The sequence below is a fragment of the Pieris rapae genome, chromosome Z (assembly GCF_905147795.1).
Source record: "Pieris rapae chromosome Z, ilPieRapa1.1, whole genome shotgun sequence".
Lineage (NCBI taxonomy): Eukaryota > Metazoa > Arthropoda > Insecta > Lepidoptera > Pieridae > Pieris > Pieris rapae.
Genome location: NC_059534.1, coordinates 10,368,602 through 10,429,549, shown reverse-complemented (window position 1 = coordinate 10,429,549; position 60,948 = coordinate 10,368,602). Strand labels below are relative to the sequence as shown.

The 60,948-nt window shown below is 32.3% G+C and overlaps 7 protein-coding genes across 8 annotated transcripts; 6 read left to right on the top strand and 1 right to left on the bottom strand.

The window, feature by feature from the left end:
* Positions 1 to 362: 362 nt before the first annotated feature.
* LOC110997611 (clavesin-1) lies at positions 363 to 20,634 on the top strand. The gene is made up of 7 exons (XM_022265854.2): positions 363 to 469; positions 10,985 to 11,209; positions 11,378 to 11,537; positions 12,995 to 13,056; positions 14,053 to 14,246; positions 18,286 to 18,402; positions 18,942 to 20,634. The coding sequence occupies exons 2-7, from the start codon at positions 11,002 to 11,004 to the stop codon at positions 19,191 to 19,193; spliced, it is 993 nt and encodes a 330-aa protein (XP_022121546.1). The 5' UTR covers positions 363 to 469; positions 10,985 to 11,001; the 3' UTR covers positions 19,194 to 20,634.
* Positions 8,996 to 10,167, top strand: LOC123690580. Its single transcript, XM_045634229.1, has one exon. It carries the CDS (start codon positions 9,358 to 9,360, stop codon positions 10,096 to 10,098), a length of 741 nt encoding a protein of 246 aa, XP_045490185.1. The 5' UTR covers positions 8,996 to 9,357; the 3' UTR covers positions 10,099 to 10,167.
* Positions 20,635 to 21,541: 907 nt separating the features above from the next.
* Positions 21,542 to 29,162, bottom strand: LOC110997602 (peptidoglycan-recognition protein SB2). Its single transcript, XM_022265844.2, has 5 exons — positions 28,920 to 29,162; positions 26,335 to 26,535; positions 25,536 to 25,696; positions 24,940 to 25,063; positions 21,542 to 24,547 (listed from the first exon to the last, which is right to left on the bottom strand). The coding sequence occupies exons 1-5, from the start codon at positions 28,942 to 28,944 to the stop codon at positions 24,360 to 24,362; spliced, it is 699 nt and encodes a 232-aa protein (XP_022121536.2). The 5' UTR covers positions 28,945 to 29,162; the 3' UTR covers positions 21,542 to 24,359.
* Positions 29,163 to 30,762: 1,600 nt separating this feature from the next.
* LOC110997570 (palmitoyltransferase ZDHHC3) lies at positions 30,763 to 39,832 on the top strand. 2 transcript variants are annotated; one of them, XM_022265806.2, is made up of 6 exons: positions 30,763 to 31,010; positions 32,091 to 32,249; positions 32,615 to 32,806; positions 33,648 to 33,869; positions 34,168 to 34,380; positions 39,115 to 39,832. In XM_022265806.2, the coding sequence occupies exons 2-6, from the start codon at positions 32,109 to 32,111 to the stop codon at positions 39,223 to 39,225; spliced, it is 879 nt and encodes a 292-aa protein (XP_022121498.1). In that variant the 5' UTR covers positions 30,763 to 31,010; positions 32,091 to 32,108; the 3' UTR covers positions 39,226 to 39,832. The 2 variants fall into 2 exon arrangements, with proteins under 2 accessions (XP_022121498.1, XP_022121496.1); XM_022265804.2 differs by having other exon boundaries at positions 34,785 to 39,832.
* A 1,401-nt stretch (positions 39,833 to 41,233) lies between these two features.
* LOC110997599 lies at positions 41,234 to 42,820 on the top strand. The gene is made up of 2 exons (XM_022265840.2): positions 41,234 to 41,398; positions 42,498 to 42,820. Exons 1-2 carry the CDS (start codon positions 41,393 to 41,395, stop codon positions 42,777 to 42,779), a joined length of 288 nt encoding a protein of 95 aa, XP_022121532.1. The 5' UTR covers positions 41,234 to 41,392; the 3' UTR covers positions 42,780 to 42,820.
* A 5,920-nt stretch (positions 42,821 to 48,740) lies between these two features.
* On the top strand, positions 48,741 to 53,360 carry LOC110997592. The gene is made up of 3 exons (XM_022265830.2): positions 48,741 to 48,835; positions 51,939 to 52,012; positions 52,963 to 53,360. Exons 1-3 carry the CDS (start codon positions 48,815 to 48,817, stop codon positions 53,327 to 53,329), a joined length of 462 nt encoding a protein of 153 aa, XP_022121522.1. The 5' UTR covers positions 48,741 to 48,814; the 3' UTR covers positions 53,330 to 53,360.
* Positions 53,361 to 55,435: 2,075 nt separating this feature from the next.
* Positions 55,436 to 57,041, top strand: LOC110997577. The gene is made up of 2 exons (XM_022265813.2): positions 55,436 to 56,452; positions 56,520 to 57,041. Exons 1-2 carry the CDS (start codon positions 55,436 to 55,438, stop codon positions 57,039 to 57,041), a joined length of 1,539 nt encoding a protein of 512 aa, XP_022121505.2.
* The last annotated feature ends 3,907 nt before the right edge of the window (positions 57,042 to 60,948 follow it).

The window sequence follows — 60,948 nt, the reverse complement described above, 5'->3', positions numbered from 1 at the left end:
CAAAGTATGGAACATTTCCCTATACTTTTTTTCGCGGCTGTTGCCTTTTCTGGAATAACTACCTAAGTACGTAATAAACTATTGTTTTTATTAAGTTTTCAATCATTCTTTCTAAGAATTCAAGTAATTAATAAAAAATAACTCGAAATGTTAAAGCTTTGTGCTTAGAAAAATATTTTGCGATTAATTTAATTATAAAAGCTTTCTATCAAGCATTGTTATTTTTGTTCTGAATATATTTTAACGTAATTTAAATGTTTGATATTTTTCATGAGTGTTATAAGTCGCATGTATTTCTTATACGCAAATGTAATACTAAAGCCTGTAATATAATATTTAAAGTTTTTCTTGCTTCACAGAGTAAAGGCAGTGCAGTGGATAGAAGACGTGTGCGCCGCCTGCGTTCAACATTATAGGTTTGTGCGTCGTCGAGTTAACTGCTTTTCGCGCGAAAGGATAACAGATACTTGTAAGTATTTTTTTATTGGATTGCGAATATTTATGCTGTGTTTAAAAATTCAATTGTGATGTCGGATATTTTATAATTTTGTTTGTGTACTATTTTGTACCCACTTGAAAATAATTACCCGCTTTAGTTTATACTTATTGCTTTTTGTTTATAACATTTTTTTTATTTATAAAGGAGCATATGTATTTATAGAAATTAATATTTTATCGATTTTGGTTCAGAATAAACACTGTTTATACTGCGAATTTACCTTAGAATTTGTTTATCAAACTTTTCAAAACATTTAAAGAAAAATAATCTATAAACATAATATCGGATTGTTCCGGTAAATAAATAAGTAATATTACAGACATTAGCTTAAAAAATCGTTATTTTCCAAATAAAGTAATTAAATTGAATGTTGCTGATTTATGTTATAAACGTATCGTTGTGTTATTGCAGGCTAAGTTTGGCATAAAAAGGCGAAACCCCGGTAGCTTATAATAACGTTTATGTTCATTGTTTGAAAAATATAATACTCTTTTAAGAAATTATATTAAAAGCCATACAATTTTGTGATTGTTTGGCACGTTGGTGTTATTCTTGTTGTTTCTGCATACATTATTAATTAAGGAAAATTTAAATTATGTAATATTTTGTGTAGCAGAACATTTTAATTATTCCAAACGATATATTTAATTATCGTAAAGCGGCGTAATAAAATTTAAAGTAAAAAAAAATAGCTCATCAATATTAATTAGGCGTTTTTATTAGAATTGTAATTAAAGGAATATATTACTAGCATTTGTCTTCTTATGTATATAGAAAAGATCCTTTTAGATCTCAGTGGTATAAAAGTAAGTAATCGCTAAATAGTGATTTAAAATAATTAAATATCTAACATCTCAAATATATAGAAATGTTTGTCTTTCTTGTAATTGTCATTTAAATTGGACACATGAAACTGCAAAATTAAGCGCAATTAATAGATTAAAATCTCCAAAGTAATGGCCTTCATAATTTCCGTAAGTTCTCATCTAACAACTTCTACAAGCTATACAACCTTTATTGTGGAACACGATATTAACAGAATTCAAATTTTTTGTTATATACTTAATATGTTCAAAAATTTTAGTATGATATTGACCATGTTAATCATTTCAAAATATATAGAAAGCTGTATTTTCATTTTGATTTATTTTTTATTAATACATACTTTACAAAAAACAATCACAATACATAGTTTTTTCGTCCACTAGGATGTTGAAAAAATTACAACTAATTTACTAATATGTTATTGAAGATCTTATTTTGTTATGTTCCATATGGAAAAGAGAAGAATCGCTCGCATCTTACTTTAAAAAAGAGTGTGCATTTATGTACACGCGTTCAACTTCTTTGGCGTATGGAAAAATAACTAAAATGCAGTAGCGATCATCGGTTAATATTAAAATTAATCAAAAAGATTTAAATATATAAATTAATAGTTAACACTATAACCGTCGTATATGAAATTGATTTAAAAACACCAAAATAATATTTATTAATTCACACTGTTTAATTGTACCTGCTAATAAAAAAAATAAAGTGTAAAAATTCACTCTCATCATTTTTCTTCATCGCGCCAAAAGATTTACAACTTCAAAAAAATCTTTACTTAACTTTTGTTATGTTTTTTTAACCTTTTTAACTTTAAAAGGTTAAGTTCTCGAAATAATATGTAAATTTTATAGAAAGATACAAACTTAATATAATATTTTAGTTCGATATAATATCTGATTTAGTGTTTATGTAATTTAAAGTTGATCTTGCAAACACATCCTCAATTATTCGAAATACCATTCTAGGTTAGGCTTTTGACAGACATATATTTACGACTCCTCATTGTACATTTAATATCGAAATTGGCTCAATGTTTCCAATGTCAATATACAGAACGGCCATACAGAATAGTTGAGGGGTTATATAATTGTGGCTCGCGATGTCAAGTGTGACAAATTACATAATGTTATGTTGAACTGTCGAACTTTAGGTTATTAGCGTTGTCAAGCAAATTATCTTCTATTTGGGACGAGTCTTTTTACCAATATTGCTATACATATAAGTATTTTTAATATTTTTAAATCTGCATAGGACAATAATTGTAGATATGATATGTCTGAGTGCATAATTTGATAAATCGAAATACACAAAAACAAAAAGCATATACAGAAAATAGTTTACACTTTTAAAGTCTTCCCAATTCTTCCAGTTCTCAAATTAAGTTGAAAGAATGAAATGAACTGGTAAAAAGCCCTTCGTCGTTCTTTTAAACCACTTCTTTGTTTTACAAAGAGTTTGTGACGAGCTGCAATCCACAATAAAGGCCATCTCCACCCTTGGTACTGTTTTCTCCTCCCATCTCTTACATTTTCACCAAAAAATCTAAGGACTTACTTTTTATTGTACAACAATTAATGAAATGTATAAACGTGTGTGCCTTGTTCTTAGAGTGATTTAAATACACAAAAACCATGCCTTAATTGATCAACTTTAATCTTTAATAATCCTGTTTGAAATTGTCAAAAATTAATGCTGATTAATTAGTAAACCAAAGCTTAATGAGGAAGTGATTTTATTTTAAGGTCAAGCAGTTTACAAAAATATTTTTAATTATTGTTCATCGGGATATTGTACAGTTTGGACTTTGATCATAATATGAAAAGGGCCCTGAGCAGTGAAAGCGATCACTAAGAGCTTACTTTAAAAAAGGTATTACTTTTGCATGATATCAAAAAAAAACTATTTATAAATCTTGTTTGAAATGTTTTACATATTTTTTTAAATTATAAAAATTCTACTAAATTGTTTATCGACTATTGTTTGTAAGCTCAAAAAAATTGTTTTACAAACAAATTTTAGCTGATTCATTTAATAAATCCATTCATTAAATTATAACCCCGTTAAATTTTAACTCGCTCGCGTTATTTTAAACTACAGGAAAACCCCCCAAAAGTGTGTGTGTCTTTGCCCATATGAAACGGTTTTAAAACATAAAAATCCAATCCAATTTTAGCGGTAACACGCCATTCTGAGTTCAAATTAATCGCGTGTATATAACAACATAGAACGTTTACCAAAACCTGTTCTCACATCACCTTGGTTATCGGTTTCTCAAAGAACTTGTACTTGGTGATGACACAATGGCACTTCCAGGCCACTGATGTCATGAACCTCAATAAAGTATCGTAACACACTTATATGGGATATATAAAAAAGTTACGGAACCAAACGTGACCAAAGCACGGCCATACCACTTATTTAAAATAGCATGTAACGTCGTTAATTTTAAGCTATGAAACACATGCTGTATGGTTTCTGGTTCATCTTTTAACAATAGAGAATTTATTTTTACTCTATATTAACCTAACTTGAGTACGTCAGTTGAATATAAGCGAAATAATGTAATGTTAATTGCTATGTAACGAATGATTGCAATGTAACAGTTGAAGAGAGTGCCTAAAACAGTGCCTAAATCCGACAATTTAGGAAAACGCCGACCTTACAAAACTAAGAAAGCCTGAGTGAAAAAAATGTCTTGGCTCATACACCTAATTTATTAGTTCCGGGATATGTTTGTTGTGTATGTGTTATAGAACTCCTTATCGGGCGTAAACAACATTGATTATGTTAAATATTTTCTGACTACCAATTTCTTCCAGTAAAGAAGAGTTAAAAAAAGTTTAAACATTTAAAAAATAGAAATTGCCTTAAACGTGTAAGTTGGTATGATGGTCTTATAATTAAAGTTTTGTACTCTGAATTTAATATTTCTACGTTATCTAAATCGACGCCCGATCATAGTTAATGTATAGATTTCTGCTTGACAACCTTGATATTCCAATTGTCAAATACGAACTGTTAAGTTAGTGAAAACGTTATTACATCATATTATATAACTAAATAGATTAAGGATAATTACAGAGTCGTATACAATTTCCAAAACATAACAACCAAACAATTGTGTTCACAAACTGTGACTGGAACATGTGAATCAAATAGCTTGCGTAAAAAATTGAATTTAGAACTATTCTTGTAAATCAATGTAAAGTTTTCTTATAAAGCCTGCTTGTAAGCAAAGAATTTAACGACTCAATTCTTTTGTAAATTGCAAGTAGTATTGATTTTTAAAATGCGAAAAATTTTCCTTCATAAGCATCTTATACAAAACCCTTTCTCAGTTGAATCGAATAATTTAAAACAGCTGGATGTTCATCAATCTTGTTTAAATTTAAGTTCGCTAAGTACATACTTAAAGGACATCCTTTACATAATTCCAATACCTACGATGTGGCTATACATAGTATGCTTCTATTAATTAATTAATTTATAAGAAGTTGCTCGCCATTCTGATACATTGGTACAAGAAAAACGTAATACCATATATAATGTGTAGGCGAACACGAAGAAATAAAAAAGGATACTATATATAATTAAACTAAATCAGAGTTTCGGTCAAATTGCGATCTTCTGAAGAGACAAATGGGATGAATGGATGCGTGGAGTATAAAGGGTAAACGGAATTTAAATTTTGTTAAAAGGTTAGGAAATCAACCTGATTGTTAAACCTTACTGTCTGCCACGTTCTCCACATTCTTGTGTATACAGGAAATGCTTTAGGTCATTCGTTTTCACTCTTTAGGTTTTGTTTTCTCAATCGTTTATTTTACATTGTTTTTAGTATTACACTGATGTGTATGAAGCTGCTATCCAATGGTGGACGACTGAAAATCAGCCTTTGAACTGAAGTCTTAAATTCTCTTACTTTAATGAATTAGTATTTATCTGTCTTAATTGGTTCTATAATTACCGCACTATGAAGATTGAATTTCGAATTTCTCAGCAATAGTTAATTATTTACATTTAAGACGATCCGATAGCCTATTTTGTAACCAAACGAGTTCTTTCTCTAGTCAATATCCAAAATTCGTTCATGGCAACTGCGTGTTCCACTTTTACACGTTGTAATTTGGCAAGATTACAAATGAGGGCAATTTATGATCACGTAACCAAATAGTTTTGAATGGAACAAAGGCTAATAAAACCTACACGCTTTCATTAATAGAAGGAAAGACTTTTTTAAAGGTAATCATTTATACTAAGTGTATTTAAGAGTTTTTCAATTTTTAATCGAAGTTAAATATGTGTTTGCTGCCTTTTGCAGTAAATGAATTGTACGTTCTTTACATGTATTAATATAGTTAATTTCATTAAGGGGTTTTTATGTAATAGGAGGCTCACCTGACGTTCAGTGATACTGCCGAATATGGAGACTCATATTTCCAGAATGCTCGCAAGTGCGCAGCCGGCCTTTTCAGAAATGGCATTAAGGCATTTTGAGTAGTGTTTGTCTAGTGGCCTAAGATGGTCTAGACTGATAGCGAATTTGAATAACGTCTTGGATTTTTGAAGTGTGCAGTTACCACTTGCTTCGTATGGCAAACGTCGTTAGGAAGGATCACCTACTTCTGTAAAAAAACATAATAATTGAAGAAACGGAAGCAATCTACGGCCACGACATTTACGTAGAGGGTTAGAGCGCTACTGGATTTATTAAAATTATATTAACCTTTATTAAGAAATCATAATTTAGTTTAAACTCAGTACGTTCTAGGCACCTAAACCTTTTGAGAGAGCCTGAAAATTAGTTCCTTCATTATTATATATTTAGTTTTAATTACAGTCAAAACCGTTTGACGACTTATTTAGAACAACATACCGGTTATTTTGACCGGCTGAAGTCTATTGTATTGGATTCTTGATAACAACGTCATCGGCTGTTACGACTATCGGGTTTTACGACTAAATATGAGTAGTCCCGTCAATGTCATTATAACAGATTTGACTCTACATACATCATTATTTAAAACAAGGCTGCTATTCACACTTTAACCTAGGTCATCACCACAGGACTTAACTACTATTCTTTCTCAAGCTACAGGTAACCCTAATGAAAGATGTATAAAAATAAATATGGATAATTATTAGCGGTAATCTTTAAACATTTAATGAACAACTGTGTGATTAATGACATTACATTGACTTTGCCAATGACGCCATTCGTTCATTGGTCCTTAAAAATTTAGAGTTTTATTTTTAATTTCATAGTTATTTCAATGATATCTATCATATATCTATATGGTACGTATATGTTACTTCAATAATTTATATATTATGTTATATTTTTATGTATTATGTTATTTGTTTTGAATTGTATGTAAATAAATACCCTTTTAATTATTTATATATAACATCATTTTATCAGGCTTTTTGGATGTTTGTGCCAAAAATCATGTGTGTAACGACTCAAACTGTATATAAAAAAAATTGCGGGGTTTTTGGGAGTGATCTTGTATTTAGTTATCTTTTTGTTGAAATGAAATTTATTGACAAACAACTCCCGAGTTCTCATTGTTCTTAATTAGGAAGGACATTTTTTTGCTTATATTTTTAAATTGTGTTATGTGAAATGACGTTATGGTAAACAAAGTGGAAAATTGTGGCGGAAAGTTTATCGCCATTGATTTGAAATATAAATTCAGAATTTAATATTCAATCATAATAATATTAATAAATTGTATTAGATTTTGTTGGCGAAGCATTGGACGGCTAGGACAGATGACCTGGAAGGAAGGCGACAGGCCTACGGTGGACGTCAACAGGCTGAAACATTATGATTATAAATTCAATTATTAAGTAAGAACATGGAGAACATCGACACGAACAAATGAATTTTTAAACTACATAAGGCTTCAAAGGGAAAAGTTTTTATCAAACCGCATTCAATTAGCGATGGCTTCAATTTTATAAAGAATCGCAAATGAATTTCCTTTCATTAAAATTCATAGAAAAATGCAGCTTCTTCGCAATTCTGACTGTATTTTAAATTTCTATTTTCATTTATGTATTTTCATTAAAAAATGCTCCTGGTTTATCTTTACCGAGTATGCCAAAAGATTTATCATATATGTGGTGCTATTTTTATAAGTAGATAATAATAATCCCGCGCCACAACTTCTATAGACTCGTAGGTAATAATGTCTAATGTCTGACATATGTCATCGATTATTGGGTTCGAGACATGACCTTTTCTTCACGTAAAATTCCATTAGTGCACAGCCGAAGTCATCTTACCTTACGGATAACGGTAATACGCACATGTTTTTTTTTGTCGTTAGTCTCTGGATACGTATCTAACAAACAAAATTATGCGCATAATTTTTTATTGAGGAAAATAACTTTATTCATAAACGTATAACAACTCGAACTCGTGATTATCTTAATAAATGACGCACATAACCATTTAATGCTATTTAATATAGTTGTTATGAATGTAAGCCAATGTACGGAAAAATATGGTTTAATAATTATATTTCTAGAACCATATTATTTTAAATTTGTGGTAAAAACAAGTATTTATAATTAACAAAGTCTAGTCTAGTAGGTTTATTTTATCATAAAGGTTGTTTATAAGGTAAGGCATAGAGCCGTGCGCAGTACTAGACGGATCCCGTGATCCTGTACAATATTTATTGAACAGTCTTTTTCTGAAAAGAAAACCTGTTTTTTTGCTTTCAGAACTATCAAGTAATTGAAGCAATATTTTTATTAACTAAAAATGTCATCCGCATCACCTTGATGATTAAAGAAGTTTTAAAGGATCCGCGTCACTAGACACATTTTTGCGAACTAGTTAACTGTAGAATTGCCTCGAGTTTTTTTTTACTAGAGGATACGGAATCCAATTGTTTGAAATAAGAGCATATTCCTGCCTTAAACATCACTAAATGGGGTTTATGGGCTGTGATTATGCTCTTTTTTAGTGTCGTTTTGGCTTTAGCTTCGTCTTTAGCCTCTTTATCATTTATAAAAATAAAATTTGTTAACTCCTAGTACATCGAGTTATATACATTAATAAATTATAAGATGACAAAACTATACAAAAGCAATTAAAAACAATGTCAACCAAATAGAATGTAATTATAAAAAATAATGGATGCTTTATATAACGAACGTTGTTTGCGACACTAAGCTTCCATTAACCTTAGCAAAGGCATAGTCGAAAGCTCTTCACGTGTAATTAATTACAACTATTCACTGAGTCACTGATCGGTTTAGACACATCCAATCTTTTATGCTTGATTAAATCGCGCGTGTGATAATAACGTCGCCATTAGGTATGTATTAACAAGTCTTGAAACCAATTGCGTCATATCGCCTCTTGAAAAATTCTATAGGGTGGGTGGTGATCGAAATAGTGCATGAGAAGATGGAAGTTTTACCATTGCCGGAAACAACATTTTCCTATGTATTCTCCTCTTCTCCTTCGTATGTATACAAGTTAGTAATGTTATTGAAAAATGAAAAAACTTAGAGGAGATTAATTTATTGCAAGAAACTTTCTGTTAACTATATAAAATTAGTTTAATAGTTAAAATAATGATAATTTTCATTATAGAACTTTACATGTATGTATAGGTATTTCATCTACATGTATAGGTCAAAAATGTTTCCGTGTCTGATTGTTTCCAAAGGAAAATAAATCATACGAATTATAGACTTTCCCCATTCTTTATCAAAAATTAAATTGTCTAGTTGTACCGTTTTATCTAAAATAATTTCCTGCCTCTTTCCTGAGTGTAATTATACTGGTTTAGTTTTTATGCGCAAGAAGTTTTGTCATTCAACCACGTTACTAAATAGAGAATAAAAAACTATTTGGTATATGACACGAACAAGTTCTGATCACGCAAGCTACATTATTCATATCAATTTCTTCATTAATCATGTACATTTTCATTTAATCGAAAACTCAATAAAACGTTTGAACTGACCCAGTATTCTATTGAAAACCATTTCGCCATCTAACCATGACGCTCTTCAAACTATCCATCGTATTAATTTTAATTATAAGGGCTAAAACGCAAAACTTTACCTGCGATAGTCTCTTTAATACATCGGATAATAAAAGCTTTGTCTCATTGCCTAAACTAGAAACAATACAACGTAAAGATATAGTTACTTGTTTAGTTCACCTTGGCAAGGAGCCGTTGCCTTCTCTTGAGGCCAATTACATTTGGCACTCAATTAAAATATTTTACGGCGACGTCGCAAATATTCCAGAAAGTATACTGGCAACGTTGCAGTGGATTACACCAGCTATACCAGCTGAAGAGATCTATAATATAACGCTGGGTAGTATTGATGTTATAGAAAATTTTGGAAAGGATTATGGGCTGAGTGAAGATCAACTTACAGCTGTCGCTGATCGCGTTAGAGATGACTTCAAAGAACTGGAAGATTACACCTGCTATGACTTGGTTGCTCTGAAGCAAATCCTATGTGCTTTTAATGGAAACGAAATAGAAAGAATTCACGCTAAAGCATACAAGGCAGCGTTTGTTGAAATAGGTGAATTGAAGAGATGCAGTACCGAAGTGTTGCAGAAATTTGTTAAATTGGCAACAGACAGTTCGGCTTTTGGTCCACCGGATTACTGGGATAATGTTGTTTTGAGTTCCATCGGCGTCCTGGGAGAGTATTTGCCTAAAAAAATACAAGATAAGATTAGCAAAGCTAAAAAAGAAATGAAACGATTTTTGACGGCCTGAATTCTTTGTTGAAATTACGTTAGTTCAGTTGAGAATTGTTTTTATGAAGATGACATAATTTTCTTTTTATAAACTATCCTCAATAGCTACCGCTATTTGTATCTTTTTAAGTAAACGAGTGGTTTATGTAATATCAATATATGTATATATATATATAATGTATTAATAAACAATAATTAACATAAATAGTATAATGATTTAATTTTAGAGAATCCCATAGAACTTCTGAGTATTATAAACTCACACCATTTCCGTATTTTAATTAACCATATAAAACCACAAGATAATATTTACAACCTACTTTATGTATGTAAATTGCACTTGACTCAACAAACTTGCTGGAAAACAAGATTTCAAATACAAATTCTGCAAAGTCACTAGAAAAACAAAGAACTATTAGTTTCTTCGTGAATTCGTCTCCATTTCATTACTCCATTGAATTTGTTACGGTTGAGTTATTATAGAAACTAGTACGAAGAGCGAATCTAGGATTTTAATTAAATCAAATGGCAGAAGATCAATTGTGATTTCTACTATATAGTTATCTATTTATGAAGTGGACTCACTGTTCGCAAATTAATTCCATTTGTAAAGTTTAATTATAAGTTTCATAATGCAAGTTTATCTTATCTGATTAGTCAGAGTCTGAATGCTTTTAACATTATCTCATCCTTGAGATCATCCCCTGCTCCGCACTATATGCGCATTTAAAACTCGCTCGAAGGGTGAAGGAAAATTTCGTGAGGAATCCGACTTGCGTGTTTCATAGGAGGCTGATCAACTTCTTGCCTATTAGGTTGACATATGATCATGAAACAGAGAAATCTGAGTCTAAAAGATCTAAAAAGATAGTCGCGCCACTAATTTATTTTACTTATTTATATAGAATCTGAAGTCAGCAAGATGACGACGGCAAGCGTCTTGCTCACTGTATCGACAAATTGGGGCTCAAATGATCATTGTGAAAAAGACGGGATTGTACGAAAAGTGAGGAATACGGCTGAAGTAGCTGCGAGTGAGCTAAGAGAGTCTCCGGCTACGAAGGAACAGGCTCTCTTTAATATGAGAGAATGGATTCAGAAGAATCCAGATATAAGAAACGTAAGACAAGGTACGTAATTGACTTTCTGAAAACTTATTTATAACTCGGTATAACTGATACATTTTATTAATCTATGCGAAATAATAATTAATTATGTATCAAAATCTAGTACTTGACTCAGATTCCAGTCTACCAGGTCTAATATTTAGACTCTTTGAAAAGTATTTTTTTTTTCAGATGATACGTTTTTATTACGATTTCTCCGACACAAGAAGTTCAGCGTGCCAATGGCCCAGCAGACACTACTTAAGTACTTAAACCTGCGAAAATTCTACAGCAACTGTATGGTAAACCTGGACTGTCAAGATCCGAACCTGAAGGAAATTATTAGCAGCGGGTATGTGACGTTAAATATATCTGTCTCTTTTAATTTAAACTTAAACACAATTTAATAGAAAGAGACGAACACAAATTAATTAAGCGAGTGCTAGTAGAGTTTACCTTTGGACTACTTGATAGTGAAAATACCCTCTTACGAATAGTTTGTTTCTTCCGTATGTTGCAAATATTTGCTTTATTTTATTTTACGAAATAGACAAAAAATATTAGTTTGGAATGGATGTCATATTTTGCAACCAATGTTGTTTATTTTTTATGCAACCAATTCGCTAATATGTATTCTCAACTTTATTTACTAAAAAAATATTCCCCCAAAAATAGTTATGATATGCGAGAAATAATAAGAATTTTCTATGAAAACTATCAAATAAATTTTATTTGAAAATGTTGATTATAATTAAGATAGTTGTTATCCTTAAATGAGTTCTAATAAGCTTCCGTCGTAATTCCCTTCATATGATCCGTTCTAAGATATGTAAATTAAACTTCCTTTCCTTAAAGGCCGAACAAATTTCAATCAATTATACATGCGATCATAGGAAATTCATATTTTAAAGGCGGACAATAATAAATACGGTAAATAATGGGCACACGTATTACACTCTTGATATGTGTATATGTCACGATTTAGTATATGATCCTGGGTTCAATATTCTGGAATCTATAGGGATAGATATGAAACTGTCTTCCCACACTGTAATGTACCGAATTATGTTAGTAAGTACCAGCCCTGTTAGCAAGTTGCGGAAAATCTATGTATACAAATAAAAAAAACCCTTATATTTTTTTTATATTCTCAAAAGTACATTATATCCAGTCTAATCATAGAAAGTTCAGTGTCGTTGACCTCGATCTTGCGAAAAATTTAAATCCACTAACATAGTTACAAAATATGGCGTACGTATTATGAAATGAGGTTATATATTCTTTATGGTACATATCAGACTGGTTATTCGAAAGCCCCCACGTGGGCCTTGAACTTTGCTGTTATATAATTCACTTTTCTCACAGGCTGTTTAAGAAATTAAATTATGAAAGTATTTGTTTATCGTGTTGATGAAACTGAGTGTCATTCCCTTAATAATAAGGCTTATATGACTCAGTATTGAATTCATTATAAACACAGTCTATTCACACTTATTGACATTATTGTCTATGACTTACAAAGTTGGTGTAAATTAACTATTGGTGGCGATCCTGTTGCAATTATATTTTATGGAGAATATGTTTTGAGTAAAATTTAGATGTTGATTATGCTCTCGACGCGTGTGACATTTGGAATTCATACCTAAAGTAACCGCTCCTTAAGTGTTGGTAAACGTTAACTATAGACAAATGAAAACTAAATATTTCTTTTAGGTCCTAATCATTCCTCATAGACTAATAATTAAGATTCGTAGCATATTTCATAGATAATTTTCTGTGAATATAAAAAAAAATGTTTCTTCATTTTAGGTACATTGCTGTTTCACCAGTTCGTGACAGCTTGGGTCGGAGAGTCATAGTGTATAATATGAGTAAGTAATCAAATTACGTAATCACTGTCGTTCACACATATATCAAAATTAGTATGTTATTGAAACACTATTTGTATTCACCTTGTGGAACCAGCTGCCCACTGTAGTATTTCCGAACCAATTCGACTTAGTGTCCTTCAAGAAAAGAACGTACAAATTCTTAAAAGGCCGACAACGCACTCGCGAGTCCTCTAGCATCGAGAGTGTCCATGGGCGGCGCTATCACTTTACATCAGATGAGCCTTCTGCCCATTTGTCAACTGTTCTATAAAAAAAGAGTTATAAAAAATTGTAAAAAAAATTTTATCAAACTACGTCGACGACTACTAAGTCGACGAAATAGCTTTTTTTTAAACCACAAAATAATACTAAACTGAACGAACAAACTATGCACTTTGTTTGTCCCAATTTATTCTCAATGTACGAACAATCCTTTTTGTTGTTATGAAGGAAGTATCAGTCTGAAGGTGACCTTTATAATAACTTACGTTTCACTAATCGCGTGAATACGTAAAAAATAAGAGATTTAATTGTAAATATTATTTTAATTTGAGTTATTAACTGAACGTTATATTATGATAACCTTGTTTTGTATGAGTTATAAACGTTGCTTGCGATGCGATGGCAATGACTTTGACATGTGCGATTTCTTAGTGTAGATATATAGATAGATGGTTTTGCGAATTCTTGCATGACATATTGTTTGGCTCTAGGGTCTTTCTTCTTCAGGTTTTTACTGCTAAGTTTGATAATAACAACTTCAATTGCTAGGCATATTGTGCTAGTAAAGTTCTACGTTTAAAGATCCTGGGTGTATTTATCCTAAAAACCTTATATAGATATCTAATCAAACAGGCCAACGATGGTGATTGTGATGATGATGAACATCACGTGACCCAAGCCAATCAGTGTTAGTCTTGCCTTACTACCAATAACTCGTGTTTCTCTTCAAATCACTATCACATCAAAAACCAGTAAATGTAAACTTTGTCGTAGGCAAATTCAATATAAGCAAGTTCACATGCTGGGATATGGTGCGCGCGCATATTGTGATCTACGAGACATTGATGGAAGACCAGACGGATCAGGTCCATGGCTTCGTGCATGTTGGCGATGGTATGGGATCCAGTAAGACACACGTCACAGCTTGGAACCCTGTAGACTTCGCTCGGCTCATTAAGTGGGGAGAGGTAAGAACTTTACGAATATGTTTGAATCTAATATATCATGTAAGCTGTATGCAGCATGGTTTGGCGCCTGTCGGTATCTAGAACCGTGGCTAGTATTAGATAAGAAATGCTGACAGTGTTAAAAATCCACTGCCACTGGGTTTTAATTAAATAGTTTTGCCTTCTATATATTAATTTTTAATTGTAATTATTACTCAAACATATATTGAAAAGAGCATATATATTCACTTTTTATAATATACACGGTGTATATATAGTGTATGTGTAATGTATATGCAGCCAGCATTGCCGGTTAGTTAAGCCGAGCCTCGGTATATACAAAAGCAAAGCTTTGCAATCGTTATTTTTACATTTACATTCTTTACGTGTACAAATGTATATTTTTAGAGATTATTCCGAGAAATAGTACCTTATCGCATTAGATTAAAATCTAAATCTGTGCACTAACGTTCGTACAGAATTCATCTGTTAAAGAGGTTCTTTGTTCTTATAAACTTCATAACAGAATTTTTCTTTGTTCACTTTAAACGCTAGCATAGACTTCAGAATAAAAGAAACATAAGCTCTCAAGGTAAGATAAGTAAAGTTCATTAGCACCTACGAGCTGGGTATATCATTTATTTTTGTATCCTTTGACTAACCTGAAACAATACCATCAAGACACAAACACTTTGTCATAGTCCCAATATTGGTGTATTGATAAATTTACATTATTCAAGTCCACGAAAAAGACGTACAAATATTTCCTCATATAATTAAGTGTAAATTGAGACTTTCAAGTAGCATGAGAATCATAATCCAATACATTTTTGACTTACGGGATTTAATTATACGCCCAGTTTTAATTTGTGAAGCTTGGACGCTAACCATAAAAGAGGAGCAGAAATGTTGGTGGCGCACCACAAAATAATTCAAATTCAAAAAATCATCTATTCATGGAGGTAACATAATGTACTCAACAGAAATATACATTGAATGTTTCTAATTTTACATTTACTGCCAGTTCTCAAATCAAAGACGTAGAACGGAAGAGAAGAACTGGCAATAAACTCTCCGCCACTCTTTTTAATCGCCAAGTATTTTTCTTTTACACAACGTTACACCATGTTCCATATCACATGTTAAGTAATAAAGAGTAATAAAATAAATTAAAAACATTGCATTACATAATAATATGTATTGCGTAAAATCTAGCCAACAAGGTCCCTCCTTGTTGGCTGACGGGTAGCGCAGTCCAACATAAGCGAATACAGACCCATCGAATACAATTTTTGGGGCACCTTGAGCGAGAGGTTCAGGATCAATAGAGTGGCTGTGGACGTACAGCAGCTAAAAGTCAGTAATTGGCAGGAGGTAGCACTGTAGAGGAAGTGCTGGAAGTTTCTCGTTTTCGAGAACAAGACACTCTTTGGGTAGCAGAGCCACCGGAGTGAATTAGTGGAGTTAGCATGAGAGCTTAAATTCGTTTTTAAATCTGACCATCTTCTCACATACCCTGCGTTACAGACCAATCGTTGCGCTTTGGTGTTTAACAATCGATAAACATAATGCTATACTTTTATAAGCCCTTCACACACTAGTAAAGTGAAAACGATGGAAAATCTAAGCAATAATTATATGAATCAAGCAATTATTCGAATCAATTGCACACGCGTCGTAATTGCAATCAACATCTCCGCTAATTCCCTTAATAACGAGTTTAATCTCCGTCAAAACAATTGTAGTGGAAAATAACTAAACCAGTTTCACTATAAGGCTTTACTTACAATTTACGCGCACCAGCTCTTGGGGAACCAGTTATAACCAATAGAGATAGTTTTGATTCCCAGAGGCCTTTCAGGATTTCTTCCATCGATTCCTTTCAGTATTCAAAGGCCACTTGATCTTGCCTTCTGAATGGACATGGCAAAATAAATGGACATACATACAATGTAGAGTCAAAGGCAGAGTTAGACTAATGTCTAAATAACTTTAACTGTTAATAGCCGAGAACTATTTGACAGTTGAGAGTACTAGTTTGCTCTTGACGCACCATCGAACTCCTCTCGTATGTCAAATTAATATGCATTAAAAACGGAATAAGAATTAGGTGAAAAACCTCTAAATTAAAAAAAACTTGTAAAAATTAATATTTAAAGTGTAAAATTTTTATTATTCATTGTAAAATTGATGTTCATCGTTATATATTTTAGGATAGATTGATTTGAACTTATACTATACAAAATGCATTAAATGATAATATGAAACTATGATAATGTCTGTGTTTTAGTTCATTAGCGTCGTTCGCAATTACGTAATAAACGCAACCAATTTCATTATATTTTTCGTTAAATAAATTTATTTAATAATGTGTTTTAACTTTTATAACGATTCAATAATCTCAAATGAAGTCCATATTAAAAACGTCTTAGTCATTTTTATTGCGTAACATCTATTGGTAACTCGTGGTATGTACATGTTTTTTATATGGATCTTTTTTACACAAACTGACGTTGCGAAGTTATATAGCGTATCGCGTCTTACTTGGACGTTATTAAAATAACATTTAGTAAGCAGTTGTTAATTTCGTATGAATATTTAATAGTGTTTAGTAGTTTTAATTTCATTTCCTCTATTCGTATAAAGATTAATACAATAAGATAGAATTAATGTCGCAAATCTTTAGATAACAGGATTTACAATAACTTGTTTAGTAGGTAGATTGAATTTCACGAAGAGGAAAATACGAATAATATTTTTTTCATTACTAACAAGGCAGCTTTGAACAATTATAGAAATAACTCAGTTTATACTTAGTCATAGTCTTAATATCTTTATTCATTTAGGTAAACATGTACACTTATGAACGTCAAGAAAAACAAATTAAATTAATCGTAAATTTACATTTACCACCAGTTCGCAAGTCAAGGGCGTAGAGCGGGTAAGATAAGACTTTTGTGAAGAAGTTATTAATTTAGTATTAATTTTAATACTTTACTTACGCAAATTTTATCAAGAATAAATGCTCGTTAGCCAAAACGACTCGTAACACTGCTAAACACAATCACAATTTTATCAATTAAAAATTTAAACAACAAACATTAAAAATATTGCTTTAACTCCTAAGCCTATAAGTCGTAGAAGGTCTCTAACAACATCTCGAGCTCCAAGAGTCTTCCGCTGTCTTCGCCGTATTCTGGGTCTGGAAGATCCCTAACCAGCAACTTTGGTAGCGCTCCCAGAAACCTCGAATAGCCAGATCAGAACAATGAACATGGATAGAACCAGTCCGAAAAGGATCCAATTATATCAGTAAGCAACCCGCAAGAAAACCGGAAGCGTGGCCGTCTCAAACAAACTGGGACTCCTACAGTAGTAGATGAGGCAAAGAGAGCCGGGAAGACTTGGAGCATGGTGAAAAACAAGGCTCAAGACCGAACGCGATGAAGGCTCACTGTAAAGACCCTATGACCATCTAGGTTTATCCCCCGTATACGATGCAATTAGACTATACCTATGGAACTGTGACCTAATCTTTTTAGAAAAATAATAGGTATCGATAGCCGCAGAAGTCTGATCGCCTCCATGTTATTAAGCAATTTTCATGTAAACAGTCAAAAGCAAGCAGATTTGTACGTAAAACCACTAAGAATATATACGTTATGTATTTCTATAATAAACTATCTGCCCCGCGAACTTCTTTTCGCCGTAATATTAAAATCTATTTAAACCTTTTGACAATTTTTCTCTCAAAAATTCGATTGGTCTTCGAGTTTTGAGCATAGCAATATATTTTTCGGATCATTTTTATTTATATATAGCAGACCCAAATATGCACTAAGAACTATTTAATAACAATATTTCTTATTTGTATTAATATGTGTATAAATCAACTTTGATACATTAAAATAAAACGCATTAACTATGTGCTTTAAGCCAAATTTTTACCCTGTAACTTGAAGACAATAATGAACTAAACACAAAAAACCTCCTTCGTAAATCTAGTTTATTAAAAAATTCTAATGAAACACCTATAATAATTTTGTTAATTTTCTTCCAGCAATCCTTCCCAATGCGCCACAAAGGTTTCCAGCTGTTCAATGTTCCATCAGCTCTTAAATACATTATTGATTTTGCTGCGAGCAAAGTGTCTCCTAAGATAGGCGAGCGTTTACGTGTAAGTAATATATATCAGTTATAGTATAAAGTATGTCTGAAAGTCTCTTAACCTTAATAGACACATTGTATTGATGTTTTCATAGATGAGTCTTCAGCTTTCGATCGACATGAAGGAATATGGTTCCTGAAACTCAAAGCTCATGTCGATTTCCTCATGATTTGTTCCGTTAAGACAAAAATCTCTAGGTACCGAGGATTGAACGCAGCACCCCAAGGATAATCGCAGTATTAGATTTTACCACAACACTAAAATTGTTTTAGTTTATTTATTTATAAGTAATCTTTATATCTAGTACGTCATACATTGTTAAAAGATAATACTTAAATAATACTAAGCCAAAACAGAATACTTTCAATAAACAAAATATGCGAACCCAGAAAACATTACAACATAGATAGTGGAGTATTTTTATTTACTGTGGATCGTAAATGTATTAAAAGCAAACTAGAATTTAATAAATTTTATTTAGGTTTTTAAAAATTATATGTATGTAACTTTTAACTCAAATTCAAAATCCTTTAACTCTATACTTTCAGCTCCATTCAACAAGCAAGACGCTATACAAAGAAATGGATATCACTTGTCTACCTACAAACTTTGGCGGCAAGATTCCTCTACAAGAAATGATTGACTTCACTCATAAACTTCTTGAAGAGAAGCGGCAAGTTCTTCTTGCCCTCGACGACATGGAGATCTTAAGTACGAGAGGAATTTTATCTTCAAGAAATACCAGTTCATCCCCCCAAGGGTCTATAGAAGGCAGTTTTAGGAAGCTAGAAATTGATTAATGGCATTTATATATTAATTTTGGTTAAGATTTGAGATGTGATTAGTTTTAAGGTAGGGCTAGTATGTACCTTACGAGTTTGATATATAGTCTTGCTGTAACTTAGTAGTAAGTAGCCTCCATGAAAACACGTAGTTTCAATCGGTGGTTTATATAAAAATCGCTGCGTCTCGAAAATTCCTTAAATGTGTTTGTGAACATAAAGGAAGGTTTTAATTTTTAGTATGAGAGATGAAATCAACTTTCAAAATAAATCCTATGGATTTATTACACTACTGAAAAACAGTGAATGACAATAATTTACAATTTATTAAATCTATCTTGGTATAAAAATTTAAATTTGCTATTGAAGTTCCATAGTAAGCCTTACTTGGTTGTGATGTCCAAACATTCCGACAAGATATCACACATAACAGATTGTACATACAGTATTATCTATGAATTTTTTTGAATATAGAAATTAACTATTACAAAGAAACCTCAAAATGGCGTCTATGTTAGATTTCATTTTTCAATTCAAAAGAAAGGGATACAAATATTGTGGCCACATCTTACAAGTCTCTTTTACACCAACATTTTTAAGTGGTTCTCGTAACGAGAGATTTAACAATATATCATAGTAAATTTTACATTCAAATCAATAAAGTTGTGATTTTATTTTTAATTTTCGTGCATGGTACTCGTATATCTAAATTAATGTGACTAAATTAAATCAATCTGGTACTGTTTGTGTCAATTATTTTGTTAGTTTCGAATTTATATTCATTAAACTTGCATAGGAACACTACGCTTATGTGTTTTACACTCCGATTAATTAAGAATATCAATCAAAAGAGTCGTAGTTCAAATTATTAACGTAGTTTAGTGTAAACCAGTGGTGTAGCAAAGGGGGGAATGTCGCACCAGGTGTCACCAAAGTACAAATGAAAAAATAAATCGCTAGCATAATATTTTCTTTTTCAAGGATTCCTCCACTAGCACTAGCTTAGCTCTATGTAGAATTCGGGGAATCCCGCAAAAGAGCCTGACGCTGTCTTGGGATATTCCCCGTCCCATGCTCGCTCTCTTTTAATAAATAATCCATGTCGTTTATGATATAAAATTTCTTTCTTTTTACTTTCGATGGGGTGATACCACCAACTTTCTCACGGGGTGCCATACAAGGTAGCTACGCCACTGGTATAAACGGGTGTTAAAACGCTTCGAGAAAGCTACAGGTGGTGCATTACGAAGAAAGCTGGCCGCTGTTGTTTGCTGAAAAAAAATATGTAGCCTATACGTCATGTTTATAAAAGTCTCAGGATTACCGGGAAAAAGATTAGTTATTCAAGGAAAAGGTCTTGGATTTTGTTCTTTGGTTGAGTCTTTAAGTGTTAATTTAAGGAAATTTAAACTCCCTTGCCTTGTATAAAGTGATGTATAAATAAAAGGTATTAATTCTCGTTTGGAAATTTATTAATTTTATCCCGAAATATTTTTTAGGAATGGCGGCTTCGTTTGTTCTAGGAAACATGTTCCTGACATGGTAAACTCGTTAAATCATAAGGAAGCTGTCAAAGGGGTCAAATACTTTCACAGCATGTGGACATAATTGTCAGCTTACTATGTTAGTGATTCTAAACCCAGTATTAGGTAATTCCAATTTGGGACATCGGATAATAAAACGCATCGACCATCGGATTAGGTTTCGTCATCGACTTGTAATTTGCCAATTATTGATTTATTACAATTAATCATTTAAAGACTAGCGGAGATATTTTAATCGTTTATATTCGCAATTTAAATTCGTTATTACACAGGTTTACTGCAGTAATCACCGGTTATATTTGGCAAGACAATTAGTCACAGTTTGAACTGCAGTGAAATTCAAATACAACATTCATTTATTTACATAAATTATATAGAAACATTTTATTACAAAAAAATCTCAGCTTCAGATTCTTCTCGATGTTATAATTAATAATATTTAAGACTCATTTATTACTTGAAACATTAATAATTTTTTACAAAAGATACACATAATGTATATAGGTTTTTTGTTTAATGATCTCTTTTTTTTATCAGCATTGTAAGTGGACGACATTTGTCTCATCTCGACTCGTATAAACAAAACCATCATTATTTTAGGTAACGATTGGTTTTCAAACTTTATTTTAAAGAATTGTTATTAATTTTTTGCACTTCACGCATGATATTTCTCACTACTTGCTTAAAAGAGATCGCTTGATAGCGACCTATAGCCGCCCTCCCTTTGCATAGCTGATATTTTTTATGTATTTACCTACTTGCTTTTCTTTAAATGTAACGAAGTGTATGTGAATAAATCTAGGTTCTGAATGAAACAACAAATATTTATCATCATTTATTTTCCATAAATACAGAACTACATTATTTCAAAAATGCATAAACGGACGTAATAGACACCAATTGACACAACATTAATCATAAATAGTACTAACTGCAAGAGGCTTTAGCGTATACGAGCTTATTCATACGTGAATACGATATCAGTATTAATAGACATTGATTTTTATTACAAATATTTTACTACACATTCAATTTAAAAAAAAATCCCCTTATTCATAGAAATCCGTGTATTTCCACTCTTAGAACTTATCTCAAAGAAAGAAAGAGACAAAAGAGTATTTAAGTACAATATTTTTTTATGAATAGAGGTTTAACTAATCTAGACTAACTTATTCATGTAATTTTCTTTTAACTATTATTGCCCGAGCGAGAAAATACACGAGTTGTTTAATTTTTTTACACAGAATAGATAAATACTGCCGTAAAAAATCATACGATGTTGCAATTGTTAAAATGGCGCAATCCTTGTTTTTGGTCTCAGATTTCTATATTTGTTTCATCTATGATCAGCCTCATGTGCCTATCACATGCAGTCGATATGTTCCATTACCGAAAGATCGAGTGTTTAGTGCGGATATGCAAAGTCATTATGCACAGCTGCTTGGAAGCTACTATCTCAGGAACGAGAATCGTATACACAAGTCTAAGCTAACACTGCTCTGAAAAGCCGTGCAGCCTCTAATTCGCTTTATTCATCTATTCTGTGGTCTTAAAATTAGTAACATATTTCTAATATATTTCAATATATTCCTTAAGTAATATATATTCATTTATATTAACGAGATTATGCCTTAACATTATTATAACATCAATAAAATAAATGTAACTTTGGCACATTTATATTATTATACACAATAGGAGAAATAGAAATTTCCGTACAAAGTTACAGCCGCATAATTAAAATTACCTTAGATTGATAAATACATGTATCATGGATTAATATAAGAAAATATCACAATAATATTCGAAAATTCATTTAAAAATCATAAAATAATAGAATCATTAATAGAATTCGCTACAATTAATATCACAATCATATTATGCACAGCGCCGAGTCCTTCGGAAGAGCTAACATATCATGAAAGCGATCTTATCTAAAAACAAAAGTACTCTTTCGTCTCTTTCAATCGCATTGTATTTAAGTTGCGTTGAAAAGAGTTAGATGAGTACTTTAAATACGCAATAGATAATGAGGTGGTTGGCATTCGGTGGTCAAAGAAGAATCAAAGATAATTTTTATTTATAATTTTCTTACAATTAGATATATATTTATTATATTATAGATTTCTTATAATTAAAAAGACAGAAATATACCAGGTGGACTGAAAACTTCGTAGGATAACTTGGATTTGTTTTTTGATAGAATTTGATTTGATTATTCAATATTCGATACCATTTCTATAGTGCAATTTATATAAAGCCTCAAAACAGGCTTCTGCGAGCATATCTTAATCAGCGCAAAAATTTTGCGTAACGAGGATTTATTACGAATCAGAATCTCGAGAAGAAAAAAGCTCGCGCGGCACCCACTTTGAATGGAATTTCAATCTAAACTATATCATATAGGATTTAGCAACATGTTGATTTGATATGAGCTAACCTCATCAACTTCACGTTTCCTTCATCCAAAATTATTTTGAACGCTTTTTGATGTTATTATCGGCAACAGGCTTTTGGGTGCTCCGTCCACAGTTCTCGCCTCGTTTAAACTTAGCAAACTACTTCTCAATGGTTGATGTTCCTAATGCAGAGTCTGAATAGTGTATTGTTTTCGCCAAAAAGGGATTAAGCGTAATATTTTATTAGTAAAAAGAAATAGTATGACAGTTTTCAAATTTATACACAAGTATTTTTAAGATTAAGGCTAACTAAAACTCATATCAATGTAATACTAGTAAAGCCAGCTATTTTTGATGGCAAAGTGTTTTTATAGCGTGAATGTAACTTGCCTATTATTACATATTTGTATTATATATTGTATTATATATATGTGGCGGATTGTGCGGATTTTTGTCATTTATGTACTACTATTTGAGTTAGATTTATGTGTCAGACTACGAACTTTTCAGCTAACCTAATATACTTCAAACAGTCATATAACATTTAACATAATATCACATACAAAGATATATGGCGAATCTCAATAATTTATATAGCAAATTTTTCATACATTACCTTAAAGTATCTTGAATATTTTGTCTTTATCATTTTGGTATAAATTAGAAAGTGACAGACAATGGGAGTAAACAGAGAACAGAAATAAATTCAGGTCAACCTCACTTGCACGACCAGTGGCGCTATAATCTTTTTCGGTCTCAGCCTCAGATTTCTGTATCTGTTTTAAGATCATTTGTCAACAGACAAGTAGGCCTCCTGTGCCTGACACATGTCGACATTTGGCTCTAAAGCAAGCCGGTTTCCTTGTGACGTTTTCGTCTAACGTGATTGATAAACGAGCAGAAGTCCATTGGTGCACAGACGGGAATCGAACTAACGACCTCAGAGATGAGATTTAATCTGAATTTGACATAAACGTCTTTACCATAGCAAAAAAAAGGAATCTTTCGTCTATTACCCGTGTTTAAAAAAAAGTTATTTTACCTTGTGCCCAGTTGGCACAAATTAAAGCCATTAAAAAAAGTTAGTTATTTAAGCTCGAAAAGTAAATAAATGTGACAAAACGTTCAAGCAAATTTAAGGTTTACCACTAAATAACATCGCCGTAAAAACTTTTGAGATCGGCCATAACAATGACATTTGAATTGACTTTCCTAAGTAGGGAATCAGATTTTTAAATAATTTAATTATACGTCAGCCGCCATTGTGGTAATTTTGAGAGGGCTTCGAACAATTTATTTGGGGGATACTTCATTGTTTTCCCGATAATAATAAATGTTGGTTTCAAACGGTTTTTAACCACTGCATTTGTAATTACGTTTTTTGCTGCTGCGATTTGAAGAATAGATGGCGCGACCACTTCAAAGTTACCTTAAAAAAACAATATATTTTATACAACAGGCTAGACAATAAAATGTAAATACGGCGATTTCGCTCTATGACATTCTCACCATCCTTTTTAGATACGATCTTTTTGAACTTCGCCCCTTCAAACTCCCTTGAATCCCTTAGACAAGGATGGAACCAGATGCCTTATTTAGAAACGAAAACAGTGTTCTAGGTTTTAATGAGAAATTTCTGCGATGTTATGAAGATGTCAAAAGCTAAAGAAACTGCGTTACTAAGAAACATTTACCTTCAAAAGAAAAACTTAAAGGCTGAATGTTTAAATGCTCTCTGTGGTTTCCATTCTTCTTACAATTTACACACAAAATAGGCAGGCTTTTTTATAGAAAAAGCCTTTAAGCACTAAATTAACTTACCTATAAACGCCACCACCAGAGGCGAAAGCTCGGCATACAATGTCGATTTCTTCCATCCAAGAGCTTCAAACACCAGACCATTAGACGACACTAAGTAATTGTAGAGAAGTGTTTGGTTTGCCATCTAGAAAAAAAATGGAATTGATGTTTTAGTAATAGAAACCCCGGACATAAACTGTGAGCATATAACAGTGAATTAGACATCTATTCGTCCAGAAACATATTAATTTTATTATGTTATTCTCAAAATTGGAAAATTTAAGAGAGAAATACATGTATTATGTATTAAAAAGATCATATGAGCTAAAAACAACGAACTTAGTGCTTTAAATTATTTTCCCTATATTTATTAGGATTTTTAGGATTTCCATATTTGTGGTCTAAAATGATAAGTACTTAATCGCAGTAAACAAACTAATAACATGTATTACTTGTGAAATTTATTAAAAACAAAAATGATTTGTTTTGTTTTATATGGTCAGTATAGAATCAGAACAGTTGTTAGCATAGCTAATTATACATAACAAGTTTTTATGGTAGAGGAACTGCGTTGCTTAGTTTTACATGTTTTTTTATGGAATTATAAATGATCTTACTTGAGAGTCATTCGTCAGTAAATCTATACAATCAGTGCGGTTAACACACTGTCTTGTATCAGTTTGCAGGACGACCACATTCTGTGCTTCAAAAGGCGGAAACGCTTCGAGACCTCGACTGAGGAGTGGAATCGGATCCTCTACAGGCGGCAATATATTATCTGTAATTTAAATTTTTTACTTTACATAATTGTATAATACTAGTGTTTAGAATTTTTCGTGATTTTTGTAACCAATTGAATATGAAAGAAAGATTCGAAACACCTTTCTATAAGAATAACTCGTACTTCTATCATTTGGTTTGGTAGTGTTGACCTAGGGCATAAGCGTGCCACTCCCATCGCCGAGGCCGTAGGTTCGATCGCCAGCTGTTCGCCAATTCAATTCATATGAGCATATTAAACAAACAAGGGTAAAGAAAAACATTGCGAGGCAACCGGCTTTCCTTAGACCCAAAAAGTACACGTCAACGGGCCAGAAGGCAGATCTACTTGCCTCTCAAAAATTATCACGAAACATATAGGTACACGTAAAATGTCAGGCGTGTATTAAACGTTAACCAAAAATATGTTAATCGCATACATTTCTAATGTGATCTAGATACGCAATATTGGAAAGTGAGTTCTTCAGTCTTAAAAGAAAGGTGTTTTTTTAAGTTATATAGCTAGCATAAATTAAGCCTAATAAGTAATTAAAATTTAATTCTGAACTAAAAACAGCGTAGTCCTCTCATATATTACATATTCCTGTACATTATAGTACGTAAAGAATACTTTGCATATAAAAAATTATGACATACCTGAATTACTTTGGAGAATAAGTAAATAGACTCCAATAATGAATCCAGCTAACAGAATCCCAAGTAGGAAGCCCACAGTGATGATGGTCGATAAATATCTCTCCCTGCGATGTGAATTTGGGAATCTATTTATAAGCGGGGTATCTTCGAACACCCTGTCCTCTTCCGCGCGTTGAAATGAACTCCTTCTGGTTTCATGATCTGCGAATAACATTTCAATAGACGCATTTACAATCAAATCACCTCGTTTATTTTGTATTTTGCACATTCTTTTGGTTTTCGATGCAAGACACAGGAATATCAAGAGCACCATATGCCAGACGACAAAACTGTAGGTGTGATTTTCTTTAGTAGATATGCGCAGCAGCCTGGCGCAGGGTTGTGGGATGGGCGCAGCTCCCGGTAATAGACGTGCGAGGTTACGAGGTTCCAGACAGTTAGGTACAGAAAATAGCTCATAATCAATACAATATGCTGCGAACAAAAACAAGCGAGTTCCTAACACTTTGTTTTCACATCTATAACCTCTAGCTATAGTTTTTAAGATATAAAATATATTAAAACATACCTAATATGCGATCCATTTCAAGTTCAACCATTTTATAATATTCACAAACCGAATAGATATGACTAGTGCCAACACAATTATCACACGGCATCCTACCAACTTATCTTTTGAAATATTATACGGGTTTATCCATATTGAAAATTTTGTAGTACAATGCAGATGTTTGTAATGTTATAGAAACGTCCAAATTTAATCATAAGTATATATAACCAATTAATTTGTTTTTATTTGCATAACAGTGATCTAGTTTTTGTCCTATCTGCCCATAACAGGTTTTTGCTTGGGGCAGGTGTGTAAGTCCGCGCATGTATTATCTTTATAGCTTCAGAACACATATATGATTGTATTACAATAAAAGAATCCGCTATAAGAAAACCAACAAGACTTGGGGCTAGTGTCACTTCCGTTCTTTTTATAGGTCAAACGAGCCTACGCTCAAAAATTTGATACTATTTGTTGCCGGCCTATGAAGAACGAGTATGAACCGGTTTTCCCGTTTGTCAAAAACGTATTGGATTGTAAAGTTATACAAAGTGTATTTTGTTTTTATAGAACAGGGGGCAAACTGGCAGGAGGCTCACCTGATGTTAAGTGATACCGCCGCCCATGGACACTTTCGATGCCAGAGGGCTCGCGAGTGCGCTGCCGGCCTTTTAAAAATTGGTACGCTCATTTCATGTATCATTCATGACATGTCTTAGACCCAAAAAGTCGACGGCGTGTGCGACAGGCATCCAGTGCCTGACACACGCCGTCACGTCATGCTGATCACCTACTTGCCTAATAGATTTAAAAATGATCATGAAACAGATTCAGAAATCTGAGGCCAAGACCAAAAGAGGTTGCAGCACCACAGATTTATGTATTTATTTAAAAAAAGTGTAGAAGATAATTGCGTCATACTCATTATTACTTCTTTAAGATCAAATTAGTATTGAGGAACTATGAGAAGCAAACATACCAATTTCTAAACATTTGTATAAAAAAGGATATAGATAATTATTTGTTTTCTCTCAATGAGATTTGTTAATTTAACTCTAAAATCAATAAAAAAATATATTATGTTAACCTTATTAATTAAACTCTTGTGAATTTGGACAGTGCTTTTTGATCTTTACTGTAATGTAGTGCATCTCTGTGCGATTTAAGGCAAGCAGCCAATAGTTGTTGTTTCTTATGCTTACTGAAACTCAAACTCAAAATAACTTTATTTCTATATAGGTAACCAAGCTCACTTATGAACGACAACAAAAAATATGTTAAATTTATTCTAATTTGCATTTACTGCCAGTTTGCAAATCAATGGCAGAGATCGAGTAAGAAGTACTGGAAACAAACACTCTGCCACTCTTTTTAATCGCCAAGTTTTGAGACACATAATTTTTTTGTGAAGCAGATCAGCTGTAAATATTTGAACTGGAGCAATCTATCCCAATCATTAGGATCATTGAAATAACTGTCAAATTCTAAGATTAATCAGTGCACACAGCCCCTCTCAAGCAAATCTCCATTCTGTAGCCTAAGGATTTCTAATAGTTACCAATTAATAGCTAGTTTACCTAACTGAGTGTATCCAACCCTACCCAAAACAAACAATGTAAGATGTAGATGTAGATTTTACTATATGAAATTAGTATTTCAACTGTAGTAGCATTTTTGCCGCAGCAGCAAATTTAACCAGTATATTCTATTCAACAGTATAACTTAGGTCTGTAGTTATCTCCATACTTTAAAAAGTTGAGTAAATCAGATGCAGATGCTACTCCATGCCCCATTAGGGGTTCTCGGACTTTAATAAAAGAAAAATAGTTTTGTTAAATACTCAAATAATTTCTGATATTAATACTTGTTGAATGGAGAAAATTAGATGGTAATATTCAATTTAGAATACTAATTAAGTATACATTATGAACCTAAGTACTACATTAAGTTATAGTTCTTTGTTCTACCTATATTGATTTAAAGGACGAGTATGCGCAACAAGGAAATCGCTTATTTAAAAATCAATAGTACATACCAACTGGGGATATTAAGGGTTGCATCACGGATTACTTTCTGTGTATGTTTTGCGAAGCGATGCACGGTGAAATTTCACAAACTTTAGGAACACTGTTTTAGCACATCTGTTTATTTTTGTTTCTACATTCTTTCCCCACTCTTAAAATATTATTATTTTGACTTATTTTGCAGATAAGACAATGCCAGAGCAAACCCAGCTGATCTGTTTAGTATTTCGTTACTATGAGCGATATCCGCTAGAGGCGCTGGCGAGCAGTGTTGCCAACTCGGATTTCGAAAATGACGTAGATTTAGTAATTATTTTATGAGAAAAGTTCGTAGATCTACGTCTAATCTAAGACCAAATTTGAAATCAAAATTGGTTCACCCAATCGAAAATTATCAGGAAAAAAATCCAAATTTACTGTATATATATAATATACAGTAAAATTGAAACAGTTGTAGATTGATTTTTGGCACAACCAATTTACTGCATTTATACGGATTTGTGCTTATAGTGCTTTTAATGCAACTAATACGACACAACCTAATGAATTTGGAAATTGTGCAAAATTTTGCGATTTGATTAAAAATACGTAGATTCTGTGACTGAAGTTCGTAAGTTTTCAGGAAAGCCCTAAATTACGTAGATCTACGTAAAAAGACGTAGAGTTGGCAACGCTGCTGGCGAGCTTAAACTAGGGATGTACTATACGTAGGATAACAGATTACTAATCGAATACATTAGTGATGTGTCGTTGCTACATACAGTATTAATTATGAAATAATATGAGAATACTATTATATATTGATATAAACCTCGCAGTTTTATTTTGTTGTGTAATTATTTTGTAATCTTTTAAGCTCTTTCCACTACTTCTTTTAAACAACATAAACCAAGTATATCATATGAATATCAGTAGGATATTAATGCCAGTATTTATGCCTGAAAATATACTAAGATTTAACAAAATAAAAAATTGTAATTAATAAGATTTTTATATTTCATATCCTTGCTTGAGAATCAGTTATTTTATATTACTGTAAAATAGAAATAACTCTTTCGATTTCTTCCTGTGGTAATGCAGCGATGGCGCACTAATATAAAGTAAAGCCGGATTTATCGTACGCGAGGATTACAGTACTTCGATATTTGATATTATTTATTTACTGAAGCATACTAATGCTATACATAACAGAAAACATTTCTAAAACGTTTTATTAAAAAATATAATACGATACACTATTTCCATAAAATACTAATAAAGATTATTTGAAATATGTACCACTTCATCAATTTATCAAATTGACTTTTAATGTTAATATTGTAGTCTTATGACATTACGTAGTCATAGACATATGACATTTACAGTCAAGAGTATCAAATAAAATCGTAATTGTCAGTTAAACATATAATATCAATTCTCAAGTGGGACTATTGGGGGACAAATAATTTTTAGTTAAATATTTACTAAAAAACATAAATTTATTAATACTTTTCGTTCTTAAAAATAATGACACAAACCGATGTGGGCAGACTATCACTAGGGCAATAATAAATTTTTGTATAAATTTCGGGAAGTTTTGTTAATCTTAATTAAAACTTATCTTTTAACCTATATTGTTAGAAATCCTTAAAGATTGAAATTAAATTACCTATGTACAAAAATTCAAAAAAGTTAACTTCCTAAAACTGGTACTGTACAGTGTATGATAGAAGTTGAATCGATATAAGTTTAAAGTCCTGTTCAAATTTAAAACCAGATTGGAAATGTTATATGATTATATAATCTCCTTGATGAGTCTCATCGTTGCTAATTTTTGTTGGTCTCAAGGTAGCCGATTTCCCATTTTCAGATATTTAGTAAGTTTTTCATTTGTAGAGGGTCACCCTAAACACCTTCCAAGAATATAAGACACAAGCATTGCTTGAGTGTGCCTTTGCTTGTGCTATTGATTTTGAGTATAATATATAATTGTATGAAGAAAATTAACTCATACACCTCTTTGAAGCTGCAAATTAAAGAGAATATTGAAATATGAATGTTACATATTTTTTTGTGAAGAAGCCCTGACCCTAGAAAGAGATTTGGTTTCATTCTTATTTGAGGTACGCATAGATTAGTTTTTATTCACTGCCGATCTAACTTTTTATTTGCATTTTGAATATAGCTGTGCGTTTTGCGTTTGTTTATTGATTACTACTTAAATATCACCGAATTGCTTAAAATTTTATAGAGAAAAGCGAAAGGCTGTGGCGCATATAAATACGATTCTTTTTCTTTACCACAAAAATTACTTTTTAATGTGTTATCTGGTCATTTCTTCTCTTGACATGAGTAAATTTAATTATAATGTTTGCTTTATCTGACAAAATATAAAATAACTTTCTATTAACATGTCGTTTCATTGAAAACGGTGCCGTTACATATGTCCAAACATTCATATTATTTGTATAGGGTCCTGTACTCTTGTGGCATCATTATTGCTAGAAGAAAATGTATATGCAATTTAATTAAATGTGTATAGCATGTACAGTAATTAGTGAGTATATCTGAGAGCAAAATTATATTTAAACAATATGCATGATTATACTTTATTCCATTCTATGCAATCTCTGGCATTAATCTCAAAAAACTTTCTATTAACATCCTGTTTTAGTGAAAATGGTGCTGTTACACATACCAATACATTTGGGTTGTTTATATAAGGTCTCATACCTAGAAGGTCTAGAAATGTATTAACTGTATTAATGTGATGCTTACAAGCAAACCTAAGTATAATATTGATGCATGGCAATTTGATACTAGTGCTATAGCGCAGAGCAATAAATATTAATAAGATTTTAATGTAGTTTTCTTGTAATAACTACTGGCTTTAACTTTACCTTTGACAGCATATTTGTTAATCATATCTTCATTAATCTTAATATAATTTTTCTTCACGCTATGTTAACAAAAAACATATGATTAGATTAAAAAAATCTAATCTGTAACAAGGTTTAAAAATATGATATTTAATGAAAAATTGTCTGAAACACATTTAATTCTGTTGTGTCCTCCTCATGTAAAGTGGTGCAACATTTTTCTAAAAGATGTTAAATTTATAATGATATACATATTTTGGCATTTTTCTAAAACTAAAAGTGTTTGTAATGCCAAGTAATGAAAGTAAGCAAAATTATTTACAGGTGTAAAAAATTATCTAAATGATACGAGAGTTCTATGATAGTACAGATGAAGATGACATGGAAAGCCAGTATCAGGTAGAACCTGAATGTCTTGTTTTAACAAGACCTGATCGGGATATGCATAATAGATGCTGTGGTGGTAAAGCATGGTGTATAAGGGTAAGCATTCAGCAGTAACTTTAATTGCCTTGAACCAACTTATCAATGAAATTAGACAAATTGATTATAGCTTTAAAACCAGGTCTATAATTGTATTCACATTAATAAAGTCATGTTGTGGTTTTTAGGTATTAAGAATAAATATAAGTAATACAGGTTATCCTATCTGTTAATAGATTAGTGGACCTTTATGGGTCTTCAACAAATGGTCAGCCTGTGCCTGTTAAATGTCTGTAACATGCATGCATGGTGTTGTCACAATGTTTGCCATCATACAGAATCCATTGTACTGTATATAGTGTGTAAAAGTGGCACGCTATGGCCTTTACACAAATAATACTTAATTAATATTTTATAATTTACAGGATATATGTGGCATTATATGTGCCGTGCTAACATGGCTTCTCATCCTATATGCGGAGTTTGTGGTGATGATGGTTATGCTGTTGCCTGGAGTATCAACATACCCGTTCTACAGCTACGCCAACATTATTGTCTTTCAAACTCTAGCTTTCCTTGCTTTTGCCTCACATCTTAGGACCATGTTCACAGATCCAGTAAGTGTTTTGTCAAGGAGATATAGAAAAACCATATGAAATATTTGCCGATTCAGTGTGCTATTGGTTTAAAAATAGATTAATCAATACATTCCATTATGTTTTATGCATCTATTTAAGTATGGTTACTTGAAATAATAAGTGATAGTGTTTTGTTTTGCGTCAGCTTAGTGTAGCGTAGTTAGTATATTGTAAGTACAGTTAGTGTTGAATAATTAAATTAATCCTTGAAGGGGATTTACGTCTTTCATATCTGATTCTCATAACAGTATTTTAATTTTACATAAATTCAATGCAACTTTACATCGTATAGTGCAAATCTTGATCTCTATCATACAATGTCAATATATTGAAACCAAGTCACCTCTGCTATTGTTGTTTCTGTTTGTGGTATAATATTAGGTAAAATTATTTATACAGTAAATATTAAATGGTTCTTACATTTTATCTACTGGACTGGACTTGACAACTGATCTTTAGCGCTAGATAGAAATTGGTGGAAACAGGTAGTCAGCTCGTCTAGTCGCATGAGCTGCCGATTAAACAGAGAGACTATTCTACTCTATTTAAAGCTAAAAATTTTTAATATAATTTATTTTTGTTTTATATAATTTAAGTATATACGAGTATAAAACAAAAGACAAACAAAGCGATTTCTCCGCCAATCGCAGACCGCAGTGTGAAGTTTGCACTTGTGTGATTAATTGATCAAATAAAAAAATATCAGTCAGCCAGCCATAGTAGCACCATCTAGTGCTGGGGATTTACTTAAGAAAATAGTAAAATTTAAATGTTTTATTTAAAAGTGCATCAATATAATATAAATGTTAATAAATTTCAGGGTGCAGTACCAAAAGGCAACGCGACGAAGGAAATGATAAAACAAATGAGCTTCCGCGAGGGTCAGGTTATATTTAAATGCACCAAGTGCTGCAGCATCAAGCCGGAGAGGGCTCACCATTGCTCCGTGTGCCAGAGGTGCATAAGGAAGATGGATCACCATTGCCCCTGGGTGAATAACTGCGTTGGAGAGAACAATCAAAAATATTTTGTGCTATTTACCGTGAGTATATACTTGTACCTTTAACAATTTTTTTATATTTGTAAACAATAATAATTTCGATCTGTAGCAATTCAACCACAATCAATTTGACCACAGACTGTCCTAAGATTTTGTATAACAGATAATATAAATTTCTTTACACGATTTTTACCACATACTGTGTAAGATATTGGCAGGTCTTAATTACCAGATAATAGAAATTAATTTACATAATTTTTATCACAGACTGAGTCAAGATATTGTCAGATTTAAATAACAGATGCATTACGTTATTACAATTACAATTTATAAATTACAGTTTTACATCGCAGCGATCTCAATTCACTCTTTGACGCTATCAGTTTATCAATTTGTGACGTGTATCCGTCACGAATGGCGTGACTGTAGCACATATTCCCCGCCGGCCACAGTTGTATTGCTCTTATTTCTCATCGCCGAGGCACTGCTATTTGCAATATTCACCGCTGTCATGCTCGGAACACAATTGCATGCTATTTGGAATGATGAAACGGTAAGTTGTTTTGAAAGAACAGTAATAAGAATCCGCCCATGGACATTGTCAGAATTTTCATACGTTTCGTGCCGGAAATGGTACGTTCTTATGACTAAACTCAGATTTTGAGTTTGTTTTATTGTTTTTAAAAATGGCGCTACAAATAATTTGGTCCCAGCTTCCGTTTTATAGACAAGTAGACCAGTGTCTGACCATCGACTTTTGGACCATTCAGGCTTCCTCGCGATGTCTTTACCGTGCGAGCCAGTTCTTTGACATATAATCGCCTGTCAAATGTTTACGTAAAGTATGTAGTGTTTGAAGATTTCTATGAATAATCTCCCCTAAAGTAGAGAATCGATGGTCAGGCACGGAAAGCTTGATATTTTTGTATGCTATAAATATGATGTATGTAATTATAGGGTATCGAACAATTAAAGAAGGAGCAAGCCCGTTGGATACGCAAATCTCGGTGGAAGAGTATACAATCGGTATTCGGTCGTTTTTCTATTCTTTGGTTTTCACCGTTCACGCAACCTTCACCAAAGACAAAACTAGAGAGTTATTTGTATAGCGTTTAACGTCTGTGGGTACAGAAACTGACATGTCAGATCCGTTTGTATTTTGACATATGACAAGTGCTTAGTTTTGACTCTTGTCACCCTAAGCCACCTTTAGCATAACAATGCCGGATTCACAGACACATAAGCACAGACTCATATTAGTAGACATATACACAGTTAATAACAAACATGATGTATTTTTTGTTTTCTTCATTTAAAAATATTTTGACATGCAAGTGATTAACTTGAAGAAAACGTTGCGTTTGTTAATTTTGTATTTGTCTGTGATTTTGTCCTTTGAATGGGGAGGCCTAAATAGTCATCAACAGTGAAATAGTAGAAAATATGCGCAATCATATTCATAAATGGAATACAAGCCTTCATATGTTTTGTCTTTGTCATGCTTTTGTTTTTCAAAGAAATTTAAAGGGACAATACATTTTATCACAGTGCAGACTCATATACAGTTCGCCTGCTTTTGTCAATGTTTTATCAAAACGTAGTTACAGAGGTAATCAATATTTTGCGACAATTGTCACCATGACATGCAATCAAGTACATAATAAAGCTTATAATACGTTTATGAATTATATCTTCTTTCCGAGGCTTAATTTTAAAATTTGAATGAAATTTAAATTTGGAACATTCATTTTGATCATAGAGCTGCTTGGCCATAGTTTTACAAATGCTTTGCCTTATGGCATTAATTTTTTTTTTCAATTTCTTATTCTTGGCATAAGTCAATTATGGCCAAAATGTAATGTTAACATTATGATTTTATGTATATATTATGTAATAAAGGTGTAGAATAATTCATAGTACATATTTAATGTATGATTTATGTATATTTTAAGGGCTATTTTATTAACATATTGGGTTATTGTAAGAAGGATATATCAGTTTTTAAGCAATACTATTTATTTAACGGGTTTACCATATTAATGGCCTATCAATTATTTTAATTAACTAGAGTTCTAGCGAAGTACTTGAACTTGACGTATTCCAGCAAAAATAGCAATATATCAAATTTTATAAAGGCCATCCATGGCTAAAATGTTGAACTGATCTTGATATACTATAATTATGATAATAAATGTTAGGAGAATAAAACGAAAAACGTTATATTGTATTTGTCCATGATTGGATTGTGATGAGATAGCGCAACATTTGAAGTAGTTAGAGCGTGATCTGGAAGTTCTTTAAGGGAAACCAGTACTCGGCGTCGAACCTAACACAGCGGGTTGTTCAGTCGTGAGGAGTTTAGAGGATGAGCAGGAACGCATAGGAACTTACCACGGCAATGGAGAGTTTCATAGCATCGAACGGGGACCGGTTCCGTTCGGATCTATTGCTACACGAGTACAGGAATCATGTATGAGTTTGGCTCTACAACCGCAAAGTCAAGGACCATGGGCCTATTAAGGAATACTGGTCATGATTGGACTAAGTCTCAATCAATCACAGTCAGACGAGCCTCCCTCGCGGGGATAAAACGCCTCGCTCGGCAGAAGATAGATTTACCAGCGTATTTCTATCGATAGAGATACGGTCCGCATGTCCCCGAGGTTGGAAGTATTTTGGGACTGTTAAAGGCTACTGAACACGATTGTACTAAAGAACTTGACCAATCACAGTCGAACGAGCCGTCGCTTCGTCTTATTTTACATTATTTACTTGTTGTATTTTATTATTTATAAATTAAATTAATTTAAATTAATAATAACTAAAGCTTATTAGATTTAAAATCTTTTTTTGTTGTAGATTTGTATTTCGGTATTTTTATATGGCTTTAAATGTCGCACACAAAAAATCATATTTCGTTAACATTTAAAGTAGAACAAATACGATCTCATAGTATTTTTAATGACATTAAATTTCAAATTAATTAATCATGTTTAAATTAAAACAAATAACCGCACCCTTTTCGAAGTCGGATTTTGATCCTTTGATTATTTGAAGGAATTTCCAATTAGAAGTCTGTGCGTTGTATTATAGCTTATTACTAATATGTTTGTTTAATCTTTAGATAGTCTTTTATTACCGTGTGCCTGCATTACACTTTAGTAGTAATGTATCAGTGGTATAGAGAGTCCGTGCCTTTCAAAGGTTTCACAAGATATAGATTAAGAAGTTCTTTAATGAAAGTTTCATACACCAATAAATACATAAAATAAATAATATATAAATAGTTATCCTATTAGAATTTAGGATGCTGATTGTAACGTCTTTTGCTTGTTGTTTTCGTCTTGACACTTGACTAATAAATCCGTTGCGTAAAATGCAATAACAGTTAAAGAAAATTGTTGATGTATATTTATTTAACACATATACTTAAATAGAAAACCTGAAAAGTTTCTAACGCATTATAAAATTACCAAATAGGAAATAATTTAAATTTTAAATACTTAACGGTTTTTTTAATTTTGTTTAACATTTGAGTCCCGGGTATAAATATCATGAAATGCGAATGTATTATATTGCACGTCAAGACAAGGAATTTTATACAACTTTCATTTGCCATAGCCATATGCAATGATAGTTTCTTCTTATTTGAGTGCATTGTCTATGACTTGCACTCTAGTCGTCTCGATAATTTCATTTTATGAAGCTTTCTTGAACTTTCTTACCGCAAGTTCCTTTAAGTTCAATAAATGTGTTAGTAATACGTTTTAATAAAGATATTTTTGGGTCACTTTTCTATATTTTTAATGGTGATAAAGTATTATTTAATAATAAAAATAGGTTAACGGTAGATGGCTATAGTGTCTTAGATTTTAAAACGCCATGCTCTTTGGATAATTGAATAGTATTTTATCAATTACCTGTGCCTCACATTTTCACAGAACTGTCATCGTGATGTTTTATAGCGTACCGCCTTTGTAGACAAATGCACAGACAACTCAGGGTTAAGAGATTACCAAACAACTCTGCCGATTATTCTAAGTATTAAAACATTTATTAATATGTTTATTTAAATGCTACTAAAACTTGTACCTATAGGCTATACTTCAACATAAGGCTAATGGCTTGGTTACTTGTAACGGAACGTATACACGAGAATATATAATACGTCGTATACGCTACACATTATGCTTTTAATACAATTTAGGCCAATTTTAATAATATCATGAGTGATTTCATTTGACGGCACTTCTAGATTTTTCTATAAAAGTGCTAGTCTGAAATCTACAAGTCGGGCGCACATTCGCCTGTTATATTAAACTTAGTTGCAATAAATATTTTATAAATAGCTTTTAATTGGCAATAAAGTGAATAAATTACGCTTTGGACTGGTTGATGTTTAGTGTATAGAATTTCGCAATTTTTCGTCATAAAAATGTTAATATATTCTATAAGGAATTGAAGATTAGTGTTCGTTTGAAGGCCGAAAATGACATGGGTATTTTGTGTTGTCGAGTTTTAGTCATATCAGAACATATACGCGTAGATTCAGATTTACACAGTTATCGCTCGTCTTCCCTGTCGCAGTCTTGTGCTTCATAAGCATTACCGAATTCAGCAGGGTTAAATTCATTAAAAAAATGCGATGTATTTTTCCTTCACCTATAGGGTGGAAACAGTTGCTTAGTTTGATAGTCAAAGTTTTGGAATCGTACCCTCAGAGCTTTAGTTTTAATACTTTGAATTACAACTGCCAGCAAAAAATACAGACGGCATAGATAACGTTGTAATAGTTGATTGAAGATGCGATTTCTGAATAGTACTGAATGTATTCAAATATTACTGTGTAGTAGACAGGGATTTTATAAACTTTCAGCGATATTAAGTCACAAAAAAGTAGATAAGAAACCACAATTAATGACTTCTGACCAAATTCTGTCGCCTTTAGTAGTCGCCAATATTATGTAGAATAAAATAATAAGTGTGAATTAAATATGTGAAAAACGTCATTCCTTCATGGCTTCGGCCATAGTTTATGGTATCACTGAATTGTGGTTTATCAATGTTAAAGCTTATTGATATTTTGTAAAGAATTTTATAATTTTATCTATTTGTCGATGTTACTCAATGTTACATCATATTATTTTAGTCAAATCATATATTTTAATAATTCATATTGTTTTTAAATAAATGTTCTATTTTTTTTTATAAATTTGATGCGGTATTATTATCTTGGGGATATGAATCGTACATTCCATACCTATTATATTCATAAATTATTTTATAGTTTTCTGAAACGTGGAATTTGGCAACAAACTTAAAGATTGATGGGTGCAGGCCTATCCCGAATTCCCAATACATGAAAGAACTTTTAAGCTGGAATAAAAGGAATATCTAGAAAATGGTTTTTGTGCTTATTTATATTGTTTTGTAAGAATGTAAATGAAAAAATAACTAGTACTTTTTTAAGCAATGTAAGAGAAAATGTTACGCACCTAGCGATGTACATTGCGGGTTTTACAATAAGTACAAACAATACTCCATATGGTTCCATACCATCTATTTTCGGAACTGCTCTTTTGACACCAGTTCGCGGTTCATTGTTTAAATTAGAAGTAGGTGCTCATTGTTGCAAATAGGTATTTGACTTAGCATCTGATATTTACACCCATTACTTATAAATATCTCTCACTTGTTTCTACTTATAATACGCGCTTTACCGAATAAGATGATTTATAAGGGGGGATATAGGCATTCATTTGTAGGCATTTTTTAAATGTGTATAATTTCCATGCTTTTAAATGATAGAAATGTAAAATCGTAGTATAGTGGGGTAATGTTATTGATTGGTTAAATCCCATTCCAATTTTAAACTAACGGTTTGTTAGACGAATGCGGTGATGCAACGCACCTACAAATTTTGATTCTGTTTCATTATAGACACATCTAAAAATATTTTCTAATGTAATTAAGATTTTCGAGACCTATTAAATCTGAGAAATTGTTATGCTGTTTTATTTAACACAAGAATGATAACCTGTCACTCCTTTATTTAGCCTTCTACTGAAGGTAGGCTAATATCGGTTCTCTAGTTCATTAATAAATTAGTGAAGTGCGCCTGCGTCAAAAAAAGCTAATATACGGGTATGAAATGTTTAGTCCCTATCAATCTTGTGACATAACGAGACTAAACATATATGTAATATACATACAATAAAGGTCTATTTATTGATATGATGCCCTAACATGAGTTTTCTTTTAAAAAATCTAGTCGAGATGCTGATCGTTGACTAGGTTATGAAATTCAATCTTTTTCTCCTACCATGAACATAACTTAAGTAGGTAAGTTTTTTAGAATCTGAAAAAGAATAGTCACCAAGAAGTAGCCCCATGAGACGATGGCAGTCGTGACCTAACGCCAAACGAATTTGTACGAAAATGGTCACGTGACAAAGCGCGAGCTACTATGAGCAATTTCGTGAGACTTTGTCTATAGCTCATGATCGAGTGTGGCATTCTAGACCCCTTTTAAAGACCAGCAGCCACAAAAAAATAGTACTCATTTTATCAGTAAGGATACCATTACAATTTAAAGATTTAAGTAGTACTTTGAAATGTAAGTTAAAGAATATTTATATTGACCTTTTTACTTTACTATTGACTTAGTATGGTCCTTAAGTCTCTAAAATAGTCTAGAGTACCCATATCTCAATATAAGCTTTACGCCGATTACATTTTTATTCAATTTCATAGTACAGATTCAAATTGTATTCTTAAATAGTATGAAATAAATAAATCACGGTCTACCCTAGTCAAATATAATATATAAATTAGTACATTTATATGATATTAGCAGGATGCGTATCCGTCTGTTAATTTTAATAGAGATAATGATGCCGACGTTTGTATATGCAAGTTCGATGTAGTTCTCTCAAAATCCAAAGTCCTGATGCAAATTGCAATGATGAAATTTGAATAAAGAGATTTTTATTGCGAACAGGATTTCTTAACGTAAAATAAAAGTGGGCTTACCAAGATTTTCTCTGTCCCATCATTCCTCTCTCCGTCTTCATGTTCTAACCTAACCTAGCATAGTAAGGCATTATTAAACCAATGCACATGGGAAAATTCGGGATACTAATGACTAATTGTCTGACGATATATTTTGGAATATTATGACATTTATGTTGCCCCAGGGAAATAATGGATTTGATGAATTATTATTAGCAGCACAATTTTATTAATATTACTATAGACTGTCACTTTACAATAAAGTTTTTGACCTTGGATGTAACATGTGTATAAAAAGTAATACGAAATTCTAATTTGCGAAAGTTACGATTATATCTGAAATCGTAAAGCAGTTAACTATAATTTAATAACGAGATATGATGTTTTTCTATGGCGTCTTGCCAGTGTAGTTTATGTGTTATAGCGAATAGTAAATTCCCCACTGCGGTGACTTAATAAGTGGCCACTCGAGCAAGGGAAAGTATTGGCTAGCCTTCGCTTGTAGCGACCGCGTCGTCCAAGGTGACCAACATTACCTAATCGGTGTCTACATCATGAAGGTACGTCATACGCTTTTTACTGATATGCGGTATTTATTTCATTTTTATTTTTACATTTTGGTACAGAAACAGTAGACAGATTGATTAAATCCATACAGTTAATACACGCTAAACAACATTTGAAAACCTGAAATCCAATTACATCTGTACACAGCATTTTAGTGGCATCTTCAATGCTGGTTCACTACATATTTACCATTATATACAATAGGTATACAATATATATATATTATATAACTTAATGACTAAATATGTTTTTCAAATGCAAGTCTTCACCGTGAATAATCTTTTTACATTCATAAATACTGTTTATTAGGTACTAATATTATATACTAAGTTTTATAAGATAAAGTTAAATATTGAAAATCATTGTAGTTCTCATTTAACCGTTAGCTTCAGTACAGTTTTTTTTAAATATTATTAATTACATAAGATGTCACGTGGAGCATGGTGTAATGGTTGTAGCTCATAACAAACGTTGTATAAAATAATACTTGGCGATTAAAAAGTGTGGCGGAGAGTTTATTGCCAGTTCTTTTTATGATTTGGGAACTGGCAGTAAATCTCAAATCAGAAGCATTTCATATACGTTTCTGTTTTTGACGTTTATAAGTATACATTGTTACTTTGAATAACAATACATTTGAATTTTGAGTAAACGTAACAGTACATACAGCCAGTTATGAGAACTCGCAAAGAGCGAGAAGAACTGGAAATAAACTTTATATATGTATAAATTCGCCGGTGACGTAATTGTGCGTTTATAGCAAAGCAGCAGAAGCAGAGGCAGTTTCATTCTAGTTTTATTGTAGGTTTCAGTATATTCATTATATATTTTACATACTTGAGTTAAAGATGCTTTTCAAGTCGCCGCCAGAGACGTATTAGAATTTTAACCGCGATTATTGTTACACGCGTAAACACACAACGTTTATTTTTTTTTCTGAACTTTAAAACTATGTACTTACAATAAAAGTTTCTAATTCCAGAATAGTATAAGTAGTCCACTCCCTAAAAATTTAAGATCAGCCTACATAATTTCCCAAGACAATGGCTACCTATATCAGAACTAGAGGTCCTTTCAATACATTATTTGCAGGTGCTGAGTGTGTTGTGTGTTTTCGTGGTGATATCGCAATGCGTATGCGCACCCTACGATCCTGAGGATGAGGTATTGAAGACAGTGCTGCCTTCAAATGGGCAATTCGAGGCTTTCTACCCAAGAGTAGCGCACGGCGTGCCGAACGGGTCATCGCGTCCTGCGCATGGGCATGGAAGCTTCTACAAACACCGTAACCCAGCATTGGTTGATGTTAAAAATGCAGCCGCTTACGGCTTCCGATTCGATGGTGGCAGGAGATTCAATTTCGATGACGAATAAACATATGTTTTTTTTAAATAAATGTTTTGTTGTGTGCTATATATATTGTTTTGCTAAAGCTAAAGATAATTCACAGTTCAGATAAATCGAATGATTCAGAAATATCTGAATGGGAAGATGGACAGCTTCCCTGGTTGTCACATGCCTACATTTAAATCTGTCCAATACATCTACTTCATGTATGGCATGGAATTTATTTTATAATTTAGAAAAACCTTACAGTTTATTTAACGATACAAAATATTTTTTTAATCGAATCGTCAATTAGATTTACAGACTTAACACTAATATGAGAGAGAGAGAATACGTGTAGGCTGTAGTTGTGTATTTGTGTATGTTAAAATCGTGTTGATTTAGTGACATTGATCATATAATTTAAACGATTAAAAACGAGCGTGACAATACAAGCTTAACACTCAAAAATAACAAAGAAAAATTACGTACACACTACGACAAGCAAACACAACATGCTTTATACTTCATAAATATTGTCAAAAAAGATAATACTTACAAACTTCGTATATATGTGATTAAAAAGAGAGATCAAAATAAGTATTTGCATGTGATAAAGTATAAAACACTAATACAATACAACATAGCGCTCTTGTTTCGTCTAGCGACTAGATAGTTGATAGATAGATAGATAGTTCAATGCGTTGTAATACCAAATCTCCTAATCATGGCAGAGCCCAGGAACTGAACCTTTAATATCAACTAATACCAATAAAATAAAAACTATACAGCCGGCGGGCAATTTAAATAAATTTGTCGGCCACGCAGCGGCTAACCACATCTTAATAGCAATTAACATTTATCTTTGACGATGAAATTCTAATCGTTTTTCTATGTAAAGTAGACGTAGAGTAGCTCCATCTATTGGCTATTCGGTTATTTGTTTTATTATACAAGTAAGGAATGTCATGATAACTGTAAATGGTCCCTTTGGAGCCCTAATGGCTGGCGCGGCCTAACCGTCGCTAATCCGTTATTTCTGATATTATCTTTGTTGTTTACTAATTACATATGTGTTTGGGCACCAGTATATATATACCTTCGTACTTAATATGTGTATATAATATCTTAGAGAAAAGATAAAAAAAAAATTTATTTATTTATTTATTATAAATTTAGAAAATATACTTACTAATTAATATCAAAAATACACAATAAACAGCTATACGTAGTCTCAATTATATGTCTAGTGATATATTTTCTTCTTCTTAATTCTATCTTTCTTCTTTTAAATATTTTTATATGAAACAGATGTCAATCACGTAGGAGGCTCACTTGATGATAAGTATGTCGCCCATGTACACTCACTCTGTGAGGTGGGAAGTGCCTTATTGGCTAAACCAAACCAACCAACCTTAAATAAATAAAGAAACATGTTTATTTTGGAATATAAGATACAGGTATCACTTATTCCACGTCATTCAATTTGAATGGGCATCCCTACTCATCTTTTGAGTATCGCACGCTACTAGGCCAACAGAAAAAATAAAAGAGTTCTCTGTCGACATCCTTGGCTGAGTATAACAGCGGAAATACTTAAAAACATAATAAAGACCCTCACTACAATATCAATCAAAGGTAATTAAGAAGCTACGGAGCCGAAGAAAGTTTTTGTTATTCCATTGTAATGTTGACGGAGCACTCATTTAGGATTTCACGCGTCGGAAAACACGACTATGCGGGATTATTCATGTCAGAAAGTTATTTTAACTATACAACAACATTTACACAAACAATTTTTTTTCCATAATGCTAAGCGATGAGCAGCAGCCGGAATAAACCGCGCAAAAATCTTTAGTCTTTCCTCTAAATTTGATTATGTCCCTCAATACAATCTTAGATAGAAAACTATCTGAGATCAGACCGTGACAGTCGATCATCTCCTAGGTGATTCCACACTTCCTCACATTCCATTACTGGCAACGGATAGAATGCAGTCCTTTCGCTCTTTACAGTCATATTTGATAATCAATATAAACTAAATAAAACCGTACAAATATAATTAAATTATACATGTCTATGAAAACATATCAAACAGCCTTTTTGTTTTTTTAAAACTGGTGTAACTTAAAATCTTTAGATAGGATATCGGCACAGGTGAACTGCCATTTTCATACAAAGGTCTATCCACACACCTATCCGACCTACCATGGATAGCTTGTATTGACAGACGGCTATTACAATCCGTGGATTGGTTTATTGGCACACTTTTATCAATATTTGGATTAAGATGTCTACCTCAGATGGTCATAAATGGATTGAGATATGTTATTATTAACTTTATTATTGGGTTTGGGAGTTAGAGTCTCTTGGCCAGTGAGATTCAAGTGCACAGGCGTTAATCAAAGATTTGAGTTGGCGCCTGGTAAATAGTACCGGTGACCCCAGAGTTCGCTTGCCTCGCTCAACACACAACACTGTATCGCACACACAAAGAGCAGTGCCACAAAACTTTTTAAATTTGTTTCAGTTTTCTGTTATTATAACTATCTTGGTTAGGGGTATGGTCGATATTGTTTATTTGTGTGTAGGAAATAAATCGTTTCTTATAAGAATAAATAGAATGTTATAATATTAATAAAATATTTTATTAAAAATTAATAAAATATCGGGTCTCAAACTCCCGAAACCATGTTTTGAAATAATTAAGATTTAGATCTTTGCGAGAATAACTCAAAAACAAACCCTATGCTTATGATAAAATACAATTTTTGTGTTATTATATGTCTAGTATCAAAATAAACGTAATTTGTAAAAGTAGATACGAATGTCTATAGTGTATATGAAACGTAGTTTTAACGCGCTTAATTCGTGTTTCAAGAAATCGATATAAACAGTCAATTTTAATTATAAAATAAAAATATATTTTCAAGCAAAATCACGTATTAGTTGGGAAGGTTTAGTAAGGTGAGTTCGCAACTACGGTCCGCTACAAAATTTCTATAACAAATATATAAAAGTTAAGAAACAAAAAGAAATAATATATCAAATTGAAAATCTGATTTTAGAAATCAGAAAAAAACTGTAGTGAAGTGGAATATTTTTATGTTAACTTTCCTTTTTCTTTTTAATTCCGCATTCAATATAGATATATGTTCGCTACATTTTATAGGAATAAGGCTTCTTGTTAAAATCTAAGGTAATATAGCAATAGGCACCGATTGGATACGATTGTCACTATATCCTCTCCTTAAGGAACAGAGAAGAGAATATTTTAGAGCTAACTTAGTTTTATATGACTCAAAGAAGTGCTTATATATTTGCCTTTTATTTAATAGAACATTAAGCAGGCATTAAGTGTCACATACGTCCATACTCGCAAGTGCGTTTGTGGCCTTTTTATGAATCCTATCTGTTTCTGTAGTATATCTTTTATAGATCAGCCTTCAGACACCTAGATACATACTTTTATTGCGGTGTTATTACACTCGTCTGGGTCTGCAACCCACACATTTTTTTGTCGCACATTTATAGAAGACTTTAGCGCTTAATTGATTGACTTTATTGGTCTTCATAAAATTTTCAATTTATTCACATTTTGATTAGTGAAAACATATGGCTTCGTTGTATAAAGGTATTTAATGTCAATTCATAAAGGAATTATTACTCTTCTTGGTTATGGGTATAAAAATAAATTACTTCGTATTTAAAAACTAATCGAATTATTCAAAATATTAAAGAAAACGCAAAAACTGTTTTTGACGTGTTACACATATTAAGACACGATTTTACGTACTTCAATTATTATTATATTATTACATATTATGTATTATTACCTTATATACAAATTGTATTTAAGCAAAGGTTATAGATATAAAGGTGTTCTTGGCAATTGTTTTTAATATTTTGATCGTTTTCACGAACAACACGTATTCACTGAAATTATACTTTTTGTTAAGACATCAGAGTTGGCCGGGAACTAGCTCTTCCCTTCGCTTAGACATTGCAGCAAATGTCAAGTAACTTTGTTTTTAATGAACAGGGTGCAAATGGGCAGGAGGCTCTACTGATGAGAGGTGAACCGCCGCCCATGGACACTTTCGATGCCAGAGGGCTGCGTTGCAGGCCTTTTAAGAATTTGTACGCTCTTTTCTTGAGTTCACTTAGGGTCTCTAAGTGAACTTTTTTATGAACACGAAGACATATATATATATGTATAGCTATGCATATAGACATATATTCAACAGACGCAGATAATATCTCAATTAAATATTGACTGATTGTATCATAAGATGATCAAAGAATTCACCCACTCAGCTGTCTTTTATACGGCCTCCAAAGAAACGAAGAATTTCCACCGCCCCCGGTCTGAAAAATATAATTAAATAAACTTGTAAGATGTTTTTCTATATCATACTACAATTAGTACCTACACTTAAATTTAAACTATTCTGTTGGTATTACATAGGTTTTTCGATTAGTTTTAGACGATAGTAGTGCCTGTTGTTTTTTTTTTGGTTGAAGTTTTTCAACAATTGGGGGAGGCCTATGTCGATAGACAACCTGACAAAAGCGGTTGAGAGTAAATTATTATTTTCGCTAAATAATTAGATTAACAATTCTACCGTTTGATAAGAATAGCGTGTTAGTAAAAATGGTCAGCGAATAAAGGGCTTTTATTATATAATTATTTATTATACATAGGTTTTTCAACAAAACTCGTTCAGTTACGTAGGTATTTGTTTTTATAGCCTCCTTCAGATGTAATTTCTTGAGCTAATCAACTGCTTCGTACCTGTATGACACGAACAGTTACTATACTTAATTCACACACAGAAACATTCAACGAAATGTGAACAGAATCAAAATCAGTTCATCCATGTCATGTCTAAAAGGCTGTGAAACTTTAAGTGGTACTTGTTCTTTTAAATTCGGGATAATATAACGGTAATTTTAAGTAAAGATAGGAGCGTAGATAAGTTAATAAGATTATTATTATTAACTTGATGGCAGGGTCGTGGACCTATACTTATTCCTATAGGTTAACGACATCTTAATCGTAAAATGTTGGTAATTAAAATGCGGGATTTGTTAAATATTCATTGATTTAGCTTGATAGTTTTTTTATGTGATAGGAGGTCAGCTCTTATGATGTTAAGTGATACCACCATGGATACTCACATTGCCAGAAGGCTCGCAAGTGCGTTGCCGGCAGTAAAGGAAGAATAAATGATTTTCAATTGAGAACGCCAATATATTTAAAAATAAACATTGCATTGCATACCTGCTTGGTTTTATCTTTCTCCGCGAAGAATAAAACAAATTGATATTTAACTGTACTATTGAATTAATTATGTTTGTAAATAATTGGGATAATATAATTATAGCTTGGTAAATAAATTGATATAACAATTGGTTAGTTTATTTTCTTAATATGAGTACTGATAGTATATGTTCTAAAAAATAATTGAGATTTTTTCTTTCTTTTTGAATGGTTATTCTAGTATTTGTATGGCACCTTTTATGGTAAAAGCCATATTTATTTCATTTGCCTTAGTAATGAGCAACAGTCATGTAGTTATTCCCTGCTAGTTTAGCTTTAATGTCATATTTTCTCTGTCCAGCTTTTCTCGTCCTATACAGTTCTTTTTTAGCTCTTTTTCAGTAGGATGTCCAGCAAGTATTCGTAAGTCTCATTTATTGCTTGAAACATTCATCCAGCATTATAAAAGAGAAGTTATTATAATTACACTGCAAATTATTAATGATACACAGTGCTTAGTATAAATAAGACAGGAAATTATACACAGGTTTAGTAATTTTTTGTCCAATATATACAAAAATTTAAAGTAAATTATAAAAGTAAAAAAAAAATTAAATTAAAGTAAAACAAAGGCGGTCGAAAATTATAAGGATTGAAATCGTCAATGCTTTTACGTGAATAACACACCATTTAGGGACGGACTGGGTCACTCTGCGTATAAAAAACAGATGATCCCATGGGAACGATCATTCGGCACTTGGTTTGGGTGCGTTCGACTTCCATCTGGGTTATTCTAGTTTTCGTGTGATTTTTGATAGTGATGAATCAACAAAGTAATTTGGTGAGTTTAAATTGTTTTTATATGAGCGAAGGTTTTATTATTTAAGTTATATGTGCGATTTGTGTAGAATTTTAAAATTTTAGGAGTATAAAAGCGAAGAAATTGTGATTTTAAATCTCATATTTTGACGTATTTTTAAGTCACAGTAACAACTAAGTGTCTTTAAGGTACACCAACATATTTTAAAACGTTCAATAAATAATTTGATTTTTTGGTTAATTTTTTTTTGAATTTTTTAACCTTTCATAGTCGTACAATTTTTTCTATAATTACAAAAGACGATTAGATTTTTTCGACCTGCCCATTATATCAGATATCCATTATTGAATGTTAAACCAAATATATCATGCAGGGTTACTCAGTAATACAAAAAAGAACATTGAGCATTCATATAAAACAAATTGTATAAAAATAGGACGCCCCGTTGCTGACAGACAATTATCAATATTAAAAGCAAAATCAACAATTCTTAAATGCAGAGGTCTCTTCACTTAATTGTTTTCCATATTAATTCAATTGGCATTCAATACAACATCATAAGTTTGAAAATACATTTTTATCGATATTATTTCAGGCCATTAGCAATATTGATTTAATGTCTATTGTAATTGCGTCTTTATATCTGTGTTATAAGATAAAAATTACATTGACTAGCATTAAGCAAGTCATTGTTATATGAAGCCATCAATGCCCACCGATCTTTTGACGTGTTTTTATTGATACATAATATCATATTCATCAGTTCTGAGCCGCATATTAAAATGATTTCTCATTGTATTTTGACTTGGATGATTACAAGGCGAGCGTTTTATTTTTTATAACTTCCGCTTAGCCCGCGTCGTTTTTGAGTTTTTGGAATATAAAGCTTATTTTATCTCTTGTCTAAGTAAAAGCTGCCTAATTGATCTATGATTTTTGTTTTAAAATTAATACTGAACTGGGAACATATCGAATTTAAATCTGAGTTAACGGTTGACTATTGGGCTGTGGCAGTTAGGTAGCAACATTGTAGATCAATCGGGTAGATAATTCCTCTCATCTAATAAAAATATTTACGTAGCGTGAAAGCTCCATATAGCATCCAGCTCTTAGGAAATGTTGTTTGCGAGCTCATTAAGAATAATCATTTTTACACTCACAAATATAGAGTATTTAAAATATTATTAACCTGTAAAATAATAATTATACATAGAAAACTAATGCAGATTTAAAAATAATGCGATACTTATTCTTTGAACAAGTTTATAAAAACCTGCTGTATATATATTCATAACTTTACTTAACACATTATCTAAAGAGGAATCCGTAAATTGTTGGAGAAGTTTTGGTTTCATACAAAAAAGAATTCGATGATTCGAAATGATATTTTACAATTAATTACTCAGAAATACGGAAAGTTCTTGTAATATTTGTGATAATATTTACGATTAAGTTACGGGCGCATTTTAATCTCGTATTTTTCAGTATTCTTCTGTTATAGACTTTAGACATCAAGGATATGATTGGATAATGGATGGATATAATTGGTTATGATAACATAGAACAAAAATTCGAACGCAGTTATTACGTACCACTATACAGCTATACTAGTTCTATACTACTATATATACAAAAAAAACTATATAGTTCATAAAAACTGTGGAATAAATTGTACTGTATTTGATTCCAAGTTAGCGATCTCTTTTTAAAATGCAATTTCAAAGGTGTCTCAAATATCCGTATCGCTGATGCCAAAAGCTTTCTATTGCTCTTATAATTTAGTCGGGTCCGAATTTTGAAGTTATTTGGAGTTACAGAGTACCATATGAAGTTTTCAAAATAGCTACCCAGTTAAAAGCTTAATTTTTTTTAAGGTTTGCCTTACTAAAATAGGCTACTTAGCCATGTGAATGCTAAGACAATTCAACTTCTCGACACAACAGGAATAAGACGCCTAAAGAGAACTAAACCTTTATAATTACCTAATAATCTTAGTGTAGGAAATATACGTGCAAGTGCGGTGCCTATAACATACAGAACACGAAGACTTAATCAACAATACCTTAGTTTAAGATATTCACTAGTATTGCATAAATTTAATCAACATAATATTTTTTTACCATTATTTATTATTGTAGGATAAAAATATATCACAAAACAGGTATACACAATTCGAAGATTATCTAATCTAAAATTAACTGACAAATTGCTGTAATTTATGATAATAGTGGACAAATGTGATTTGTAACTATAAGGTTGTGCAATCACAGCTAAGTTTCTTACGTAGATGCAGTTAGTACATACTTTATAAATAAAAAGGCAAGGGTAACTCAACGGAAGCTCTCTTGCTTCTGAATGAAACATTAATAATGAATAAATCAACAATTAATCGTACTATAACAATTAAAAAATAATTATGTTCAAGACATTCGTTTGATGGATTCTTGATTACCCACTCCTTTGTTTAACATAACAACAAAAAGTGATCATGGCGATGTCAATGGGACAGCTCATTAAATTTCTCATGGGATAATTATGTATTCGAGATCGATTTCACCATTATCTAATACATTTTTACTAGAAATTACGAACAATAATTTTCGTAAGTCGCGTAATATCAATAATTTTTTCATATTCAATATCCAAATTATGCTGAATGTTTTCTTAAGGATTTATTACATTCCTACTACTAAAGTAGAAAGAAAATTAGATATATGTTTTTTTAAAGAGTACCGACAATTTTTTACGCCGGTTTTTTCTGTCACTCTACACCCTCTGTCTTCTTTGCCGATCAGTAGGGATGCCTATTGGTTCAAATTTAATGACGTGGAATAAGTGATACCTACATGATCTTATATTCCAAAATAAAAGGATCCTTTAAAGCTTAGGGTCCTTCAAAAAGAGCGTACAAATTCTTAAAAGGCCGGCAACGCACTCGCGAGCCCTCTGGCATCGAGACTGTCCATGGGCGGCGGTATTACTTAACATCAGGTAAGCCCCCTGCCCGTTTGTCCCCTGTTCTATAAAAGAATAATAATCGTATAAAAAACAATATCAATTATCGAAGGTCTATCGATAATTGACTGATTATATATACTTTTCATTTACTTACATCTCTTTTCAGGTATTCATGCTAATCGCCCTGGCGTTAATAGCGAGCACAGAAGCCTTTTTCCTGAAATGGGGTTCAGATTCTGGGTGAGTGTTTTTGAATTAAAATTTGATAAATTGAAACTCTAAAATAAATTTAAAAAGTTAAAAATGTCAGTGCGAGTGTTCATGGGCGGCGGTGTCACTTAATATCAGGTGAGCCTCCTGCTCGTCTGCCTCCTGTAACATAAAAATTAAGTTTAATATTTTATCTTCTCTTAGCGCCTGTCAGCCAAATGGTACAAAATCAAGATTTTTAATTAAAATTATTTAATTTTCAAATAACACTTTTTGTTTGCTTTTGTAAAATTTCACCAGCAGTTTGTCCCGCTCACACCTACCAAAGAAACAAGTGACCAATGTATATACTGGCATATACATTGGTCACTTGTTTCTTTTTATTCTTAGTATGTGTGGCCTAGGGCCGGATGTAAATAAATTATCAGCATATTGCTTACATACTATTTTGTACTAACAATAAATAAACTTAATAATTTTAAGTTAAATCACTGTACATATGTTGCGAAAGTTATATGCAATGCGATGTCTGCGTTTTATTGCTGTTGTTTTTTATTTATTTGCTAAATTATATAAGAGGTATATTTATCTCTGTAAATTGTTAAGGCAAACTCATCTTTTTATTGAAGTTTCTCTCTTTATTAATCGTTAAATTACAATCTCCTATTAAAAAATATATTTCTTATACCTATTTAACGTTACTTTCTGTAAAATGTTATTGACACTTAAGCATTACGAGAATTATTGCCAGTTCTTCTCTTACGTTCGGCCTTGATTTGAGAACTGGCAGTAAATGTAAAATTAGAATCATTCAATGTTTATTTCTTTTTTGACGTTCATAAGTGTACATTGTGTTACCTACATGAGTAAAACATTTGATTTGATTTGAGTACAGTGCTTTAAGTAAAACGGTATGAGTGTAATTTGTAAAACTTTACATAAAATGTCTACAATATCTACAGCTGACACATTTGTTACAGAACACCACAGCAGAAATGGATACAGTCACTACCACCGAACATGTCTCCATCCTACAGATACCAGTACATATATCCTTACGAGTCGCGAAAGGTGTACCAGCCCCAACAGTACGTGCAACCAGAGGTCCAACTACAGCAGAACATGGCTCCAATCCCAATAAGTGTTCCCGCCGGGGCCAGCCTTACGCCCGTATCCCTTCAACACGTGCAATTGGTGCCTTGTATGTGCCCAGTGGCCCCTGAAGAAGCTGAGAAGCTACAGGAACAGAGTCCCGGACCATACATGGCCCAAACTTACACCCAAAGCTATGCCGTACCGCAACAAGTGTCTGTCGCGGAATCACCGAAGGCCCAAACACAACAATAAATACATTAATAATTGTTAAACAAGTGTTTGTTACACATCAATCAAAACAAATGAACTACTTGAGTATACGGTATGGTATATAGTCAATAAACCCAGTCTGGTTCTCTTATGATAGATCGTTAATTCTTTACTTTTATACATCGTTCATCGTTGAAACATTGTCATTACAGACTCGCGAAACATGGGATCATTTAATTAAATATAAAGAGATTTATATCGAGATAATTTTAATAATACGATAAAACGATATAATTTATTTATGTTTTAAATAAGACTGATAGAATAAGCCAACAGTGTTGTTATAGATGGGTAACATTATAATAAATTAGTAATTGAATTGATGTTTTATTTTGGTTATATAATATTCGTTTTTACTGTACCTTTTAGGTATGAATCTTTGGTTTGTACCTCCATTACATGCATTAAAACCTTCCTACTATAAGAAAGTATTGTACGTTCGAAAAACGACTTATCAGGTAGGAGGCGCATCTCGCTAATCCGTGCTTATAAAGTATCAAATTATTACGAACTCTAAACCAAGAACAATTAAAGTTACATCTTAATATATATATTTCTTGTGTGCGTGTGTATGTGACTGAACTCCTCCTAAACGACTGGAGCGATTTTGACGAAATTTTTTGTGTGTGTTCAAGGGGATCTGGGAATGGTTTAGATTCACAATTTTGTCCGCTGGACAATGTTTTTTTAATTAATTTTTAATTTATTAGTAGTTGTTGATTTTGGAATGTTTTACATTGGATCCGACAGACGGCGCTACCATCGCAGTGTCAAATTTTAAATAATATTCGAATTTTAGTCTGTCCCGACAGTTAGCGCTGCGATCAAATTAAAAAAAAGTTTTGTTATCATTGTGTTATTGTAGACCATGGGCTGGATCGTCATGTCATTCAAATGTCATAACATTTGAATTATAATTTTCATCAAAATGGTCCAGAATGTTTTAGCTTATTAAAAAAAGTTTGAAATTTTCAAATTAAAGACGTGTAGACAGGACAACGTCTGTCAGGTCCGCTAGTATATGTATATAATTGCATAGATGAGAGAACAATTTTCATCTTAAAAAATTGTTATAAAAAACTTCTACACGAACTTTCAATAAAATCACTATTCGTATCGATTTGATCCGGGCTTTAAGGAAACTTGTCGTCGCGGTCCCACTAGATGTATGCTGCAAAGCAAATCAAAAATGAGTCCAATAGATTTTTCAAGTTAACATATCACATAACCGTCTATTGGTGCCATTGCCTATCCATAAATCTAGAACGCAACGAAAGTGATGACGTAATCGTTTTGTTCCGGACATTGGCGTTCGTTCGTGCGAAGCAAGTGTTTTGCTAAACAAATTACGAGCAAGTTCTATTTACTATTGTAGATTATTTAATATGTCGAACTAGTTTGTAGAATACCGCCTTACATAGATATGAAGAGGTTTCATAAGAAAATAATTATTTTATTTTTAAAGAAACTATTTATGAAAAGAAAGTGCGAGGATGATAGCGGCGATTAGTTCGACTAGTGTTTGGCTGGCGGCATTGCACCCGCGCTAAGCACGGGAACTTTAAAAGAGGTTAAAGTAGGCCTATGCCTCTGAAAACTACAGTTAAAAATTTGTATATTTAATTGTAATATTTTTTTATAGAACAGTGGGCAAACGGACAGGAGGCTCACCTGACGTTAAGTGATACCGCCGCCCATGGACAATCTCAATGCCAAAGGGCTCGCAAGTTCGTTGCCGGCCTTTTAAGAATTGGTACGCTCTTTTCTTGAAGTCAAATTGGTTCGGATATACTTCAGTGGGCAGCTGGTTCTTAATTTTTAGAAATAAAAGGATGTATTACTAAATAAACTAATATTAGCATGTTCCTTATTATTAGTTAGTATCAGGCGTATTTAAAGATATATCGAAAGGGATTGGGTTCCCAATTAGCTATGCTAAACTTCTAGATAAAATAACGACATCGAACTCACGATATTAAACGATATGAAATCTCTTTTATCAAATAAAAAAAATAAAAAAAATGACAAATGACATAATGTCATTTGTCATTTTTTCAAAACTTCCAAGCTATGGCGAATTTTATTAAAATGTGGAATAAAACAGGAACACCGAGTACTAGAGTCAAGGTAGACATACTTTTCCAGATTCAAGAGCTTTGTAAACCTGTGGATCTCAATCCGAACTTTCACAATAATAAATTAGTTGCATTGAAGAAACTAAAAATTTTCTTGGACCATTCGACGAAAGAGGCCTTACAAAAGTGTGACATCAATGAGATTGTCTACTCATCTTTATCTCTTATATATTATTTCGGTATGCGCCTCAAAATGGATAAGTTAAGCGGCAAATTGTGGCTTTGTTTCGCAACTAAACAGTTCAATACAGCTGAAGGAATATTCCACCAAGTCATGGAGTTTTTGCACCCCGAACACAGCGAGTTAGTAATAAAGACAACAATACGCTTTTTCTCTGAAGTCTCTCTGTGGACCTTTGAGAATTTCGTAGCACAAATTTTCGAAGTAATATTATTTTACAACAACGGAAAAATAACGCTCTTCAACATGATGCTCACTGACATTCATTGTATAGTTTTCAGTGATATTGCATCTGCAAGGCATCGAACTAGAGTTCTTTATGAGCTTTTGAAAAGTAACAACTGGGTGCTCGACAGCCAACATTTGCTACCCTTTGTAACACGCTTTTTGAATTTTTTCACCAATAATGTGAGTCATAAGCGACCGAGCTTTCAGCATCTTAAAAAAGGGTTTGAAGTGTGTCTTCGGCGAATCTTCGAGCGAGCTTCAAACAAACACAAACTAGCGATTGTCAACACAATGTTGCATTGGTTTACAATGGTGAATATAGATAAGGAAAATGTATTGGAAGTAGCTAATTTACTGGACTATGCAGTGCTTTTGTATGAAGTCGGTCGGTACCGCGAGACTTTTCAAACAGGTTTCCTGCATCACATCGTGAAGAAACTGATCGGTTCCAGAGATGCTTTATACAGCTACTGTGGATGTCGAATCCTAGCAAGATTTTTTGATCGACATAACAATTGCTCTTATTTGATTGTCCCAACAATATATTACGAGTTTTCACAGGTATATCCTCTCTGTTTGATGTAAATATTAATCATCCTTTCACTCATAATTTTATGGTTTAATTTAGGTTCCATTGAAAATTGGGGAATACGATCAAAGTGACAAGGCCTTCATAAGAGAGCATCGGGAATTATTCCACGATTATTTTGTTAAGGCCTTTGAAATGAACCACTTCAATCAAGCTAACATTGAAGCACTATACTATGTGATGTCTTGTTTGGTATTAGAAGTGCCCTGTGGTTTGACAGCCGCCGCAGTGACGTGCATGGTAATGTTTGTTCAGGACTTTGCCATAACAACAGACATTCCGGAGAAATGTAGGTTCTGGCTGCATGCGGTGGTCCTCTCATTAATGTCCCTTATATGCTGGGTGCATAAGGCCCCTGAGTTGTATCGGTATGTCAACGAAATTGTCTCGAGACGAGCTAAGGATGCTCCACAACTTAATCCGCCCTTACTGGATGATTATAAGATTGATAATCAACGCACCAATTGGAACAAGGATACACTATTCTTTGAAGATTGGGAGCTGCGTTATGGACTTTGGAAACATTTTAGGAGTTCTCAGGTACTTTTAGGATCGACTTAAAGATATTCTAACAATGGATTAACGGTAAATTAAATAATTTTAAGAAACATTTAATCATTTAAGTTTTCTTACGATAATAGTCCGTCCTAGCGTATGTTTTATACCGTGTGTAACATATTTTGTATTAAATATTTTACGTACGGAAGAAGAAAACATTTAAATGTGCTGTGTTTTAACTAATAAAGCCAAAAGCATTTTTACATTGCCGTGTGATATAGGCTTTCAGGCAGAATGAAACAGCAATACGCCAGTTCGTTTACGGGCGTTGCTTTTTAACATTACAACTAATAATAAAATATAATAATAATAACTAAAATTGTTTGTAATATTTTCTTTGTACTAAACCAAATACTAATATAATGCTATATTAACAACTTGATAACATTATTTTTTTTTTTCAGAGAAACGTCTTAAAGAAAGAAAAACAGGAGAAAAATCGTCCATCAATTAGTTTGAATTGCTAACAATCGGTATTAAAATAAGAATATAAACGTGATATGTATCGTAATTGTTTTTTTTTAAATATAAGGTAATTCATTTTTAAATATAAACGACCGATATTAAAATTATTTAAAGCCTTGAATAGTTGGCTGTGTGAATTTAAATAAAAACCATGAGAGCCTACTTTCAAGCCATTTGTTACCGATGTGTGGCTACGAAGAATGTTAGGAAATTGTTTTCTTTAATTCAAAATATAACTTAAAAATAACATTATTTATTGCCAGTTCTCGTCCACGCCCTTGATTTGAAAAACTGGCAGTAAATTCAAATTTGGAATCATATTTTTTTACAAGAACGTGAATAAATGATTTCTTTGATTTTTTGATTCATTTGTAAAGACTATAAACAATTTTATATGCCAATATATTTTACGCAAAGACCCAAGTTCTGTTTACCTTATACGTTTCAGACCAACGTCACTTTGATCTATAATTTTGTAAGTATCTACAAGAGGCAGGCTGTAGCTATGGCGGCATTATTAAAATACAACAAGTATCTTATGGCCGCCACGCCCAGTAGGCTGTAATGGCATTCGTTAACAAATAACATAGTAAAGTACAGCAATTTACTCGTGTTTTCACTCTCGTTACATGTTCATCGCGTACTAGTACATATAATACATACTTCGAAGCATTAAATAAAAAAAATGGACAAAAGGCGATTAATAAATGAAGGAATTGTAATAGAATTTTCTTGAAGTTGTAATATTTTTTTATTATTAACAAGTATAATATTATCAGTCTATTAATGTAAACTTAATCAATTATGTTTGTTACGTCTTTCTTTTCTTATTTTCTATGAGAGAGAGAGAGAAAGAGAGAGAGATAGACAGACAGAGAAACACGGCTTACAACTATAGCAAAACGCGCGATAAGGAATTTCGTACCAATAAATCAGTGGCGGTACAATCTTTTTATGTCTGGGACTCAGATTTTTACATGTGTTTAATAATAATTTGACAAACAAATAGACAAGTGGATGATCAGCATTCTGTACTTACACACGATGGTTTCCTTGGCCGAGCAGATGTTTTTTTTGTAGAACAGGGGGCAAACTCAACAACTCGCTGTTTAAAATGATCAAAAACGAATATTCAATGGCCAATGGAGATGGGCTGTATCCAACTGAAAACTATAGTTACGAACATATTTATGGAATTTATTCAGATCTTAATCAGACAAAGACCTAAAAAGGAAAGGTTTATTGCATATATATACATTACATACTTTTCTTTTTCTTTTTTCCCGTATCACCTCGACGTCTAACGTTCCACAACTGAACGAACCACTTTGTAGAACCAGCTACCCACTGATGTATTTCCGAACCAATGCGACTTAGGGTCCTTCAAGAAAAGACCCATTTTTAAATGGCCAGCAACGCACAAGCGAGCCCTCAAGCATTGTCTATGGGCGGCGGTCTCAGTTAGTATCAGGTGAGCCTCCTGCCCGTTTGCCCCCAGTTATATAAAACACTTCGAACACAGGACTAGACATTCAGACACGTAGTGTTATTAGAAAACTTCAGAGCCATATTCAAGTAGATAATTTGGTGATAGTCTTTATAATTAAAAAAAAAAAGAGCGAGGCCATAAATTTACCACCAGGGGTCTTCGGATCCCGTTTTTCCAATAGAGATAAGCGCGAGGGTTGGCGCGGTCGAAGGTCTCTTACAAACCCAAATTTTCCAGCGTATTAAATCTAAGACGAGGCATCTGCGAAGGCTGAGTAAAGGTACTTAGAATAACGCCCGTCCTCTTGCATAACATTGGTTTTGCACATCGCGTGTTCCCAGGGCACGCTATATAAAGTATAAACATCAGCATCTGCTTTCATTAATAGCTTGTATGTATTCGTGAACGCGCGAACGATTACCACGTTTTTCCTTTGAGTTTTCTATATTGTCTGCAATGGACTCCAGAACTGTGGTGAGTTAATTTTATATAGTTCAATAAACTCTGCTTTGCAACTGTTTCTGTGCATGATAGTGATTTATTGCTTGCGATAAGTGTGTCTTTATACTCTTCTTGTATGTTATAACTAATGTAAGTGTAGCGTGGCTTGGAATCTCTTGGCTTCTTTCTTCTCGGACTAGCTCGTATTTGAAGCTAATTTATTGGATACTTCAAAATGTCAAATGGTTTTACAAAATTTATTTATACCAGCGATTTTATGATTGGAAATCTACTATTTGTTCTTATTCCATTTATGTTTATTATAAGTTATGATTTTAAAAAAAAGTTTGTACTTAACATTGGTATGGGTTTGGTTTGATTGCTGCTTTGGGAAATATTGTAAATAAGCATCAATTAGTTTAGTATGATATTACTGTACCGTTTAGTAAAAAACTTCTTATTAAAACTTGTTTAAACATTTACTATTATTAAAAGTTAATTAATTACTTAGCTAATTAAAACCACCATTACTTATGTACTTAACATATATCGTATGGGCTGGTTTAAGGTTATAATTTGATCTGCGACATTGTTTCTCTACTTACTAGTTGACATTTACGTGATCAGCCTTTAACTTCCATAGAAAAACTTAGACGTCTTTTTAATTAATAGCCAGAGTTTTCAGTTATTTTATTTCTATACAATTTTTTCCAGCTATTATTTTGTTTGGCGATGTTCCTTGCAATACTTGCGTCTGCCGCTGCGGGGTAAGTTTACTAGATAATATATAAAATACTATAACAAAGCAGTATTGTTATGTAGTTATTTGTCTAATTATAATACATCATTTGATACACTTGTATGTCTTGTTGTCCGGTAAAGAGGTCTAAGTTTGATCAGCGAAAACAATTTTTGTTTTGCCGGGAAACGACTCATTGAATCCAAGTTAATATACATGATAATTGAGCCTCAACCAACTATGTGAATAAAAAAATATTAATTAGTAGCATACAGTTAAAATACTAGTACATATATAAAATGAATTAATGTTCCTTTGTCTCGCTAAAATCAAGAGTGGCCGGACCGATTTGGCAAATCGAGAAATGTTTGTGGATGTTCAGGAAAGGTTTAATCATAATAATAAGTTAAGAATCATATTCGATGTTTTTCAGAAAAAAAATATTGTCATTAGTTGTAAGTTACTTAGTCTTAAAAAATAAAATATAAATAAAGTATAAATGCTTTCAGAAACTTTTGTTTTACACGTACGATCTGGGTTCAATGGGTCTAATAATTATATAAATTAAGACTACTTAAAAAATAACATCTGTTGCCTATAGGACGATTGGGTTTCGAGAAATTAAAAATAATTGTTTTATTTAACAAAATAAACATGACATGAAAAAAAAATACAAAAATTAATAAAAATTATAAATTGAGTAGAATTAAATAGAGTATTAGTTCTGATACTTTAAGCTTAACTTAGAAATTACATTTTTTATAATGTTTATCTAT

Bases quoted from the DNA above. Each gene is read 5' to 3' on its own strand.
- LOC123690580 (XM_045634229.1), top strand. From the start codon at position 9,358: ATGACGCTCTTCAAACTATCCATCGTATTAATTTTAATTATAAGGGCT.
- LOC110997611 (XM_022265854.2), top strand. From the start codon at position 11,002: ATGACGACGGCAAGCGTCTTGCTCACTGTATCGACAAATTGGGGCTCA. The intron at 11,210-11,377 runs GTACGTAATTGA...TTTTTTTTTCAG, and splicing joins TATAAGAAACGTAAGACAAG to ATGATACGTTTTTATTACGA. The intron at 11,538-12,994 runs GTATGTGACGTT...TCTTCATTTTAG, and splicing joins AAGGAAATTATTAGCAGCGG to GTACATTGCTGTTTCACCAG.
- LOC110997602 (XM_022265844.2), bottom strand. From the start codon at position 28,944: ATGCAACCCTTAATATCCCCAGTTG. The intron at 25,697-26,334 runs GTATGTCATAAT...TTTAAATTACAG, and splicing joins TATTCTCCAAAGTAATTCAG to ATAATATATTGCCGCCTGTA. The intron at 25,064-25,535 runs GTAAGATCATTT...TTTTTTTTCTAG, and splicing joins TACTGACGAATGACTCTCAA to ATGGCAAACCAAACACTTCT.
- LOC110997570 (XM_022265804.2), top strand. From the start codon at position 32,109: ATGATACGAGAGTTCTATGATAGTACAGATGAAGATGACATGGAAAGC. The intron at 32,807-33,647 runs GTAAGTGTTTTG...AATAAATTTCAG, and splicing joins GGACCATGTTCACAGATCCA to GGTGCAGTACCAAAAGGCAA. The intron at 34,381-34,784 runs GTAAGTTGTTTT...ATGTAATTATAG, and splicing joins CTATTTGGAATGATGAAACG to GGTATCGAACAATTAAAGAA.
- LOC110997592 (XM_022265830.2), top strand. From the start codon at position 48,815: ATGAATCAACAAAGTAATTTG. The intron at 48,836-51,938 runs GTGAGTTTAAAT...ATCTCTTTTCAG, and splicing joins TGAATCAACAAAGTAATTTG to GTATTCATGCTAATCGCCCT. The intron at 52,013-52,962 runs GTGAGTGTTTTT...CATTTGTTACAG, and splicing joins AAATGGGGTTCAGATTCTGG to AACACCACAGCAGAAATGGA.
- LOC110997577 (XM_022265813.2), top strand. From the start codon at position 55,436: ATGTGGAATAAAACAGGAACACCGAGTACTAGAGTCAAGGTAGACATA. The intron at 56,453-56,519 runs GTATATCCTCTC...GGTTTAATTTAG, and splicing joins TATATTACGAGTTTTCACAG to GTTCCATTGAAAATTGGGGA.